General features: G+C 49.1%; 2 protein-coding genes across 4 annotated transcripts in view; one reads left to right on the top strand and one right to left on the bottom strand.

Moving 5' to 3' along the window:
- Pcdh1 (protocadherin 1) overlaps positions 1-14969 on the bottom strand; it is a 23349-nt gene extending 8380 nt beyond the window's left edge. For both annotated transcript variants that reach the window (XM_052155728.1, XM_052155729.1), the window contains exons 1-3: positions 14759-14969; positions 5502-6364; positions 194-2389 (exon numbers count right to left, since the gene is read on the bottom strand). In XM_052155728.1, coding sequence (XP_052011688.1) covers positions 194-2389; positions 5502-6338 — 3033 coding nt within the window. In that variant the 5' untranslated portion in view covers positions 6339-6364; positions 14759-14969. The remainder of the gene's footprint in view (positions 1-193; positions 2390-5501; positions 6365-14758) is intronic.
- A 38530-nt stretch (positions 14970-53499) lies between these two features.
- Positions 53500-67764, top strand: Dele1 (DAP3 binding cell death enhancer 1). Of its 2 annotated transcripts, none has more exons than XM_052155583.1 (13): positions 53500-53646; positions 54337-54451; positions 54535-54652; positions 57071-57218; positions 58164-58322; positions 58571-58659; positions 58761-58857; positions 61674-61816; positions 63122-63280; positions 63364-63456; positions 65075-65234; positions 66211-66423; positions 67017-67764. In XM_052155583.1, the coding sequence occupies exons 1-12, from the start codon at positions 53616-53618 to the stop codon at positions 66420-66422; spliced, it is 1524 nt and encodes a 507-aa protein (XP_052011543.1). In that variant the 5' UTR covers positions 53500-53615; the 3' UTR covers position 66423; positions 67017-67764. The 2 variants fall into 2 exon arrangements, with proteins under 2 accessions (XP_052011543.1, XP_052011542.1); XM_052155582.1 differs by having other exon boundaries at positions 53500-53664.
- Positions 67765-70572: the final 2808 nt, after the last annotated feature.

Here is a 70572-nt window from a genome sequence, read left to right as displayed (position 1 = left end):
TTAGATGAGGCCGCAGTACCCCGAGATCAGTGTTCCCACCTCCCACAGTTAGCTCAGAATGCTCCCACAAGATCTAGTCGATCACGGCAGGCACGACACACCTGCTCTCTCACTCCCACACCTCGGTCCAGATGGCCCCATGGTAGGGGTGGGGTGGGGGCTGGGGCGTGCTAAGCCGAAAGGGCTGGCCTACCTGCTTGCTGGGGTATTTGGGAGGGTTGGTGCGATAGCTGTAGTCGGAGTACTGCTCGGAGCCCGTGGACGTGGTGTCCCCAGTGCCCACAAATGTGTTTGCAGGCGGCAGGTCCTGCACCACCTGGTGCTTCTTGGAGGCCGAGGGTGACTGGGGTTGCAGCTGGATAGAAGGCAGTGGGGAGTTGGAGCGGTAATGGCGGCCCAAGTCGGGGCTGCCTGGTGGGTAGTTGAGGGGTAGGTGGATTCGGGGACTGTCCCCGGGGGCATCGCTCATTAGGTTGAACTTGAGGGACTTCTGCAACCCAGTGTCATCTTCATCCTCCACTGGCTTCACAGGTTTCGGCGACTTGTTTTTCTTCCCCTTGTTCTTGCTTCCCTTAGCAGCTTTGCTGCTGGGCTTGGGGGCGTACAGGTCCTTAGTCTCTTTCTTTCCAGCCTGGTAGCCGCTCTTGGCCTCTCGCTGCCGGCAGTACCGCACGAGCACTGCCAGGGCGATGAGCAAGGCGACGGCCACCACCCCGGCCACAACCCCAAAGAGAATGTTGCCACGCTGCTTGGAACGCTCATATTCCGGATCCCCAGCAATGTCAATATCCAGGGGCGTGTCCAGGCTGTGAACAAGGAGGGTCTCTAGCAACGTGCGGTTGGCTAAGGTCTCATTGACGTAAAGGTGGACCAAGGCTGTGCCGTAGCGAGGGGGTTTGCCGCGGTCGCTGACCTTCACCACGAGGCGGTGTAACCCGTGGTGGCGCCGTTCAATTTCCTTCTCCAGCGTGATGGCGCCCGAGTGTGATCCGATCTGGAAGAGCCCGTAAGGGTTGCCGCCGGCGATGCTATAGGTCAGCTCAGCATTGATGCCAGAGTCAATGTCCTCTGCTGTCACCTGACTGACTGTCTCACCAAGCCGTGTCTGCGGGGTCAGCAGTCGGTGAGATGTGTTGGAGGGGGCGGTGATAAAGGGGGCATTGTCATTCTCATCCAGCACATTGATGGTGACGCCGACGTATGCAGAGCGAGGCGGGACACCACCATCTACGGCCTTCAGCTGGAAGGTGTAGGTACTCTGCTGCTCCCGATCGAAGCTCAAACTGGATAAGATGGTGCCTGTGCCGTTCTGGATAACAAAGTCACCATTGTCCTGCTCTACCGAGAGCTGCACCCGGGCATTCTCCCCCTTGTCTCCGTCAATGACAGTCACCATACCCACTGGACTCAGCGCTGGCATGTTCTCCATCACTGAGAAGTTGTAGCCACTCAGCATGAATTTGGGGTCATTGTCATTACAGTCAAGCACATTGACAAGAACCGTGGCTGTGCCCTGAAGGCTGGGACTGCCCCTGTCAGCCGCAACCACCTTCAGCTCATAGCTGTCTCTCTGTTCCCGATCCAGTGATGTCTTCACCCGGATCTCTCCATTCTCGGGAGAGATAGTGAAGAGCCCTTGGGCCGCTGGCTCAGGTTCCAGAGAGTACACCAGCTCTGCGTTAGAGCCAGAGTCAGCATCACTGGCGGTGACCTCAGCCACCACTTCACCAGGCTTGTTGTTTTCTGGGAAGGCAACTTCAGTGATGCTCTGGGTGAAGACGGGGGCGTTGTCGTTGACGTCTACCACCTGTACCTTGAGGGAATTGGTGCTAGAGAGTGGAGGGTTTCCGGAGTCCACGGCCACGATCTCGATGGTGTAGTCTTTGACTTTCTCATAGTCAAGAGGGGTGGTGGTCTGCAGAAAATACTTTTTCTTGCTGTCGCTGCCTGTCTCGCTGGCCTGGCGCAGCTGGAAGGGCACATCACCTGCGACTACACAGGTGACGGCTGCATTCTCTCCCTCGTCTCGATCAGATACCTGCACCAAAGCCACAGCGGTCTCCTCTGCCACGTCCTCTGATATGTTAGCCATCCCGTCTTGATGAGTCACTAACCCTATGCCTCGGATCTCAATGGTTGGGGCATTGTCGTTCATGTCTTTCACAGTCACAACTACCTGGGCACGGGCACTCTTGGGGTTGGCACCGCGGTCCCTGGCGAGCACTGAGAAGCGCAGAGTGCTTAGATCCTCACGGTCCACGGGACCCTGGACGGTGATAAGTCCAGTGTTTCTGTCTAGCCGCAAAAGGCGCCTGACGACCTCAGGTGCCTGGTGGAAGGTGTAGTCGATCTCCGCATTGGCACCTTGGTCCGAGTCATTAGCTTTCACCTACAGGAAACAGGGACAGGTTAGCAAGCCAAGATGCGAGTGCTGCTAATGTCCTTTCCCACAAGCACATCAATGATGTTAACTTAGCACCCTTTCCAAAAGCGGCACACGGTACAGTCTTTCCCCTAGGCCTGGCACTAGACACCGCTAACCTATTTTCCTAAAGAGCCCAGATGCAGCTTGCAAATCCTTCTTAGTAATGCTGCATCACCAGGACTGGGTAGCATTATATACTCTACTGTTCATTTGAACCAGTCCACCTTAAGCAGAGAGATGAGGAGCTAAAGAGCATTTCAGACAAATGAACCGTCCCTCCCCCAGCCTTCCGAAAGGATGAGAAAGGGTTTGAGCAGTAGATAGTGGGCATGCGTGCACTTATGTGCATACCTTGTGTGCAGGCATGTGACATACATGCACACAAGCAGGTGACTGTAAGCCGTGATTTTATTTGAGTTCGAGAAGGTGTGTTTGTTCACGCGTGCGCGAGTGCATCAGTGGAGACCCCCAGGCCCGGCTAGAGGCCCCAGGTGAGGGGATTTCTATTGAAAGCAGCCAGGTAGAGATACGGGTCAGAAAGAGCCTGGCAGGCCCAACCCAGCCACTGCTGTCAAACTGGGGAAACCTGTTTCTGCAGCTCCGTAACTGTTGTCTGCTGCTGGCAAGGCACCAGTGGAGGAATCTGGCCTGAGCCTGAGGCCAGAAGGGAGGGGTTGGTGCAGGCCACAGAGTCTGCTGGCAGCGGGCTGGGCTTCCAGCACCAAACAATGAACTGCCTGTCCCTTTGCAGTGGGCACACCCTCCCACACCAATGCCGCCCTGCACTGGGATGGAGTCTATACAAACATGGGTGGTAATGGGGCAACAGAAGCCAGGTGGGAATGGCCGTGAGGTACCAATGGCGAGGGCTTGGAAATATTTACAGCCAAACAGAATGTAATGAAGTGTGTGTGTGTGTGTGTGTGTGTGTGTGTGTGTGCGCGCGCGCACGCGCGTCAGAGGGAGAGAGGGTAGGAAGGAGGGGTGGGTATAACTTGACAGAGCCTCTAAGGAGCAAAATGAAAGCCTTGAGTTCAAATCCCAGCTCTACTGCTTTCCAATTAATTATGTGTCTTTGGGCCAGTTATTTAATCTACCCAAGCCTCACTCTACAAATACATAAAATGGGGAAGAAGAGAACTTATTTCATAAGATTGTGACGAAGGTTAAATGGAATGATATAAAGAAATGCCTAATACTGCCTAGATCATGACAACTGGGCTTTAATAATTCCTCTTTCTTTTTGATCTGTCTGTCAATCCTGCATTCATTTACCCAGCCATCTGTTTCTTTCTAAGAAATCCAATTACACAGCGACGAGCCCTACACCTAGAGTCCCACCCCTCAAGCCACTGTTGGACTTCCGTCCTTCTCCTTAGGAAGGGAACTCCATCCATTCCTGTCAAGGCTTTTCCACAGCAGAGACTCCTGGACAAGGACTCCCAGATACCCTGGTGTCCTTTTGAACCTCCCCCCCCAACCCCACCCCAGACAGGGTTTCTCTGTGTAGTCCTGGCTGTCCTGGAACTCACTCTGTAGACCAGGTTGGCCTCAAACTCAGAGGTGCTCCTGCCTCTGCCTCCCACGTGCTGGGATTAAAGGCGTGTGCCACCTCTGACCCTTCACACCTTCGAAGGCAAACCTTTAGCTTTTCCCCCTACCCCACCCCACTGTGTCCATCACCGTGGTGGTGATGGACAGCTCTCCCACGACCGCCCTATCTCTAGACTGGTCACCTCAGTTCTTAGCTATCCCCATCCCCCCTGCTCATCTTTGTTTCTGTCTATGACTCCTAGCTGCCCACTCCTGCCTCGTTCTAACTCTGCCTCTTTCCTGTCCACTCTTCAGTAACGCCAACCTCCAAGGCCTCTGTATTACCGGCATCATCTCACCGAGAGGATGTAGAGACAGACTATAGGACATGAGCTAAGATGGGCTCTGACCTCAGGCAAGATTAGAAATCTTAAGGGCTCAGCTTCCTGTCTATAAAATGGGGATAATGGTTGCATACCTTGTACTACAAGGATTAAATTATATAAAAACATAGTGCGTTCAGAACAGCGCCTGGCCCCTATTATTCACCATTCTGAGTGACTGGCTGTCTTTCTATTCTTTCTCAGCCCCAGTTCTATATTCTCGTCCACCAGCCTCTAGAAAAGATAAAAAACTGCCACCCACTTGCTTTGGCTCCCGGACCCAGAACGAAGGGTCGGTCTCTCAGGTTGGGTAACGGTGTCCAAGCCTGCTGCTGTCTCTTTGGTTTGCTCACTTCATGGACAGAGATCTAGCTTCAGCCCATGGGGAAGGAGAAAGAAGATGGGGCTGGCTGGAGGCCAGGGGCTGAGATGACAGCGGGAGATACACCCACCTGTCTGCAGGGACGCCTCCCTGCTCCCTCCCAGGCCCCAGCCCCAAGCCGCTGCCCGGCCCCTGGGGCAGTTCCCATGAAGAAAGGTACTGGGAACTTTCAAAGAGTTTCCCGTCTTAAACACCACATACCAATGGCACCCCGTGGCTGGGGAAGGAGTCTATGAGATAGATTTATCAAAAGCGAGGAGCCTCCTGGCTGACATAATCTTAGGACTTTGTTGGGCGGGGGCACAAGGAGGTGCCTTCAGCTGGAGCAAAAAATCTCACTGGCTAAAGGGACCTGCCCCTGGATAAGAGGATGGATACTCTTATGCAGGAGAGGATCTACTGCATGAAAGATGAGTTAGTTCCTTTATCCAGTCTGAGCTAAGGGGAGGGCACTCCCTGAACGTGGAGCAATTTCACTTCCCAGAAGTTTCCCTAAGTTGAGACTGACAGGGGAGGCATGAGGCGCTTGAGATGTTCTGTCACTGTCATCTAAGTAGCTTGACAGTGGAAGAAACTACCACATTTTGAGGTGGAGGAGAGAAGCCGGTGAGAAAGTCTGCTTTGGCTGGGGCTAGGGAGAAGGATGTAAGGAGAAGGGCAAGCCCCACAGCATCCTGTTTTGATTATTCCCAACTGAAGGAACCTTCCACCGGCTTTTGGAGGACCCCATCGCTAAACGCGGCTCGCCCTGACAGGTTAGATGGAGTGGGCCTCTCACCTGAATGACCGAGTGGCCGATGGGACTATTCTCAGACAGCTCGGCTTCGTAGGTAGGCCGCTCGAACTTGGGAGCGTTGTCATTTGTATCGAGCACAGTGACACGAAGCAGGGCACTGCTGGCACGTGGAGGATTGCCGCCATCCTGCACCCTGATGGTGAGGTCATAGGAGTCCCAACGTTCACGGTCCAGGTTGCCCATGACAATGAGCTGTGGCTGCTTCTCCTCCTGGTCCTCCGCCACCTGCAGTCCAAATAGCTCTTGGGCCTCAGGCCCGGCCTGCAGCTCGTAGGATGCTACGCCGTTGGGGCCAGCGTCACGGTCTGTGGCCAGTGGGATGGGGAAGAGCGAGCCGATGTTGGTGTTCTCGGGGATGGCGAGGGTGATGACTGGAGAGGCAAAGTTCGGCGTGTTGTCATTGATGTCTTGCACCTCTATCTGGCCCTCCAGCAGCCGGGGACTGCCGTTCTGCACGAGGTCCGTGATTGACACCTCAAACTCCAGGATACAGGGATTCCCGGGGATCTGGTTCTGGCATTCACGGAGCCCCTCTCGGTCGATGGAGGTCTCTGTGGTGAAAATGTCTCCAGTCTTGCCATCCACTCGGAGATAGGGAGCGCCTACCTCTAGTTTATACAGGTGACCCACGTCTGGCAAACCGTAGTCAGCGGCAAGGCTTCCAATGAGGGTGTTGGGCGGCTGCTCCTCCGGCACCTTGTATACTACCTGGGTGGTATGGCTGGCAGAGGGAGCCAACAGGAGCAGCAGTGCCAGCAGTAAGGGGGGCAGCAGCAATCGCTGTCCCCCAAGCCCTGGACTGGGCCTCAGAGGCCCCATCCTGGCAGGCTCCAGAATCAGGAGAACTACAAGAAGACACAAAATAGAGGTCATCAGCTGTGAGGGAGAAACTGAGAACTCCGAAGGCTGCCAGAGCCACCCCCGACTCTCCCTCGCTCACTGATACACCATTCTTCTACGAGGAGTCAATCCTAGCCCAGAACTGTGATTCCAGAGCCCAGAGCCTCACCCACAGTGGGGTGCAGCAGCTGTGTATGATCCAGCTGGAGACGTTGATAAAGCGACAGGCAGGTCTGCCGCGGCTCCTGCCCATGGCACGCCCTTACCCAGCTGACGTTCCCTGGGTACCGCCCCCCACCCGCTTTCAGCTCTAAGCTTTGCACAACGCCTCCTTCTCACCAGCATCGTGCCTTAGTCACCCATGGTAATTACCCTGATACTAAGATAGGGAGCAAAACCAAGTGGAAGGTTAGACCTGGGACATCTCCAGCTGCAGCACTCCGCCCTACATCTATAGTACAAAGCAGCATGCATTCACCCCTCCGACACCCCGGACCCTGACAGTCATTCCCATGTTTCCCACTCATGTTAGCGGAGGGAGAGAATTTCACCTCTCTTTCATGTGTATGAGGTATTATATCCCAAATCCTCTGTTTTTGACAAATAGCGTCCACAATACCCAGTGTTCCCCAGTCCCACAACCAAATGCCAATATCTTGAGAAAATGGCTAGTGGCAGGGCCGGGGAGATGGCTCAGTGGGTGAATGTACCCACTGCCAAGCCTGAAGACCTGTGTTCAGTTCCTAGGACCCACATCGGAAGGAGAGAATTGGCTCTTGTAAATTATCCTCCGATCCCCAAATGTTTTCTGTGACAAGCACTCCACCCCTGAATAAACAAACACAATAAAAAGAATTTTTAAAGAAAATGCTGAAGTTGAATAGGTGTTAGTCCTCCCTGACTTCCCCACAAATATGCCTCAAAACACACACACACACACACACACACACACACACACACACACACGGTTCCCAGTACTCCTTGCTGCCTGCTGCCAATGGGCAGGTGTGTGGAAGGAGTTGAAGTCAAGATTGGGGTTAGGAGTGAGTGACTGACCCTCAAATTGGCATTGGGAGCTGCCCTGGCCTGTCCTTAGCAACAGTGTACCCAGCAGGTCTAACTGGGCCAGAGCTTCGATGACACCATCAGCCCTTCCCTGGTCCACCCCCTCTGCTCTCCAGATGATCATCTGCTTCCTGGTTTATTTTGTTTTTTTCCCCAGTGCTGAGAATTAAGCACGGGGCATTGGACATGCTAGACCAATGGTCTACCACTGAGCCACATTCCCAGACCTTGTCTTTTTTTAGACAAAGTCTCACTAGGTATCCCAGGCTATCCTTGAACTCCTGACTCAGCTTTTAGAACGCTGGGATTACAGTGCTGTCACACCTGGCTTTGTCTCCTGGTTGACAAAGCCTGAAGACATCCTGAACCCTCACATCCCTTCCCCACCTCTCACTAGTCCAGTGCATCTCATACCCTCCTCTCTGCCACCCTCAGAGCCTTCCAGGAAGGGCTGTGCTGTGAACATTCTAGACTACAAGTTGCACTACCATGACCACAATAGCTGCCTCTCATTACCCTGGTCTGAGGCTATCCACCTGTCCATGTTATCAGACCTGTCAGTTCAGTTCCAGTCTTTTCACTCCCCTCCCCAACTCTCAACCCCTCAACCATGGAGAACCCGTCCTCTATTCAAATCCCAAGTCTCTGCCCAGCATTTCTATAGGGAGGAGGAGACCTCACGTTCCAATAGTTTTCCCCATCCCTTTCATTTCTATCCAGACCTGACACTGTTCATGCCCCTCCCACTGCAGACAGGTTCTGCCTCCTCCTGCAAGCCTCCAGTGCCTTCCCAAGCCTCTCCAACCCACAGTGACCTCTCCTCCTCCAACTCATAGCCACTTATTGTCTACACCAATCCTAAGGCAATGAATCACTGGGCTGCCCTGGACACCGCCCGGCCCTGTTTGTTCAGCTATAGGATTGGGCACCTGTTCTTGTGTTCTCTGTCTCCCCAGGAAGAAGACGCCAGACATTCCAAAGGGGCAAGAGTTCACAGTCTCACTCATCCCCTCACTGATCCACTGCCGAAGCTGGGGAAAACTGGCTGTAGGCTAGGTGCTCATTCACACACTCAACAGATGCATGTGAGTTACTTAAAATGTACTAGGCCGTGTCCTGGGCACTGGAGCACAGCACTAAAGGCTGGGCCCATCTGCTGTGACACTGGCTCTAGCCTAGTGACTGCCAGTCTGCAGGGTTACCTCTGTGTACCCATTTGGCATATGTAAGACAGAACCTGGGGTGTGACTTCAGCCCTAACTGGGTGTGTGACTTCAGCTCCAGCTGCCTACTTCCTGGAGCCAACAATTCAAAGCCTCAATTTTTTCATGTGTCAAATGGAGACGATCCCATGTGCTTCCCAGTGGATTTGAGTTCATGTAGGCTAAACGTTTATAACAAATGTAAGCACTCAACAAATGGTCTTTTCTTTCAAAGCACTTAGCACATTTGTAGTTACTGGCCTATTTGGAAAATTGGCTAATGTTTATCTTTGTTAAAGGACTATGAGGAGAGAGCATTTCTTGAGGCAGGGTCTCACACGCTGTAACCCAGGTCATCCTGGAATTCAGGACATGTAGTCTAGGCTGGCCTTAAACTCGAGCCTCTTGAGAGCTGAGATTACAATTATTACCCTCTGATTGTTTACTGTGTCATCTAGCATTGGACCGACACACAGTAGGCCCGAGGTAAACGATTCTTATGCAGTGGGGGTTATTTTAGTTCCCTGGGTTTAGCTCTTGATGGCCTTGGTCACGGCTGACTCACTTGCTGGCTTGCCAATTCCCTAGGAATCTACTGAGATAAAAGGCAAAAATCTCCATTCAGACTCAACTCTGTAGTAGACACTCAGCAAATGTTCACCAAATGGACAGATTCCCTGCACAACTCAAGCACCTCACCTTCTGCAAATACAGACGACCCCCCCCATGAGCCTGTGAGGCCTTCACCAGATAAGTGTACAAACCTCTTCTCCGCCACAGCTCACACTCTTTTAGAAGAGGAGGAATATCCTGATGCTCCAAAATCTATCTCCAGAGGACTGTCCAAAAAGCTACCTCATTTATGCCCCCCACCCCCAGATGAAGAAGAGTTTGTATTCAGAGGTCACATCAGCTTGGAGAACTACACATTATCATTATCAAGCAGGGTTTTTCTAGAAAAATGTTCACAAAATTAGGCGGTATTGGGGGGAGGTGTTTTTTTCGAGACAGGGTTTCTCTGTAGAGCCCTGGCTGTCCTGGAGCTCACTCTGTAGACCAGGCTGGCCTTGAACTCAGAAATCCTCCTGCCTCTGCCTCCCAGAGTGCTGGGATTACAGGCGTGCGCCACCACCGCCCTGCAAATTAGGCAGTAAATTGTAGGGTCTGTGGTCTGACGAAGCCAGGGTGACTTTGATTTGATTTGATTTATGGCTACTTTGATAGCTAAATATTATGTCTCTCACTTGAGGCTCTCTTCCCGTCTTGGAATCACGACCTGAGACACAAAACCCTCAGTCCTCCCAGGCCTACTTCCCTTTAAGACCTTTGCCTCTAGCCAGCTATAGTCCAGAAAGGCTTTTCATTGGGTAAGGCACAATCCAAGGGAGCTCTGGGGATGGGGTCTAAAGAGAGGGTGGCCCAGAATGGGGACAAGCCTCAGGGAGGGTTTAGGTCCTTGAAGTACTTGGAGAGTTCTTCCAAAATAAGGATTATCTGGCCCTACCCTTAGGAATTTTGATTGCAAGGTGGGCTCTGGAGAACCCCCTAGGCAATTGTAATACAAAGGTCTGGGAAAACAACCCTGAGAGACACTAGTTTGCAAAAGAGCTTAAGCCATGCACACTCAATATCATCACACCACAGTCACCACAATCACTGCCACCACCACCCCCCCAACAAATTAAGGCTCTACGAGTGCACTGCTAAACATTTTAGTGAATCCCGTCATTTGAAATTGATATTATTATTATAGCACCCTCCCTAAATCTTTTTTTTTTCTTTCTGTTTTTCAAGACAAGGTTTCTCTGTGTAGCCCTGGCTGTCCTGGAACTCAATCTGCAGACCAGGCTGGCCTTAACTCAGAGATCCATCTGCCTCTGCCTCCTGAGTCTCGGGCTTAAAGGAGTGCCCACCTTGCCCCATCCAAACCCAAAACTGTGTTAAACACCCTAGGTCAAGAACGCTGTGAAAAGGAGGGATCTACGAAAGAGCATCTCTTCCCAGCGTAAAGACTGGATTTGCAAAGACTCCACAGAAGCCCGCAGCTGAAGTACGGCGGTCCCTACATTTATTGCCTCTCAGTCAACCCTGGGTTACCAACCTGTCCTGACCAGGAGGGAACCTAAGCTCCCAGCCATTTGCAGCTGTGGAGTCACGTGGCCTGCCAGGAAGGGCTGGGGGAAGCTGTAAAGAGGCCTTTCCACATCCCTACCCCCAACACTACTGAACTTTGTCCCGGGCGGTTGGTGTGGGGAGTCATTAGTCTCAGGCGGTGGCCTTTGAAGTGATTAGTACCTTATCTGCCTGGGCTGCCTTCCTAGGGAAGGGTTCCTCTCCACCCAGGGACATGGGTGCCCAAGACCCTGACAAGATAGGCCCTAAGTAGAGAAAGGCGTGCTGACCCATCCCCCATCAGGATGGAGGAGCAACAAAACAACCTGAGAGATGTGTGCGTGAGTGAGGGCCAGAAGAACAGGAGTCCTGAAAGGTCGAAGGATACCCCCATCTTATGTCAACATCTGAGACATGTGAGCCGTGAGGACAGGTGAGGGTTCACTTGGAGCCTTCATTTCCACACCACTCTGGGAGCAAGGTTCACTTCTTGCTGCCTGCAGTGAGGTGAGCTCTCACTGTTCAGTGACTAGGTCAGCTCTGAAGCCCCTGACCCCCACACCTGCCCCAGCACCATTACACAACAGTCGCTGGTGCTCCAGGCTCAGAACACCGAAGTACAAAGGGACCATCTGAGAGCGCCTGGGCGGGAGGGGAAGCAGGCAGAGAGGCATGGGGTGGGGCTGCTCGGGGCTTCCCACCGCGAGCAGTACTGTTCCTCTTCCCTGTCTTCCAGAACCTGCTATTAGCCTCTGCAGGCTTCCAGGCACCTGCATTCTTGAACCAGCTTGCTGAGTTCAAACCCTCACCCCGACACTTCCCAGTGGTGTGACCTTATTTCAGTACTATCAAATGGGGGTGGGGGTGAGGGGATCCTGCCCTCTTGGGCAAGCAAGTTAGCTCACTGGATAAAGGGGCTTGTCCCCAAGCCTGATGAATGGTAGTTTATAATTCCTGAGGCCTACAAAGTGGAAGGAGAAAACTGACCCCTGAAAGTCATTTCCTGACCTCCAAATGTATGTGTGCACATAGATAAACTAGATAAATAAAGGTAATACGATAAAAAAAAATTCCGCCTCTTGAAGTTATTTGGGAGAACTAAATGAGATCAGATACACTGCGAGACGGATTAACATTTTCGTCTTCCAACCTTGTGATAGAGCATTTTACCCCACCACCTGGCACATAGTAGGTGTGCTCTGGCTCAATGAATCAATGAACGAATATGCTAGCCTATGAAAGAAAAGATAGTTCGTGTTCTACTACTACACCCACCATAGGCCCTGGGAAACAGTATCTGCTCAATACATTGTTTAACACAATCCATCTCTGCAACACCAACTACCTTTGTTCCTGGCAGGGGCACCTCTCGGCCCACATCAGAACCGGAACCCGGATTCCCTCTAAGCTCCTCCCTGCCCCTGCAGGCCCCATTCCACAGTGTCTCTTGCCCAGCTCTCTGCAGAAGCACCCAGAGCTGCGAGATGCTTGCTCCTTTCTAGCTAGTGCCTTCTAATATGGAACTAGAGATGGGAGGAGGAGACACTAGACGACGCTGCTCCAGAGCCCCGACCCTGTTCCCCCTTACCCTGTTTTTCCGTCCTTTCTGAGGTTTCTTAGATTCTCTCCTTAAACCCATCCTCTGCCCCTAGCCTAGTTATTACAGGTTCCAACACCACCTACTCAAGGACCCCCACCCCTACTCAAGAAAGTAGCTTGTGTGCTCTCACACACTAGACCTCTAAGGCTGCCACAAATACCTTATGGGTTGTACAGGTCCAGGCAGCTCCTGAAGGCTGACCGAGAGCAGGTGCTAGAAGAAGCGCCGCACCTACCAGCTCTAAGTCCAGGGTTTAACCAGCAAGAGCAGCCCTAGTCCTCACCTTCTCGGTGAGTGAGTGCTCCCCGCACACACCCAAGCACGCCCGAGCGCCTCCTCCTAGAGGACGCCTCGTGTGTGCGCGCGTGTGTGTTTGTGTGTAGTGTTGGGGGGGGGGGGGACGACGGCCGCTCCTACGGTTTTGGTCGCCATCCCCGCCCCCACCAGGGTGACGCCTGGAGCCCAAGGTGAGACTAGGTGAGGCGCAGTATAGTTAAGAACTCTCTTAGGCCAGGCGGCCACTGGCGTCCCTCGCCATCAGGACCGCCGCGGGGAATCCCTCCTCTCCCGCATCTCCGGCCTCCGCCTAGGTCTCCCACGAGCCGGCGCCGGCGGGAGCAGCGCAGCGGGCGCCGGGAGGGGGGCAGGGAGGAAGCCGGCGCCGGAATCACAAAGCCGCGAGCCTGGCCGGGCGGGGACATTCTCATAAAACCGATCCTCTCAAGGCGGCAGAAATGGGGTACTTGCCCTGTACTCTGTCCTCGATGGCCTCAGCGTCACTCGTTTTTCCTGCTGAAGCAATAGTTACCCTCACTGTTGGGGAAACTGAGGCTAGAAGCCTCAACTACCAGAGAGTGGCCGGAGGAAGGAATGAGTCCTATTCGCCTACCAGTTTTTCTTCTGCGCATGCTGCGGTCTCCATTCTAGCCCCGGGGCTTTGTCGGCGCACCGGACTGGCCTGCAACTGGGCCCAGGTAGAGGGACACCCAGGTGTGCGGGACCTAGGTGTGCTAGGGACCCAGGTGGCTCGGAGGAAACAGCTAAACGGCCCGAAAAAGGTCTCAACCACCTTCTCTAGTATTGTGCAAAGGGATCTAGGGCCACACATCTCCAGGGTGGCGGCATGGCGCGGCCTGTCAGGTCCAGCTTGTTCCCGGAATACCCAACCGGTCAGGCCTCGGAGTGGAAGTTGGGGGAGGTGTCGCCGAGAAGCCGGTCTGGCCGGCCCGGGGGCTCCTGCGGTGCCGATATTTACAATAACAAAGTCCCGATCGAGGTGACAAGGCTCTGGGTGCTCTCTAGGAGAACCTAGAGGCTTCTCCCGAGGGAATCTGGCCAGGAAGAGTGGAGTGGTGTGTGTGTGTATGTGTGTGTGTGTGTGTGTGTGTGTGTGTGTGCGCGCGCGCGCGCGCGCTGCAGAATGTAATGTGACACTGTTGGTGTAAGGTGTGTGTATGTGTGTGACAACCAGTGTTAAGATGCTTGAAGCAGTGGATTCTGTTTGTGAGGCGCTGCTGTAGGTCCCTCTCTGCTAGGGTGTGTGCCATCAAGGCGGGTTGAGACACTGGGTTGTCTATGTATGGGTGCAGTAGAGAGGGGCAAGCAAGACCTGTGCTGTATACCTATGTCCTGGCCAAGGAGTGGGCAACCATTTATGTTAGGGTGTGTTCCTTCAGCGTAATGTGTAGGGAGCTAGGTTTTGAGCGTTCATCTGGCGAACCGAGGCAGTTATATTAGTAGAGGAAGGCACGAGGTTGTGTTTGTGTGTCTGGCATTGCTCTGTATCACACCCGATTGTGTCGGAGCTATCTATGGCCACGGGTTGTGTGTCCCCGCTATTGATAGTGCAGGCGCCGAAGCAAGATTCTGAGCTGGTGACTGTGCCCCAGTGGGCGCTGGTGTGCGGGAGGTATGTCTGTGCTCACATATGTACGGATGTATGTATGCGTGTATGTGTCTGGGATGTGGCTCTTCCAGGTGTCCGCGACGAGCTGGAAGCGCCTGAGTGAGCTGAGCAAATCGCCCAACAAGTGTGTGTGTCGTGGATAATGTTCCTAGCGTCCCTGGTCCTCCCGCAGCCCCCGGCTGAGCTGTAAGGGCCTTGCGCTTCCCCGAAACCTTCTCCATTCCGCGCGCTCCTGGAGGCTCTCATCCCCGCGGCTAGGAGCGCGCCCGGGTGCGGACGCCGGGGCTGGGGTCCAACCCGGCACCCCCTCCCTCCTCTCCGCTTGCAGCGGACCTTGGAGGCCAGGGAGCCCCAGCCGCAACCCCCCACTCGGTGTCCCAGCGGCCTCCGCCTCAGTCCCGGCACGCTGGGCATCCACCGGCCCCGTTCTCCTCGCTCCACCGAGCTCCCCTCCCTCAGCTCCCGCCGGCCATGGCCGCTCTGAGCCCCCGAGCCGCCGCCGTCAGATCCTTACCCGCCTCGGGGCAGCACCGGTCGCCCGCCCCGCTGTCCGTGAGCCGCCGCCGGCCCCGGCGCGGGCTGCGGCTCTACACGGCTGGGGCTGGCGCTGCGGTTCAGGCTCCGGCTCCGGCTCCGGCTCCGGCTGGCTGTGGGCGCAGCAGCCCGGCGGCTTCGCGTCCTCGCCGCGCTCCCGCTCCGCTAGTGTGTGAGGCGGCAGCGGCGGCGGCGGCGGCGGCGGAGCCAGCAGAGAGCGGAGCGCACAGCCGGCCCGCCCCCTCCCTCCCCCTCCCTCCCGGCCTGCCCGCCCTCCTCCCGCCCCCCCCTTCGGCCGGGAGGTGGAGCCCGGACCGCTCTGGTCCCGCTGGGAGGGGACCCTGACCACCGCGCCCCCAAACCAGCACCCCCTCCTCTTATGCTGCCCCTCCACTTGCCTAAGGCCGACTGCACAGGCTTCCTTTTCGGCTCTTCACCTTACCCTCATCCCACCCAAGTCTCCATCTAGGACCCCTTCGGAATCGCTCTCTCCTGCTTCAAACACCTGTCCCCTACTCTGCCGCCTGGGAAGTCAAGGCACGGGAAGTGTCTCTTCTGGCTCTTTCTTCTGCAGCATCTTCCCAGGGGAGCTGCTCCTCCAGGCCCACCCTTCTCCCAGTCTTTCCCCGGAGTCTGGCTCCGGAGTGGTCCTCCCTTCTCTTTGCGCCCCCGGGGAAGTCCGCCCCTCCCCCTCCGGCCGGAGCTGCAATAGGGGTGAGATTATAAAAGGAACTGTAGGAAGGGTTAGGGCTCTACAGTGTAGGAAGGGTTGGAGCTCTACAGTGAGGACTAGGAAGAAAATCCAGTGCGAGGATGAAATGACGCTCCTGATGTCAGTCTGTTCGAAGGTCCCCTGATCATCTGCCCTCTGGGCGGTGTAGAGCTTATGCCACGCGTTTCAACCAGTGACTTAACACACCTCATAGAGTCAGATGGGTCTCTACTCCGTGAAGCCGCTCAGTGTCACGACTTGTGTCACACGTCCTCACCGTGCCACAAGCTGCCACACACTCGGCGAGTCACACACCGTGTCACACGCAGTGTCTCACACTCCAATACTTGGGCTCCTGCGTTCAGCTCTGGCTCTCTGGCGCCATCTTGAGGTCCTTGAGTAGCGTGGACACTCCCTCTCGCTCAGGTTTTGGTACCCAGGCTGCCAAGTGCCCCAATTCAGTAGGACCTCCTGCCTAGTTCTGCTTTATAAGCCAAGGCTCCATGTTCCAGGTCAGACGAATGAGGAAGCTTATCTGTAGCAAGGCCAGGTGCTGTGTATGGAAGGTGTGAGGACTGTTCTCTAGATTTCTGCCATAACCGCTGGACCCCCACCCCACCCCACCCCCATTTTTGTCTCTCCCTTATTTTCCCATCTCCACCTTTTTTCTGTCTCTGTTTCTTTTTCTGCTTTCCCCTCTTCCTAGCCTCTGGGCCTCTTTATGTGGGACATTCTTCAAGGTAGGGGTGAGATCTGTAACTTGCTAAAGGAACGATGGAGAACTGCCAGAGATCTTCCAGAGCACCGCCACCCCCCACTCATCTTCCTTTCTGATCTGGATCTTCTGCTCACCCTCATCCCCAGGAACCCACCTGGGGTGCTCCACGGGAGATGCAGAAAGGGCCTGTCGTTTTAGTGGCTTCTCTCTGTCTCTTGCAAAGCTCATACTCTCCCCACTATTGAACACCACGACAGCACCAAAAAGCAAATCAGTGGGCCAGAGAGAAGAAATCTTCCACAGAGGAGCTGCCCCAGCCTCCCTGCCCCCAGCATGTGCCTGCTGCCCACTGCAGCAAACCTCCCAGGCTGCTTGCTGGGAGCCATTCAAAGGCTTCTCTGTTCTCCTTTGCTCAGGGCTGAGCAGGACCAGCAGCCGCAGAGCTGGGCAGGAAATGCTAATCTCCCAGATGTTCCCTTCCAGACTCCCTGCTCCACCACCATCAACCCAAAATCCTGCACCAACTGGTTGGAATAGAACTGGGCCAAGGCAGCAATAGTAGGGTATGTTTATTGTTGTTCCCTGCCTCATATCCCTTCCTACTCCGACTGCCAGACTGTCTCTGTGGGGACATGAGTTGGGACAATGTAGTTATGAGAATCGGGGCCTTTTCCCCCCACCCCACCCCCGCCCCAGGAAGGCAGGCAAGAGAGCTGAGACTTCGAGGACGATGGTCAGGGAGTAGAGGAGGTAGCATCTGAAGAAGGAAGCCAGGCTCTTGGCCCTGTACCAAACTGGGAGGAGGACCAGTTGGCAAGTGAAGCATTGGGGGTGGCTCCTCAAAGTGACAGTGACTGAGAGTCCATCTGGGACTGTGTCCAGAGACTGGAGCCTGGGTGATGCTGGGTATGGAAATGGCTGGGATGCTTGCTGGCGTGTGTTTACCTGGGATGGGCTGTAGCTAAGAGGACTGGGGTACAGTAGAACCTAAAACGAATAGAAAAGCTGTTGACTCAGGTTGCTGTGATGCTAGTGTGACTAGGCTGGAGCCAGATGACCCAAGAGACTATTGTGAAATAATGTGTGTGTGTGTGTGTGTGTGTGTGTGTGTGTGTACCATTGGTCTGGAAGCTGAAGGCGTGTGGCTGGTACACTTGAGACTGGCTATATAGCTGAACTGTTCTGTATTAATTTGATGTAGTTAGGGCTGTTGCTGAATCTACTGTGTAGGTCTTAAAGGAGATAAAAAGCTGTTGCTAGGAGTCTGTACCTGAGAAGCAGGCTGTTACCTGGGATGAGAGCAGAGCTACCGTTTGTATATAGGATTGTAGCTCGCATGCTATTGGTCCTGAAGCTATAGCTGTGATGACAGCATATTGTGGATTGGCTATAGCTAAGATGCTATTGCCCGGGATTGTGACTGGGCTGTTCTTGTGTGCAAGGCTTTCACTGGGATGCTGTTACGGCTGCAGCTAAAGCTCCAAAGCTCTGGTGTAGCTAGGACGCCATTTCTTGGTAATATAGCAGGACCACTGATGTGTGGGGGCTGTAGCTGAGACTCCGTTGTCTAGGAGATGAAAAGCTGTTCCCTGAGATGCTGTTCTGGGAGGCAGTATGCTATTGGAGATGGGAGCTGATCTGCTTAGAATGGTCCTCCAGTGGCTATTGCTGGGTCTGTGATGGGCTGGGTGGAGGAGGGCAGGTGAGTCCTGTCTAGAGGTCTGGAAGATGCCAGGACCCTAAGGTCGGGCTGGAGCTGCTGTTCTGGGGAGGCCTCAGCAGCTGCTCTGCTGTGGAGCTCAGAAGGCTGTTTTCATTACTGTTTTAACTCTTTTTTTAACCTTGTTTTTCTCTCGGCTGCACTTTCGCTCACTCATTAATTTTGGTATTTTTCTCACGGTGCCTCAGCCCCTGTCACGGCTGCCATGGCAACAGGAGGCAGTGTGCATAGTGCCAAAATATCTGATCAAAAAATAACCAAAATAAGCAAACACCAGGATGGCTATGCACGGGGCTGCAGCCAAGGAAGAGTTGATGGGTAAGATCCTGGAAACCCTAGGTTCCCAGGGGAGCCCTTCCGCTCCCCTTCTTCTCTAGAGAAGCTTCATGCATCTTTTGATAACCTGGGAGCCTGCTTCCCAACGGATGTTACAACATGTTTTCCTAGGACTCTGAGGTCTTCAGTAGTCCAGGGTCAAGAGACAATTTTTTCATGAGGTTAGAATATGAGGGGAAAGTTCCTCAGAGCTTCTGCCTACCCCTTTCCTTGCCCACTCCTCCTCTTACCCACCCGTCCTCTTACCTACCCCTGCCCTTCACCACCCCTGCCTTTCAACACCCCTCCCCTTCAACACCCCTCCCCTTGATGAGTCTTAGAATTATTCCTCCTCTTCTGCACCTAGTCCCACTTAGCCGTCTCTACTTTCCTTTCCACTTTCACCCTGATGGGATGGACTGAGGAGAGAAAACTGCCCTCCTCCAAACTAGCCGTCCCACCCCCACCAACGCCTCAGTGAGGTGCCTGAGGCAGTTAGGATGCTATAAAAGCACCTGGCTGTCAGTCCGAGGTCTCTAGCATCCCGGGCCTAGGGGAGGCTACTGAGCATTCCAAATATACTCACTCTACTCTTCTTTCCTCTCTCATTTCTTAGTCCCCTGGAGATGTTCCCCCAAATGGGTGTGTTCTAAATGGAAGAGAGCCTCATGCAGGAGAGGAAGGGTCGGAACTCCTGCTATTACCAGCCACCCTTCCTTTATCCCCCACTAATGTTCCCTCTGAGGAAGCTTGTCTAAATGTCTGGAGCACTGGGAATTGGGGGAATAAGAAGGAACCCCTCAATCATTCAGTTACATCTCTGTTCCTGTGCCCCCCACCCCCCACCCCACCCCTGGAGAAAGCCTCACTCCTTAACACATCTGCATCCCCTCTGGGAATGGTTAGAACTTGTCTCCCGGTCTTCACTTTCAATTTCTTTCTCCCCCTCCCTTCAAGAGCAGTGGTGGCCTTGGCCTCCTGGCAGAGCCTTCCTAGCCCGTTTCCATAGAAACCTGGTAGGTTGTGCAGTGCAGGAGTGGGAGGGGAGACAGAAGAAAAGAGGGACCAAGCCTCAAGGGCAGCCCCAGATGAAGGAATGTGGGTACTGAGAGAAGATGAGGTTCTGCTCCATCTAGAAAGGGACCTTGATTTGGAAGAGGAGATAAGAGGGAGAAAATGCCCTGCTGCCTCCTGAGATGCACAGGGACTGTCTTCTGGTACAGAGAAAGGGGGTTCCCCCTTCACTTCTTTAAAATCCTTGTTTACCAGAAACTGCATGATTAAGAATGACTTTCTTCCCAAGACCCACTAGTCTCTAAGACAGGAACCATGGGACACTTTCTCTCCCCCAACAACTCCTCACTCTCCCTAGCCCAGCGACTCCAGAATCAGAGGGCTGGACAGCCCTGGGGGACCCGGTGGCCTCTGCTGACCTCCTGGCGTGCAGCTCTCAAAGGTCCCATTCATGTCTGGGGGCTGAAGGCACCATTGTCCCCTTTCCCCCCACCCCCCGCGGGAGAGGATGTTGTATGAGGACTGAAGGGGTCTCGACTCAGAAGTAAGGAATGCGTCTGGAGAAGTTGCCCGTACCACCACCCCGCCCCCGCGGGGGGCAGGGTAGCTACAGGCTCAAGGTCCCCACCAGATCTTAGTCCGGACCCTTTCGTGACCCCAAGTTGGGTCCCCAGTAGTTCCCAGAAGCCTCCGCGCGTCCCTTGAGGGTGGGAACTACTGCAGTGTCAGAGAAGGGGCGGGAGGAGTCTGGCCCCACCTCTCTCTACTCGGGAAACCAGTGCACAAGTCGGGAGCTGTCCAGCACTTCAGGTTTGAAAGGCTGCTAATTCGCCTAGGTGCCATTAGACAAGGGTGTCCAGAGCCAGCTCAGGGGGTCTTCCTCGCCTAAGCTAAGACCTCAGGCTACATCTCTCCTAGATTGGCTTGGATGCTTTGGGTGTGGGGATCCTTCGGTACTTAGAACTGACTTGGGAAGCAACATATCCCCTACTCCATCTGAGCAGAATTGAAGAATTGTCTTACCAGACTGCTGCCTGAAACCATGTCTCAGATCTGAGCAGGAAAAAAAAGACCTTCGGAGCTCAGGCCTTGCCTCCCCTCCCCCATCTCTCTGTCTGTTCCTGCTTTCCTCCCTCTCTCCTCCATCCCCTCCTCTTTCCATCCCTGCTGGGTTGGGGGCTGCTGAATTATCATTTCTCAGTTCTGCTAATGTGCTCCCCGCTGAGGGGAGGGATCATAATTCTGGGAGATGATTAAGTTTCAAATTGTTTTTCTTTCTGTTGTTGAAGAAGAAGCTTTAATATGGCCCCTCCTCGGTAGGGGAAGGCGCCCCATCTCTTCTCTTAATCTTTTTTTTAGGACCATGACTTTTGAAGTCCCCTCTAGACTTTTGGGTGTTTAAGGTTCTAAGGGAAGCGAGAAGCATAGGCTGACCCTATGACCATATGACTGTATGACTCAAAAGGGTCATACGGTGAGCCGGTAAGAGCTTAGCTGGTCTCTGTCACTTACAGCCCATGTAATTAAGTTACTTAACCTGTCTGAGCCTCAGTTTTTCATCTATTAAATGGGCTCATAGAGTGTTGGTGAAGATTTAAAATGTTCAGTTGAATGTTTAGCTTATGGCAAAACTCCATAAATGTTGATAGTTTACCTCACACCATGTTGCCTGTCCTTGGAGACTTCCCTGGGCTTGTTCTTTGGTTCAGTAAGTTTTTACAAAATGCTTTCTATTTTCCAGACACTATGCAACAGACATGAAGCAATCTATTTGTCCCTTAAATACTCCTTCATTCTCTTCCTACCCTTATTTAGCTTAACCCATGGTGTTCCGACTCCCATTTCGTCCTGTCTACTTCCTGCCATGACGTCATGATTCCCATTCAGTTCTTCCCTCTCTCTTTCTCTTAATGTCACATGGATTCTTTTTTTTTTCTTTTTTCCCCCCTTTTTGGAGACAGGCTTTCTCTGTGTAGCCCTGGATGTCCTAGAACTCACTGTATAGATCAGGCTAGCCTTGAACTTAGAGATTCACATGCCTGCCTGCTGGGTTTACATTCAGCTGTCACCTGCATTCTTAACCTCTAACATGTTTGCTTCTTTTGTCTTCTTTGCCAGTCCTCCCGTCACTGAGGCTATCAAAGTAAAAAGGGGTGGAGGGGGCTGGAGAGATGGCTCAGTGGTTAAGAGCAGTGACTGCTCTTCCAAAGGTCCTGAGTTCAAATCCCAGCAACCACATGGTGGCTCACAACCATGTGTAATGAGATCTGATGCCCTCTCCTGGAGTGTCTGAAGATAGCTACAGTGTACTTAGATATAATAAACCTTTAAAAAGGGGGGATGGAGGGACTAAAAGTTGAATTTTCAAAGGAACAGAGAGAACACCAAGTCATAGTTTGTGTGTATATGTGTGTAAGTCTGTATTGTAATATTTATTCAACAGTGAGGGTATAGTAGACTTCTAGATGTTGAAATTGGAACTGTAAGCTTATTTGTCTGCGTATCTCCTCCTATAGGAGCCGTAAATCTCTGAAATGTATATGTTTCCTTGGCTACCTGCCTATCTTCTCTTTCCCTTCCTCTGTCTTCTAAGAATGTACCGTTCTCATATTAATTACCTTTATTGAGCTATAACTGAGATTAAAATGTTCATATTTAGTTATTTAGGTTTTTTTTCCTAGATAGGATTGCTTTGTCCTGAAACTCCATCTATAGACCAGGCTGGCCTCAGACTCAGAGATCTGACTGCCTTTGCCTACTGAGTGCTAGTATTAAAAGCATGTGCTATGTGGCCAGCTTAAAATTTCTAAAAAATATATTCTGTTCTGTTCTATTCTATTCTATTCTATTCGTTCTCTCTGTCTTTCTTTGTTTCTGTCTGCCTCTCTGTCTCTGTCTTTCTGTCTCTGTCTCTGTGTCTGTCTGTCTCCCCCATCCAGTGTGTGTGTGTGTGTGTGTGTGTGTGTGTGTCTATGCACCACAGTGTGTATATGGAAGTCAGAAGACAACTTGGTGGAATCAGTTCTTTCCTTCCACTGTTTGGTTTCTGAGAATTGAACTCAAATTATCAAATCTGACAGCAGGCGCCCTTTACCCACTGAGCCATTTTGCTGGCCCAAACTGCACGTTAGTCCATATAATTTGAGGAGTTCGGTTATCTTAGTTTCCTCTGACCATGAAAGCTTACACTGCATTAGTAGAAGAAGCTGGTTTATGGGAGCTGTTTTTGGTTTTGTAGGCCACAGTTTGTTTGTGTTAAGGACAGTTTCACTGAGCTACATGGTCAGCCCTCGTAACAATGTACACTTAAATTATTTAAATTTAACTTCTGTTAAACAGGTTTTCCTGTTTCTTTGGGTCTTTATTTCCATATGAAGACTCCTGCATCAGATAAGACTGACACAAATAACTGTACTATGATTTTCTTCTGTCACTCCACCTTTGTTATAGCAATCCAAGCCATAGAGCTAAGCAATGGATTAAAAAAATGTTTCAGTGGTTCTTCTCCAACACTGGATGTTGTTTGTTTTATTTTATTTCCATTTGTCTCATGTTATAACTGTGTGAGGGTTCAGCACAGGAAACAGAAACCAGTCCAGGTATTTTAAACTGGAGGGAGTTCATTTAAGGAACTAATGATTCCAAAATAATCGAAAACACTTGTGGAATGGACTCCCAGAAACTGCACCAGGGGAGCTAGTATGTTTGCCAGGACTGGCAAGGTGAGAAATCAAAAGGCCACGGCAGTGGAACTATTGATTTAAAAAACACTTTGCCGGAAACTTGCTTTCCAGGAATTAGGAAGCAGAGACTCACAAGCTGGAATAGCTCTTACGAGAGAACGCAACATCTCTTGGTTCTACTTATCAGTCAAGAGCCAGGGAGACAGCTCAGTGGGCAACAGCATTCAGATGGCCTGAGTCTGATTTCCAGAACTCACATGATAGAAGGAGAGAACCTGCACGTGTGCCCATACCACACATAACTGACATGTGGTGAAAACAGAAAGCAGAGATAACGGAAAGACTTCTTCTCTCCTCCTACCATCTGATAACTTAAGTGTACCACTGTTAAGGTGCTCAGAGGAAGGAAGACCAGATAGCTAGGCTTTGAATTAGAAAAAAAACAAAAACAAAAACACAGGAGCAGAGTACAGTGGCACAAGTCTGTGATTTCAGTGACTTGAAATACTTAAGCAAGCCGGGTGGTGGTGGCTCAAGCCTGTAATCTCAGCACTCTGGGAGGCAAAGGCAGGCAGATTTCTGAGTTCGAGGCCAGCCTGGTCTACAAAGTGAGTTCCAGGACAGCCAGGGCTATACAGAGAAACCCTGTCTTGAAAAAAACCAAATCCAAAAAAAAAAAAAAAAAAAAAAAGAAGAAGAAGAAAGAAAGAAAGAAAGTAACACTTAAGCAGAAGGACTGTGAGGTCCAGGTTTGCCTGAGTTCAAGGTCAGACCCAAATTTTTATTCTACATTTTAGTAGAAAGAATTCTGGGGTCCTATTTTGGTGTTATAGTTCTTGCTTAAGACACTAGGCTTAATCTCTAGCAGGCATACACACACACACACACACACACACACACACACACACACTCCAGAGAAGGAAGAAGGAGCTAGGCTGTAGAACTTCTGTGACTAAGCAGGTAATGTTAGGATCAGAACAGGTGGTGAGGTGAAAGAAAGTATCTGTCTTGGACCAAGTTTCAGCAGCACAAATCTAGGACTGGTCCCAGTTCTAACTTGGAGCTAAGGAGAGCAGGCTCTGAGAAACCCTGGGAAATTGAAGCAAAAGCCAGTGTACAGGGGAGAGAAAGGAACAGATAAGACTGTGGCCTCAAAGGTATGACCGTCTTGTTCCTCACAAGGAGCTAGCTGTACATAATAGTCCTGGGCCTTAGGCACAGCCCCCAGGGAATAGTGGAAGCGTGTCTTTTACACTGGTGTGGGTCTGTGTGGTTCTCTCAGTCCATCTGCCACCTACATAAATGACCATACTTCTGAGACAAGGCCCAGGATTGCCCAGAGAGGTATAAAGGAAAAAAACCCAAAGTGTTTTCAAAGTCTCATCTTTCAATCAGGAAGGCCAGGAATCTAGGGATATTTTGCTGGAAAACACCATGGGGCAAATGCCTCCCTGCTGTTGGTATCTGGTTCCTTCTGATATAACAGGTGTTTGGGCATCGTCTCAAGTCCAGGAATCAGGAGACAGATGCTTGGGGTTGTAAGGAAGCAAGGGCATCTGCCGATATTCCAAATATGTCATAAGTCTATTAAAGGTCACCGGTATGAGTGTGTCTGTTGAGTGACTATGAAAATGTAAGAAGAGGGGATGGCCTGACTGCCTGGCTCCTGAGGAGCTCAAGGCAGACAGCATATGCTGGGGCTAAAAGCTTGGTCTAACCGGGCGGTGAGGGCACATGCTTTAAGCCCAGCACTCAGAAGGCAGAGGCAGAAGCAGAAGCAGAAGCGTCTATCTCTGAATTCGAGGCCAGCCTAGTTTATAGTGTGAGTTCCAGGACAGCCAGGGTTACACAGAGAAAACCCGTTTCGAAAAACAAAACAAAACAAAACAAAACAAAACAAAACAAAATGCCTGACCTTATAGTTCTGCTCTAATGGCTCTGTCATTTCTTCGTTGTACGGCCTTAGGCCAATTATTTCTTCTCTTGGGTTTATTCTCCCACCTATAAAACTGCCATGCTTGTGTACTTATCTCACAAGGTGGGTAAGAGGATTGACTGGATAATGATATGTGATATCACATAATGATATGTGATAGATACAAAACACTTGGCCAGTCTCTGACATACACTGAACTTTTGATAGTGTCTGCTAGCATTGTTTGCAATGACTAACAAATATCTTTCAAGAACAAATATCTTTCTTATTAGTCACTGGGAAACACCTATAAAAGGACATTCTTTATCTGAGGTTTATTCTGTACTTGCTCAGTCGCTTTCTGGGTAAGTCAGGGTCCAGGCCAGGTGAGGATGCCTCTTGGAGCCTGTTTCCTCTCTCTGAATAGTCATCGTCTTTCATCCCTAGTTCAATCCCCTGTGGTCCCACTGGAATTTTAGCATGTCCTGTGGAGAAAGGCATGGCGACATCCTGGTAGTGAGGAAGTGTGTGTGTGTGTGTGTGTGTGTGTGTGTGTGTGTGTGTGTGTTAGGAAGAGTTGTAAGATCAGCAAGGTTTGGAGTCACCATCTCAGATCTTTCATGTCCCCTCTCTTTCTCTATTTTCATTTTCCCAAATCCTCCAACTTCATCCAGGTTTTTTGAATATCTGTAGCAAGCATTATGCTAGACAGCCCCTAACACATGTGAATAAGAGCTACAGCAAACAAAGCCACACAAGCGTTTATTTAATCACAACTATAATAGCTTCAAACACGGGGATGGTGGGAATATTGAGGGTGGATGGTGGGACAACTTGCCCTCCCTCACCGGTGAGGTACAAGCAGGACCAGACCTGATGAAGAACGACTAAGAATCAGGCAGACAGGGAGAAGGGAGTTCCCTGGGCAGAGGGGAGTTCCTGCCAAAATGTTAGATGATCACTTTATGGTATGTTGCCTTGTCCGGGGTATTTGATTCTCAGCTGGGGACTCCCAAAAGAGTAAATATTTAATGGTGGGATGGGGGAAGGCATGTGACCTGCTGATAGGATCAGGAGACCTTCTTGTTGGATTTCCAGCCAAATCATGTAGTTAGAAGGTCTATGCACGCGCGCGCGCGCGCGTGTGTGTGTGTGTGTGTGTGTGTGTGTGTGTGTGTGTGTGTGTGTGTGTGTGTAAGAGAGCAGAATTGTGGATGTGCCTTTGCGACAGTAAACATCAGTGCAGGTGTGCATAGGTTTATACAGAAGTATAATAGTTAATAATTTTTGGCATCTGGACCAAGCAGCAGAAACATACATTGAAATTCAGGAACATGCCAGCTCCTGAATGGAGAGCAGAGGAGGGAGGCAGCCCCTTCCCCCCAATACAGAAACCCCTAAGGGTCAGGTTCTATGTCCTTGACACTGTATAGTCCAGGTTGACCGCCTCTGCCAACTGCAGGGCACTAACTAGGGTTCTTCTAGACAGGCATCACTGTTGAAGGCGGGGGAGGGAAGAAGGCTTTAACATTCATAAGCTTTTGGAAAATCATTATTTTAAAATGTTTGGCCCTTCTCTGTATTTCCCCCACCCCCACCCCAGGTCTCTAGTGAGTGTGGTTTATTAACACTCTAAATGTACATGTGCACATACATGTGCTGGTGGTATGTGTTTCTGTGTAGAAGAACAGGTGTTTGGGATGACATTGTGAAGAGTGGTAAGAGCCCCCCCATGGACTAGTGGTCAGCACTGGGGTTCCTCTCCTCCTCTGTCCCACCCAGGGGCTCAGTCCTCCCACTCTGCCCATCTCTGATGCTCTGAATAAAGGCTGGAATCATCTGCACCTCAGGCCTGAGTCCCTTTGTATTAGCGACAGACTGAACATGCACTGACCGCAACTAGACAGACAAAAATAATATGCTCACATCCACCTTCATCCCATAAAGCGAATGGAACCTGGGCCCATTGCAGTGAATGAGCTTCAATAATTCATCCCAGCTGCTGATGTGGTATTGACATAAAGCTAATTTAACACTGGAGGAGCCAGGGAAAGTCAGGCGCAATTACGCCTTCACCTGCGGCATGGTCTTTCAGCCAGCTCTGTGCTGTGCCAGAAAGCCAACTCCTGAAATAGGAGACTTGCTGGGGAGGCCACTGGCCCCCTTCGCTCCCTGAATATGGTTCATTTACTGGAGATCTTTTCAGATTTATCTTGCTCACAGTCTGACTGTGCTTGCACGTGCATTCATATGCACATGCAGAGGCTAGAGGTCAACTGTCGATGTCACTGCCCATCTTGGGTGTTTGGAGAGCAGGTCTCTCATTAGCCTGGAGCTTGATGACTAGACTAAATTTTCTGGCCAGTAAACCCCAGGGAAACCTATTGTCTCTGTCTTCCCAGCTCTGGCATTGTAAGTACATATTAGTACATGTAAGTGTAGCGAGCATGCCCGGATCGTTTAATGTACATTTTGGAACTAAATTCAGTTTCCATGCTTGCAAATCAAATGCTTTACTGATGAGTAAGCTCCCGTCTTCCCTTGCTGCTTTGTGAGACAGGTTCTCAGATACCTCATGCATTCTCTATATGCATAAATGCTATGTCTGAATGTGTGTGTGAACATGTATATGAGCACATGTGTGCGCAAGTGCATGTGCACATATATGTAGAGCCCAAAAGTTGATGGCAGGTGCCTTCCTTGACCATTCTCCACTGTATTTGTTAAGGCAGAGTCTCTCACTGAACCCAGAGCTCACCAATTCCACCCAGTTCATCCACCCAGCTTGTCCTGGGAGCCTCTGTCTCCGCCTCCCAAGTGCTGGAATTACAGGCAGACCACCATGCTTGGCCAGACTACACAGGAGCTCTGGGGAACTGAATTCCTGCCTTCATGCTTGCATAGCAAGTACTCTACTCATTGAGCTATCTGTCCAACCTCAGCTTTGAACTTTTGATTCTCCTGCCTCTACCTCCCAGGTGCTGGGATTGCAGGCATGTAACATCACACCTGACATGCTGACAGTATTCTCAAACAGAAACTGACCACCTCTCTCTCTGGATCTGAACTTCTTAATAGTCAAAGGGATGGTTCTTTAAAATCCCTCCCTTCCTTCCTTTTTTTATTTTCTTATTTATTTGTTTGTTGTTTGTTTGTTTGTTTTTGAGACAGGGCTTCTCTGTGCAGCCCAGGCTGTCCTGGAATTCAGTCTGTAGCCCAAGGTGGCCTTGAACTCAGAGATCTGTTTATCTGTTTGCCACTGCCTTTCAAGTGCTGGGACTAAAGGCATGCACCACCATGCCTGGCTTAAATTTTATATATCTATATATCTATATCTATTCTTCTCTCTCTCTCTCTCTCTCTCTCTCTCTCTGTGTGTGTGTGTGTGTGTGTGTGTATGTATCTGTGTGTCTCTGTGTATGTGTGATAATTTGGAGTTCAGCAGACAACAAACAGGAATCAATTCTCTCCTTCCACCTGGGGTCCTGGGGATTAAAGTCACTCAGGTTATCAGACTTGGTGCCTGATACCCACTGAGCCATCTCAAAGATCACAAGACTTGTTTATGTCAGATAGATCAGGGTATTTCCTTGTATCTCTTTCCATGGAATAAAATCTTCTAGCACTTTCTATGGGATTGGACAAATGGACAAGTGAGGCTGCAGACAAAGGGAACTATGACTGACATCCTAGATGATGTCTAAGAGCTCCCCCCCACGAATAAACTGCAGGTGTACTCAGAGGCACAGTACTTCCCTAGAATTCCTAGCATCACACATACATACACACACACACACATACACACACACACACACACACACACACACGCGCGCGGCGCGCGCTAAATAAATAAATAAATAAATGCCACTCATTTGACATCATAGAGATACTGAAATTCTTGTTTTAATTTATCCAAAAAACATGTAAGGGGCCATGGCTGTAGCTCAGTGGTAGAGTGCTTGTCTACCTTGCACAAGGCCCTGAGTTCAGTCCCTAACTGCCCCCCCCAAAAAAAACTCCCCAGAGAACTCAGCATTTATTGTTATCAGGTTCACAGAACAGACTGGATCCTTGCCATCAGAGGGCTGAAAGCTCAGTGGGAAAGGCAGGCATTAAACGTGTAAACACGTGAATGAGTAGATAATTGTAAATTGTTACTGATGCTTTCTGTTTCTCTTTATTTATTCATTCATCCATTCAGCTCTCAAGCCATATGAGAGAAATAATAGCAGTAAGTGACAGTTTGGGTTGACAGTGCCTCTGTGTCCTGAAGGTGATGGCTTCGGAAGGCCAGCGGTAGCGTGTGTATCTAATGCTTTCCTTCTTCCTATAGGCAAGTGAATACACTTTACTGGAGCTGGTGGAAGAAAAGGAATTAGGAGGAGTGTGTGTGTGTGTGTGTGTGTGTATAGTCAGGGAGATCAGTTCAAATTTTGCCTCTGCCATTTTATAACTGGTTTGGTGACCTTGGACAACTTATTTCTGTCAACTCTCAGTTGCCCCATCTGGAAAACAGAAATGATAACATCCCGCACTTTATAGACTTGTTGTGAGAAATTAAGTGAAATAACATTCTAAAGTGCTTACCAATGCTTGGCATATGGTAAGTGTCAATAAATTACCATTATTGCTATTATGATTATCCTCAAGTGTCCTCGGTTCTTTATTACCCCCAGGCTTTGACACAACTTGTTCCATCTGCCTGGATCACACCCTGGTTCCTGGATACATCCATGTTTGTCTTTCAAGTAACACCTGAGACATATTTCTCTGGAAAACCTTTTTCTGGCCTCTGGATCGGTAGCTCTCTGGCACGTGTGAAAAGCGCCATGCTCAGCCCCTTAAAGATGTCAGGGGATGAAGCTTGGGCCACACAAGCTTAACAACCAGAAGTCAGTCCCTGGAAACCAAAGAAACATGGAAAGAAAGAACTGAGGTCACAAAGTTGTCCTCTAACCTGCACAATGAAGCACGCTCTGATCTCCACACACTCACTGTGTCACACGTGTACTGACATAGGCAAACACACTTGGTGGTTTGATGGAGAATGGCCCTCATAGGCTCATATATTTGAATACTTGGTCCTTAGTTGGTGGAACTGTTCGGGGAAGATTGGGAGGTGTGGCTTTGTTGAAGGAGGGGGGTCAGAGCTTGTGGGCTTTGAGATTTCAGGAGCTCGGGGCATTCCCAGCTCTCTCTCTCTCTCTCTCTCTCTCTCTCTCTCTCTCTCTCTCTCTCTCCGTCTTTCTGTCTTTCTGCCTCATAGCTTGTGAATCGAATGTAAACTCTCAGTCACTGCTCCAAGACCATGCCTGGCTACCATGATTCCCACCATGGTTATCACCGAGCCTGACCCTCTGGAACTGGGAGCCCCAGATTAAATGCTCTCTTTTATAAGTTGCCTTGGTTATGGTGTTTTTTCGTGGCAGTAGAAAAGTAACTAACACATACACATGCATACGTACACACACACAAATACTAAATAAAAACAATCAAAGTCACTAGGCACTGTGTGAGACAGAAGATATAGATCATTAGTAGAGTTCTTGCCTAGCATGTGTGAGGTTCCCAGGCTCATCCCACACATGCATGTGTACGAGCATGGATGTGTACTCACGCTCTCTCTCTCTCTACCTGCCTATGTGTACGTGTGCATGTATACTCACATGTGCACGAGCACACACTCATGTGATAACACAGCAGCTGCTCAGACTTGGTAGAGTATCATGATCAGATGACAACATTTGGAGACATGCAAGCAGACTGAGACCCATCCAGAGGCTTTCCTTACTATCTACAACTTCCTTGTAAGTCTAACATTGTCCCAAAATAAAAAGGGCTATTTTAAAATGAGGACTCTGTGCCAAACCACAGTGACATGTCATTGCAGAGTATCAAAATGAAAACGGAAGGAAGGAGAGAAGGGGGAAAAATCAGTCTCAGAAAATAAGAAGTATCAGTGGGTATGGGAAGAAATAGGGAACTGCATGCATGGTTGTCGGGAAGGTTAAGAAGTTTCTATGAAAACATAGTATGTTAGTCCCTCAAAACATAGGGTTTGCCAAGTTGGCTCAGCTGATAAAGGTACCTGGGGAATTGGAATTTGATCCCTGGGACTGTTCTAAAGGTGAAAAGAGAAAACCAACTCCACAGAACTGTCCTCTGACCTTCACACAAACTTATGGCTTCTTTGGAAAGCCAGTTAGTTAAGCCAAAGAGTGTTTCACTGACGCAGACACAGGTGAAAGGATGATTTGCTAAAGCAAGCATGTGAAGGGATGCGTGATGAAGGATTCTTCTCTAACAACACGCATGTATTGGTTGGCCTTACAACGCGTAGCTGAGCCCATAGAGAGAAACACACCATAAACCTTCTGGTGGTGTTCTGGTGGCCTCTTGCTGCTTCCTTGGACTCGAATTGGCAGAGTGATGTCAGCTGATACAGACTCACACAGAGGTTTGCTAAGACAGACTCACAGGCAAGACCCATGGATTACATGTGATGTGTGGAGGGAGAATAAATAGGACTCAAGGGACAGTGAGAGGCAGGCTTGCAGAGCCAGCTTTGCAATGCTTCTCGGTCTCCCGTCTTTGCTCACTGTCACTTTGTTGTGAGAGCCACAGCAAAGAACTTCTCCTGGTGTCCGGGCTGGTCCTAATCGCTCCTGCTGACTTGGCTGAGGCCTGGCTGTTTCTGCTAGGTCATGTCACTGCCGCTGATTCGTGTTTGCTATTCCAACACTACTGAACTGGACTGCCGGTGTATTCGTGAAGCATTCGAGAAGATTGACTTGCTGCTGCAGACCTGTGAACTAAACGGCTGATTTCCTGACAATGCAGATTGGATTTGCTCCAAAGAACAATTTCTAAACAGGTCCACTTCCCCTGTAGCCTTTCTTTTCTACTACCTCTGGTGGGTGTTGGGCTAGAAGGGAGGTTAAAGCATTTAAGAAGTTATTAAGGTTGAGAAAAATTTAAACAAACACACTGTGGTGTATATATACGATCATGTGACACACACATATATATAATAAGTAAATACTCTTTTTAAAATTAAAACAGTCAACTTCAAGTTGTGTGTTTTTACCCATAACTTGTGTGTTTATTTTTTCAGTCATTTCTGGGTTCTATCTTCAGATCTTTCGATTCAGTGCAGAAATGAAAAAATTGATTCCAAAATCCAAGTGGAATTGCAGGGGCTCTGGAAAGCCAAAACAATTTTGAAAAAGAAAAAACTTGGAGGACTTCTGCTTCCTGAATTCAAAGCTACAGTTACCAAAATAGTCTGACACTGTATTAAGGATAAATATATCTATCAAGATACCAGCATTGAAACTTGCCTTTTGGCTCATGCCTTTAGTCCCAGCACTGGAGAGACAGAGACAGTCAGAGCTCTGTGAGTTTGAGGCCAACCCAGTCTTCATAGCAAGTTTAAAAGCAACAACAAAAATCCAAAGGATAATAGAATTATGAGATTAAGCACTCAGGGAAAACCTCATACAACTGTGGTCAACAGATTTTTAGCAAAAATACCAAGATGACACTTTTTATGGATACACACACACACACAAGTTGGAAGTTGGACCTAATAGCAAAGTCATAATCTTAGCAATTTAGAAGCTGAAGTTGAAAGGTCTCAGTTTAAGTCTAGCCTAGGTTATAGACCAAGACCTTATTTCAAAACAAATAATAAATACATAAAAACAATCCCAGATGCCGGGCGGTGGTGGCTCATACCTGTAATCCCGGCACTCTAGGAGGCAGAGGCAGGCAGATCTCTGAGTTCGAGGCCAGCCTGGTCTACAGAGTGAGTTCCAGGACAGCCAGGGATACACAGAGAACCCCTGTCTCAAAAAAAAAAACAAAAAACCAAATCCAAAAACAACAACAACAACAACAACAACAAAAAAAAAACAAAAAACAAAAAAACAAAAAGAAAGAAAGAAAGAAAATCCCAGAAATTTTTGCTCCTGTTATGATGGTTAATTTTGATTATCAATTTGATTGAAAGTAGGGTCCCCTAAGAACTAAGAGACATACTTCTGGTTGTGAGTGAGAGTGTTTGCAGAGAGGCTTAGTGGAAAGGAAAGCCCCACCCAGGACGTGGGCAACGCCATCCTACAGGCTCGAGTCCCAGGCTGAATGAAAGGAGAGGGGATGGATGAGCAGCATTTGTAACTACAGGCCACATGTGACCCGCCACCTCAGAGTCCTGCTCCAGTGCCCTGCGTGCCCAGATGAGCCCCTCCTTAAGGAGCTGTTCTCAGGTTCTTTGCCACACCATCGTCTTAGGAAGTAACTAATGAACACCCTCTAACATTATGTATAAAACTGTACTCACCAAAAAGCTTCCTAGTAACTGCACACACATGGAGAGGGTGTTGATGGTATCCTTACCCACATGCCTGACCTATCTCTCTCTTCCACACAGATGCTTATATGGATCCTTTAAAATATTGCCATAAAGAGGTAAACATTACACGTCCATATGATAGTCCTGGTCAAACACTTGGTTTCTACCAGAGCCCAAGAATAAACTTGGGTGCAGGATTCTTCGAGTATGAACACATTTGTGTAAGAAGGCATATCGGCAATGAGTAGAGAGTAGGAGAGAGGGAGAGGGAAAGAGAGAGATAATCAGTATCTTCCTATCAGGGATTCTCAGATGGTTCCTATTTGCAATGCACACTTGGAGCATTGTTGAATTGGTGGGTGTCTTCGTCAATGTTTCTATTGCTACAACAAAACACCATGACCAAAAAGCAAGTTGGGAAGAAAAGGATTTACTCAGCTTTCACTTCCACACTGCTGTTTATTCCCAAAGAAAGTCAGGACAGGAACTCACAAAGGGCAGGAACCTAAAGGCAGGAGCTGATGCAGAAGCCATGGAGGGATGTTGCTTACTGGTTTGCTCCCCATGCCTTGCTCAACCTTCTTTCTTATAGAACCCAGGATCACCAGCCTGGGGATGGTACCACCCACAAAGGGCTGAGCCTTCCCACATCAATCACTAATCATGAAAATGCCTTATAGCTGGCTCTATGGAGGCATTTTATCAATAGGCTCCTTCCTCTCTAATGACCCTGCTTTGTGTCAAGTTGACATAAACCAGCAAGTGCAGTAGGTCATAAGACCAAGCACAAAAGCCGCTTGTATTACACCTACATCAGCTTCAAAACCTCTTCTTGCTTGGTGCCTGTGTTAGTGACCTATTGCTGTGGGACAGGTTGACACAAACAAAATGGTGACAACAAACCAAACCAACAACTTTAACTTGCTATGAATCTAAATTTAAGAGCAAGAGCCGGGCAGTGGTGGTGCATGCCTGTAATCCCAGCACTTGGGAGGCAGAGGCAGGCGGATTTCTGAGTTCGAGGCCAGCCTGATCTACAGAGTGAGTTCCAGGACAGCCAGGGCTACACAGAGAAACCCTGTCTTGAAAAAAAAAAAAAAAGAGCAAGAACTACAGGCTGGAGAGGTGGCTCAGCTGTTAAGAGCACCAACTGATCTTCCAGAGGTCCTGAGTTCCCAGCAACCACATGGTGGCTCACAGCCATCTGTAATGGGATCCGATGCCTTCTTCTGGTGTGTCTGAAGACACCAACACTGTACTCACATACATAAAATAAATCTTAAAAAAAAAAAAGAGCAAGAACTATAAAGCCTCTTTAACTAAAACATGAGGATAAAACCTTCATGACTTTGAGTTTAATAATGGTCTTCTTTCCTTCCTTCCTTTCCTTTGAAAAAGATTTTCTTCAACCCAGGTTAGCCTCCCATCTCCCATGTTCACATGCACATGCGTGCCTAACTGCCAATGGTCTCTTAAAATGATGTCAAACTCCAAGCAGTGAAATGGCTCAGATGGTACAGTGCTCTGTGGAGTCTGACGAGCTGAATTAGATCTCCATGACCTGCGTGATGGAAGAAGAGAACCAACTACCACAGGCTGTCCTCTGAGCTCCCCATTTAAGCGGTAGCATATGCGTGCCCCTCAAATGCTCAATCTAATTAAAAAAAATCGCTACCGTCAACAAGCTGGGAGTGGCAGTGTATACTTGTGATCTCAATGACTGGGATGCTAAGGCAGGAAGATTCTGAGCTCAAGGTTAGCTCAGGCTTGTAGTGAAACTATATATGTATATGTATGTGTATGTGCATGTGCATGTGCATATGCATATGTATATGATGTGTGTATACATATATATACACACATACACACATACATATACATACATATATATATATGCACATACATAAATAACACAGGAAAAAATATACTCCACATCAAAATTCAAAACTTTTGTTTAAATAAACACCATCAAAAAAGTATAAAAATACTTTTTACTCTAACTGCAAATAATATATTATCCAATAAACTTCTAGTATTCAGAATATATTAAGAATCATTCCTCTGGGCAGTGATGGCACATGCCTTTAATTCCAGCACTTGGGAAGCAGAGGCAGGCAGATTTTTAAGTTCGCGGCCAGCCTGGTCTACAGAGTGAGTTCCAGGACAGCCAGGGCTACACAGAGAAAAAAAAAAATCATTCCAATTCAACAATACAAATCATTTCTTATTTTTTAAAGATTTATTTGGGGCTGGAGAGATGGCTCAGGGGTTAAGAGCACTGACTGCTCTTCCAGAGGTCCTGAGTTCAATTCCCAGCAACCACATGGTGTCTCACAACCATCTGTAACAAAATCTGATGTGTCTTCTAGTGTGTCTGAGGACAACTACAGTACATTAAACAAATTAATCTATTTGTTTGTATCTCATTTCTTAAAGTGAGTAAAGGATTTGACATCTGAGTTACTGCTGTGAAGAGACACCATAACCAAGGCAACTTATAAAAGGAAGCATTTGACTGGGGACTTGCTTACAGCTTTGGATGATTCCACCATGATCAAGGCAGGGAACATAAGAGCAGGCAGGCAAGCACGGCGCTGGAGCAGTAGCCGAGACCTCACATGTTTTCCACACTCAAGACTTCAAAGACCACTTCTTCTTCTTTTTTTTTTTTTTTTTTTTTTGAGACAGGGTTTCTCTGTGTAGCCCTGGCTGTCCTGGAACTCACTCTGTAGACCAGGCTGGCCTCGAACTCAGAAATCCGCCTGCCTCTGCCTCCCAGAGTGCTGGGATTACAGGCATGCGCCACCACAGCCCGGCCAAAGCCCACTTCTAATGCTGCCTAAACAGTCCACTAACTTTGAACCAGACATTCAAATATATGAACCCATGGGGACCATTCTTATTCAAAGCAGTACAGTATCTCCCCAAAGAAGACATATAAACAGCCAATGGGTGCATAAAAAGAAGCCCATCATCACTGGTCATTACTGAGATGTCGGTCAAAGACACGAGATGCTGCCTCATGTCTATGATGAGAACAGGGTTGGCAAGAATGTGTACATGGTGGTTATTTGTACGTTCCTATGGAAACCAAAGTGGAACTTCCTCTGTGGTTTGGTGGGTCTTCAAAAAGTTGATATAGAGCTGTACACTTGTAATCCTGACTGTTGGGAAGTGGGGTCAGAAGGACAGGAGTTCAAAAGGTCAGCCTGTGTTACAGGAGACCCCCATCTACAAACAAGCAAAAAGTCCCAATAGTTAAATTACATCACTGGAGGTGCACCCAAGAGAATTGAAAACATCTAATCAAACAATTTGTGTTATAAAAGTTATCTGCAAATCATCTGTCCAATGAGACTCATATGTAAGAATGCTTAGAACAGTGATGTGTTCACAGTAGCCAAACAATGGGACCCACCCAAAAGCCTAGAATAAAAGGCTAAAATAACTCAATGATCAAAAGAAACAAAATATTGGCTAACTGTGCAAACATGCCTTAAAAACATACAGAGTGAAGAAACCCAGGCACAAAGGTCACACACTGTTGCATGAAATGTCCAGGATCTGAAAATCTATAGAAAGAGACAACAGGTTACCTACTGGCTGCCCAGGGAGAGAACCAGAGTGCCCGTCTCTTGGGGTGGAACATCTTTGATGGCTGGTGAAAGTGTTTTAGAACTAGACAGAGGTGTGATTGCATACCACTGGAAAAACACTAAAGGGGGTTGAAGTGTGCACACTGATTTTTTTTCCTTAGCCACATTCTATCTATTTTTGAAAAGCAGATTACTTAGGTTCTGCTTTCGGTTTTATTTTTATTTTAGCCATTAATATTGTGTGCAAGAGAGGGCAGGCTCCTGTGTGCCACAGAACTGTGGACGGATGTCTGCCTTCCTCCCTAGGTTCCGGGGTCCACTTCAGATTGCCAGCCTTGTTCAGGAAGCACTCTCACCTGCTCAGCCATCTCTCTGGTTTTGCTCTAGTTCCAGAGATACCTATTTTCTCTTGATACACGTGACATGAGGCCCAGGATCTGAATTTTTTGACCAGGAGCTCAAACACTTTTGATAGTTGGTCTGTGAAGAAGCATCATTAGGCGACATTAAGCATCCCATATCTGCTGGGCACAAGGGCATCCACTGTGACCCCACCATTCAGAAGGAAGGACCGGAAGACTGAGCCTAGTCTTGGCTATATAACAAATCCTTGTCACAAGCAAACAAACCAATAATCTACGTCCAGTTAATACATATTTGCACTTCTCTTTTGTTAACATGAGTCAGAAATTTCCCCTTTCCTGGGTAGCAAGCTAGTTTTATGTTGGCTTGACAGAGACTAACGTCATGGAACCAGAGAACCTCAAATGAGAAAATGCCCTCCTCAGATGAGCATGTGAGCAAGCCTGTGGAGAGTATTCTTGTTGTTGTTTTGTTTTGGTTTGTTTTGTTTTGTTTTCGAGACAGGGTTTCTCTGTGTAGCCCTGGCTGCCCTGGAACTCACTTTGTAAACCAGGCTGGCCTCAAACTCAGAAATCTGCCTGCCTCTGCCTCCCAAGTGCTGGGATTACAGGCATGCGCCACCACCGCCCTTAATACTAATTAAATATTCTTAATTAGTGAAGGAGGTAGGAGGCCCTGCCCATGGAAGGAAGTGCCATCCCCGGCCCGTGGTCTGAATAGTATAAGACAGCAGGCTGAAGCCAGACATAGTAGCACATGCCTTTAATCCCACCATTTTGGAAGCAGAGGAAGGCAGTCTCAATGAGTTTGAGGTCAGTCTTATCTACATAGTGAGTTCCAGGACAGCTTGAGCTACATAGTAAGTGCCTGTTTCGAAAAACAAAACAGAATAAAACAAAAACAAAAAAACTAAAAAAGAACCCTAAACAAAACAAAACAAAACTAAAAATGAAAGCAGGCTGAGCACGCCATTAGGAGCAAGCAACACTCCTCCATGGCCTCTGCGTCAACTCCTGTCTGAATTCCTGCCTTCTGTTCTTGTCCTGACTTCTCTGGATGATGGCCTATAAGATGTAAGATGAAATAAACCCTTTCCTTTCCAAGCTGCTTTTGCTCGTGGTGTTTTATCACCATGTTTTATTACAGCAACAGAAACCTTTACTAAAACTCGTCCCTAAACTGTAAACTTCATGAAGATATTATTTATGCCTTTCTTGCTTATCATAATAACCCTAGTATCTACAGTCTCTACAAGGAAGACACCTGGATATTATATGGGGTCAGTAGGCACAGGGTGAAATATAAGGTATCCAACAGAGAAGACTGCTCATTCATGGGTTTAAACAAATAGAAAGTCACTAGCCGGTGACTGTAACAGGTGTTTGGGATCCCAGTGAGATCCAAGCCTTTCTCAGGGTGAGCTTTTAAGTACACACACACACACACACACACACACACTAGACATACACATATTCTGGGGTGACATACTTTAGTTAGCAAGAATAGTTAGCCAGAAAAAGAACGACAGAAGCCAAAAAGGTAGGTTTGGAGACATTTAGAGACTTTCCCAGAACTCTGGACTTTGATGGATTAGGCCTTTGTTTTCATTGTGCAGGTGGTACTGTCTATTTATGGCCTTAAAGTACTTCCACCATGGCGTTGGTTGTGATAAGTCTCGGGGCCCGCTGCAGAATGACTGAACTAAGTGAACAAGAATGAATCAGAGTAAAGCAGAATTAATCCTAAATGGTCACGAGCCCAGGCATCCACAGTGCTGCTGTAGGGTGAAGCTTCCATCTTGTCTCCGGTACTTTCACTCACCAGGGTGTGTCCACATACAGTGTGGGAACGGGTGGTGCTGTAGTTCCATTGTTGCTCTCAAAAGTCAATTTGAAATTTATGATCGTAGGGCGCTTAAGTGGAAGAAGGTCTTCAGGAAATGATCAAGCCATGAGAGCTCTGGCGGTGAGTTTATCCCTTTCCCTCCTTTTGGTCCTGTTTTTCTGTCTGTTTTGTGTGCTTACCATACCCTTATGCCATGTAATTGTGCGTCAGGAAGGCCCTGGTCAGATGTGGGTTTGATCTTGAATTCTCTAGCCTCCAATACCAAGAGCAGAACACACTTCTGTTATCTGTGGTCCACTCTGTGACATTGTGTTATAACAATACAAAGCAGACAGGGATGCTTAGGAAAAAGAGCCTTTCCCAGTACCTCACACTAGGCTCTATCTGGGGAGGCCTATCCTAGAGCTTACGGCAAGCCTTGAGCTTATGTACAGAGCAGTCTTGGCTCTGAGACACCCACCCCCAAAATAAAAGGCTTCCATCCAGAGGTGCACAGTTCTGCCGGCATCTCCTGGCTAGAGGACTCTGGCGAGACTTTCCTGGCCTCGCTGGCTGATTCCAGTGCGTTTTGGCAGGTGAGCATTCTTACTCTTGGCCATTTCCACAGTATCTTTATAGCAAAGTCAGCAGAATGGCTTCCTTCACCATCAATGAGCTGGGCATGGGCCAACGGACTGTCGCCTGGGCTAGCTTCTGAAGTCAAATTCATGCTGCAGAAAGCACGATACAGCTAAGTGGGTTCAGATGAACATCTGGGGTCTACTGGAACCTCAGACTTGGTCCCCTCCTTTGAGGGAAACAGAACTTTCTCCTTTCTGATCTTATCCTTCTCATCTAGATCCTCTGGAGTCAACCAATTTTCCTGCTCCTTCCTTCCGTGTCGTCTCTGGGTGCAGGGGAGTTCTGAGTAATGTTTTCCAACTCTGCACTGAATTGTAGCTGTCCATTTCTCTAAATCAGTAAATACCTCCATATATACACACCCCCATATATACATGAACACAAAAATAGGCAGCTAATGCTTCAAAGGACCTTTGTCTAATCTTTGTCAGTGACTAATTGCGTGGCTTTAAATCATTCCCTCAACATGAAAAGTCACGTCCATAGAGGGCCTACTACACGCCAAGAAGAGTTGGTTAGAGCTTACACTGCATTTTCTCCCTCAGTAAACATACACCTTACCAGGTAAGTTATGTCTAAACAACTTTATTGTGAAGTATAACAAATCCAGAAGGTGCCTAATATGAGCAGCTATCCCCCCCCCATCTTACCCTGTGGTTATCTATTACACAAGTCTGTTATGGTCAGTGTGTGTGTGTGTGTGTGTGTGTGATATCAAACCAGGGTCCTACTCATGCTTGGTAAGCACTCTACCATGGAGCTATAGATCCAGTGTCCCTTGTTTTGCTATTTTTGGATTTGTATGTGATGCAAGGACAAATTATAGATTGGATGAGTAGGCTTTCGTTTCCCAATGAAGTCGTGTTTTCAGCCTAGGTAGCTTTGGGGCAAAGTGAAAAGGAATGCTCTCTTATATAATCGAATTTTTGCGCTGTACCCCTCTCGAGAGCCCACGTCCTATGTAAGCTGTAAGTACATACCACAGTACTGTGTGGTTTACCATTCAAAGGGGCTCCAGAAACAGTATGCGAGCATAAAGATTATGGATGTGTGCAAAGACTCCAAGACGAGCCTAGAATCAAATCATTTTCAGCTATCCAGCTGCATGTGCCTGGCCAGAAGAGGTTCTCCCAGAACACGTAGAGAAGATCGGGCTGGGTGAGGTATGCATAGGAAGGAATGCTGGCCCCAGAGGAGGGTGCTATACTCTAGTGCAACACTTCAAGTGATCTCAGGTATTGTAGAGTGCTGTCTTCCAGGCCATGACACAGCTCTTGTCCAAGTGTACTCTCAGCAGCTATGAGAACATGAGGGTTACACTAGATTGGTCCTATTAGCATCAATAACAGAGGGAGGAGGGCTTCACAAGGCTCTGTCCTTCCCCAAGGATAATAAATACAACAGACTGGTTTCTGGGACAGAGAGAGTTTTCTTTAAGAGTGTAGCTGCTTATAAGTTGATAGCATTTCTATAGATAAACCATCACTTGTGATCCCAACTAATCTCATTGGTTCGTTAGACTTGGCTAAAATTGTTTCTTCAGTCTATGGTTTATTTCCTATCTAGGATGAATAGACATTTGTTCATTCTTCTCAGAAAAAAAGCTACACAACATAGGAAACTCCATTCTGCTTAGGACTGACCTTAATAGCTACAGATCAGGACAGTGATAGACCTTAGAGGTGTGTTCCATGGGAGCTGTGATTCTCAATATTCAGATACTCCTATCCCATGTTCTGCGGGGCTCTTTGAGGGGTGGGTAAGACAAGGTTACAACCATGTAGCCTTGGCTGTCCTGTAACTCTCTGTGTAGACCAGACTGGTTTCAAACTCAGAGATCTGCCTGCCTCTGCCTCTTAAGTGCTGGGGCTAAAGGCACGGGACACTATACCTGGCTTTATAAGGTTCTTGATGTCTTAAAGTATCTTCCAATAGAATAGGCACCTATTCAGGTAAAGTGCCCCTGCCTGTCAGGAAGGCCAGCATGGATGGACGAGGTAAGGAACCCAACAGGATGGCGTCTCCATTTCTCCCAAGTTTGAGCCTATTTTCCAAATTCAATGGATACTGCTCTCAGTCATCCACCATTTTGAACCACTAGCTCCTAGTCTTTTCTTATGTCTCATGGGGGAAGGCGGTGTGTGTGTGTGTGTGTTTCTGATCTTTGCCAGGTGAAGAGTTTAATGTGGACTCCTGGCAGAGAAGCTGGATGGGCACCTGGCTGGTAGAGATGTGGGTTTGGATGGGGGTGAGCTGAACAATGACCTAATTTGTTTCTGCATCTGTTTCCTTTTCTGTAAAACATACTGACATTGAGAAGGATGTAGTAATCATTCCTATCTTATATGTAGGAAACCCAAAGCTCTAAAAAGTTAATTTGTTCAAGAATTCCCTCTGGAGAGTCATCTAGATTCAGTCTGACTCCAGAGTTGGAGTTTGTAATTACTGATGGATCACTATTGGGGTGGAAGGATACTTACCGGTTGGATGGGGAGATGCACAGTCATATTAATATAGATGTCTACTATTAGACGTTTCCTACTACCCAAGGGGTCAGAAGGAAAGTGTACTTTAGTACGAAAGGGACTGTATGAAATGCTTGGGGGTGAGCAGGAAGCGTGATGAACAGTCAACCAGTCTGCCCCTCTCTTCTGCCCTTCCTCACTCACTCTACCTCTGCCTCTCGAAGGCTCGGAAGAGACAGAATCGCCACATTAGCGCAGGCCTGCAGCGCCAGCCCCTCCTCGAGGATGCCCAGCACCCACTCTGCAGGACGCCACCGCATCTCCCTGCCCCCAACAGCCAAGGCTTGCAAGAGGGAGGAGGGCTGCAGTGGTTGCCACGGTTTATGCTTCTCCAGAGCTTCGAAGCAAGATTTCCCCAAAAAGCAATATTAAATAAATAAAAGGAAATTCAGCAGATGGGAACATGAATCAATGAAAACTCCCATATGAGTGCGAAGATTTATGTCAAAAAAACAAAACATCAACATCTGGGAGCTGCCGCGTCTCTTCTTGGTTTTTGGTTTGGAATGGATTCTTGGTGTCGCTTTCCCCCTCTTTCTGGCTGTGAGAGAAGGCAGGGGGGGGGGGGAAAGAAGAAAAAAAAGGGAATGTAAGCCATTTTTAAATAGTCGTTTTAAATCAGAAACGAAAGCCTGCTTTCCCCCCTCAAGGCCGGAGGGGACGTGATGCAGGCGGCGGAGCTGTGGGAGCCTGGAACGGAGAGCCCCCTGCCGGACGCCGCGAGGCGCCCCTGCCACCGGACCCGGACAGCTTGCGGCTGCAGCCAGCACAGCTGCCGCGACCGCACGCGTGCACACACACACTAGCGCCCTCCGCACTGCGGTCGCACCCCACGTGGGTGGAATCCCAGGCCAGCGATTCTGAGACAGCTTCTCCTAGGCGGTCAACCCCCCACCGGGAAGCTCAACCCTGACCTGCAGGAGCCGGGGTTGCCAAGGAGTAGCCTGCGGTCGAGATGGACGCCCGCTTGCTTTTAGCTCTTTGGCTGGACCACACAGGGATTTGTAGGGAAGGTGCTGGGTCCTGATGTCAGGATTCAAATCTTAGCCACTACAGCACGCAGATCGCCTTTGAGTCGATTTACCTTCCTGAGGCAGCTTGGGACTAAGAGTACCGGGTTCCTAGAGGATTGTGGGTGGTAAATGACAAAAGCACACAAGGCGCTTAGCACAGGGTACATATACACAAAATTGAATAAATGTGAGCTATTATCCTAGGACAGAGGCTCACGTCTCTCACTGAGGCTCTGCAGGATTCGTTCTCCCGGCTCTGCAGCCTTGTAGAAAGAAGCTTTCACACGCCCTGTCACTAGGCTCCAATTGCAGGAACCTAGTCTTTTAACCAACAGCCCTGCTCCCTTCTGCCCGAGGCTTTCTGTGGAGGTCTTTCATCTTCTGCTTCCACATAGCCAACCCTTCACATCATCCAGGAGACTCTGGGCTTCCTCCCTCCCAAAACGTGCTTTCTCTGTTGGAGCCTGGGCCTCTCCTTCCCTGCAAGGTTCCTGGGTGAAATCTATCCTTAGATTGGCTATATGCTTAATGTCCATCAATCTGACAGCTTGCGCCAGAAGGGCCGTAGTATAATCTACTGTGGTCCTCATTTTCTTGGCCCCCAGGCCAAGCCAGGGGCAGTAGCTTCTTCAAGTACAGTAAATGACCAGAGTGGAAGGTGGGAGCCACTAAAGCCAGATGAAAATTTGAGAACAACTCCCTCCCCTGACTCCTCCATCACCGCCACCCCTCCTACTCCCTGTCCACTTGTCTCTTCTTGAGACAGAGTCTCACTATGTAAACCAGGTTGGCCTTGAGCTTAAAGAGATCTGCCTGCCTCTGCCTCCAAAGTGCTGAGATCAAAGGCCCGTACCACCACACCTGGCTTTTTCTTCTTTTGTTTTATGTATACAAATACTCTGCCTACAAGTATGTGCACCCCTGGTGCCCATGCTGGACAGAAGAGTGTCAGATACCCTGGAGTTATGAATCACTTCGTGGGAGCCTGGAGTCAAACAAATCTAGGTCCTCTGCAAAAGCAGCCAATGCTCTTCACCGCTGAGCCTTTCCCCAGCCCCTGCACCCTGGGTCTTCTATACTGTCTCACCAATTCCCTCCAACAGTAAATTCATATTTTGATTATCAAATATGAATGTCAGGCCCTGTGCTGAGCACCAAGAACACAGACTTTGACTTAGTGGACCCCAGGCCAAAGGTGGAAATGGACATCAGAACAGAGGGCAACTGGGGAGTGTGGGGGGGCAACGGACAGCAGAGGGGGGTGGGAGTGTCCCTGGCTCCAAGAGGTAGAGGTGAACCAAGCTGGATGTTTTCTCTGCATCATCATAGCAAAACTCAGGGCCAGTATAAAGGGCTATCATTATCCCCGCTGCATAGATGAAACATAAAAAAGTTAGGTCGCCCAGGGCCACAGAGACAGTATTGGCAGCAGGGGGGCTGAAATGGGCGTGTTCTGACTCAGAGCCAGAGCTGTGAACTACTTAGCCAGGCTGCCAGGGAGCAAACAGCTGGGAGGCTGCTCTCCCCGCCCCACCCCCACCTCCGCGCTGGTGAGAGTGGGAGGTGCAGTTCCAGCTGCAGGAGTGCCACCACCCAGGAGCAGATAGGGAGGGAGAGCCAGGCTGTCGGACCCGAGGCAGCCGAACACCCTGCTCCACACATAGAGCCTAATGAGAAATGCTCGAGAGGGCGCAGAGGGGACGCGCAGGAAGGAGTTCAGCAGACTCAGGAGCACCTCTGGTTTCTGGCTGCCAGCACTTGAGGAAGGCGTCCGTTTGAGCCTGGCACAATGCCATGCGTGCGTGAGGATCTCACCTCTCTCACCTCCTGCAAGCGCTGCAGATCTTGCTACTTCTCTTTATCACCCCCCCCGACGTCTTTAAAGGCTGGATTCCCATGCTCTCTGCTGCTCTTCAATGGCAGCCGCACCCAGATCCTCAGAGTCAGTAGCTAGCACAGGCTTTGGGAGCTGGGAGGGCAATCCTGCCTCAGGCTCTTCTGAGCTGAGGCCTGGCTGAAGTCAGATAGGGCTTTCTTCAAGGAGCTGCTGAGACCACCTGTCTTATTCAAGTTTCCCTATTCCCCAGAAACCTGCATCCTGTCTAACATCTGAAATGCCTTTTTTATTATTATTATTACATTTGTTGAGTGTGTGTGCATCCATGTGTGTGCCGTAACACATGCATCCGGGTCAGAGGACAGCCTGCAGGAGTGTCTTCTCCACCACATGGGTCTCCATATAGAACTCTGGTTATCAGGTTCGGTGGCTAGCGCTTCTATCTGCTGAGCCATCTCTTCAGCCTTTCTCTTTCTTACTTAAAATAAATGTTTTTTTTTAGATTGATTTAATTTTATGTATGAGTTATTTTGCCCCTATGCACCAGTGTCTTTTTAAAAGATTTATTTATTTAGTGTACATTTATATTTGTTTTATGTATATGAGTACGCTGTTTCCATGCACACCAAAAGAGGGCATCGGATCCTATTACAGATGGTTGTGAGCCACCGTGCAGCTGCTGGGGATTGAACCTGGGTCCTCTGCAGGAACAAAGAGTCCTCTTAATTGCTGAGCCTTCTCTCTAGCAGAACAGCTGTGACCTCAGATGTAAAGCATCTCAGGGGAAGTGGCACAAGAAACACGTTCAAGTGCTTGGATGCAAGAGGGTGAGGGTGATTTTTGCAGGAGCTGGTGATCAGCTGAGTGTGGGAGTGTCTGGCACCTTTGGGTGTCTGCACAGATCACAAGGAATCCTCAAGGCAGACTGGGGAGGGGCTCCCTTGATCTGTTGAATCCTGAACCCACATTTCTGGTCTTTCTTGGGTCCAACTCTACCCTGCTCTTAGGATTCATTAATACCCCCACCCTACCCCTGAGCTACTGATGCGGTTTTACAGATGCTAACTTTAGTGAGTCCCCAGGATTGAGAATGACAGTGCAAACTAACACGGGAGGAAGAGAAAGGTGCTGAGTCAACCCAGAGTTCAAGGTGCTGCCCTCCGGGATCACTTGAAGAAATGTAGACAGAAATAAGGGAGTGGGGCGGAAGGTCTTCAGAGGTAAGACTGAAGGAGTAATAGATCCAACTCAGTCAAATACTCCAGGTCCCTAGTGGCTGAAAAGGCGGGCTCTGGTGACCCCAGTGTCCGGGGCAGTAGAAATACAGAGATGGACAGGGTGATGAGGTTGAGTGTTCAGGTTCAGACAGAAACAAGAGGCAGCATTCAGGTTGAGAGATTTGGCAGTAGAGACCAAGAAACAGATTGGTAATTGAAGAAGCAGAAGGATCAATTAAAAGTCTTGGCCAAGATACGGAAGGCCTGTGTGTATTTCATAGGCGGAAAGCAGATACGTAGTGAAGAAATGCATGCTTTCATATGAGGGTCAGGATAATTATAGTGACAAAGTTGTAGAAGAGACAGGAAAGGAAGGAGACTGAGAACAGTTTGTCTTAGAACAAAAAAGCTCAAACTTCCCAAACTGAGCCTGGGTTCTTGACATTTCTACTAAGTCACAACCCTGCCCTATATTTATTTGTATGGTATGTGACTAAGTCCAAGTATGTCACAGTAGCTCTCAAGTTCCCTCTACCCCCACCCCACCCCCCATCATCATCGTCATCAGCTGGAGTACCACTCACCATGTTTCCTTGCGAGATGGTTACTGTCTTTATTTATTAGTATCCCATGATACAAATAAGAGAAGTGAAGGGAAAGATAAGAATTAACCTAGCAAGATAACCAGGTGGTCAGTGGGAGCACTGCTGGATAGCACGCAACCACTGCTCTTGTGCACAACTTCCTGACTCTTCAAAGAGTTGAAAATGGCCGCCACCAGGGAGCCGGACGGACGGGAGGGCAGAGAGCATGAAGCAGAGGCCTGCCGCTTTTTGATATAACCCTTCAGTACTATTTGACTTTTTTACTAGAGCAGAAAGTCTTTTAACGACCTTCCTTGCCCTCTTCCACATTACCTTTTCAGTGGTAATGAGAAGATAATTTCAATTTCATCTGTCTTTTTATCTGAGGTCAGTGGCATGCTCCCTGCTCCCTGCCCGCAGGTCCTTCCTCAGCATGCTTCTCACCCACACATAAACTGTCTGGCCACCTGACCAACCATGTCCAGATTCCTACCAGACAGCAGGTTTCCTGAAAAATGTTCTTTTATAATGAAACAAAACAAAGTATTTGTAGGAAGGAGTTTGCATTAAAAAAGTAACATCCTGAGAGTAAAAAGCAAGAAGAATTGATATCAATGTTGAGGTAATGACTTAGCCTTCAGTGACAAACATGAGATTGCTGGCTGAGAAGGGACAGAGTGATAAGACTTGCTCTCTTTCCTGGATCCAATCTATCCCTCTGTATCACACAGACAGACAGATAGCAGACAGACAGGCGCGCGCACACACACACACTCCCTAGTCTTTATCTTTTCGTTTTTGAGATGGGGTCTCATGCATCCTAGGCTGACCTCTAATTTGTTCTGTATCTGAGGCTGATCTTGCCTTTCTGATCGTCTGACTCCGCTTCCCTAATGCTGGGATTGCAGGCTTATGCCACCATGCCTTGTTTATGGAATACTCGAGCACAAGTCTTCATGCGTTCTAGGCCAACTCTTCCAAATGAGCTACAGTCCCTAGCCTCAGCTCCAACTCCAGCCCCCTCATTCAGCTTTGAAAGAAGTCAAGCCATGGGGACTAGAGACATGGTTTAGGAGGTTAAAAGTTGCCGTGTGAGCATGAGGACCTGAGTTCAAAACTCCAGCACCCATGTAAAAAGCCGTGCATGGTTGAGCGGTAGTGGCATATGCCTTTAGTCCCAGCACTCTTGGGAAGCAGAGGCAGGCAGATCTAAGCTCGAGGGCAGCCTGGTCTATAGACTGGTCAGCAAAAGCTGCACAAAGAAACCCCATCCTGAAACACCAGCAGCAGCAAACAGCTGTGCATGGCTATGTATACATGTAACAATTCCATGTGGGACTGGAGGCAGACAAGCAGGCCCTAGGAGCCTGCCAGCCAGAGAGCCTACCCAAAGGGAAGCTTCCAGTTTAGTAAAAGACCCTGTCTTAAAGGAATTACGGTAGAGTGATGACGGAAGGCAATGCCCTTCTGTGCCCTCTGACATGCATACACACAGAAAGTAGAGGAAAAAGAGAAGAAAATGCGAAGAGAAGGAAGGACGGAGGAAGAGGAGGAGCTGTTGGCACTGTCATCCTATATGGGGCTCCTGCACTGCCTCTGCTGTAAAATCTGCTGGTCTCCAAAGGACAGTTTCCCGCATTCATGGCCTGGTGTCCACCCTTCTATGCCCATTTGGGGCTGGCCCTCTAACTCACTTTACCCAACAGAGTGCGGAAGGGCAGCAGTGCAGTTCCAGGCCTAGTTTTTGAGACACCCGGCAGTTTTACTTGCGTACTCTGAGCCAGGGTGTAAGAAGTTTGGCTGCCCGGATGGAGAGGCCGTGTGGAGTCAAGAGGCCCCGAGACCACGTGAGAAGATGACCAGCCAGGCTGGAGCCCCAGAGGTCCTCATGCGACTCTGGCTCCAGATGCCATCTGACCACAGCCTCATAAGAGAGTCCAAGTGAGACCAGCAGTATCACCCAGCCGAGCCCCAGCAATTCTCAGAACTAGAGGAAAATAATGACTGTTTTAAGCCATAAAAATCTGGAGTATTTGTTGTGCTGCAATAAATAACTAAAACGCCATTCTGTATTTTAATTGCCTGTTGGCTTTGTTTGCACTACTACGCTGTTTCCTCAGTGAGGGCAGGGGCCATATCCTTCTGTCTTTATAAATTATCTTTATCCTTGAGAATTTCATGCATATATACAATGCAGTATGATCATGTGTACTCGTACACACTGCCTTCTTCCCTCTCCAACTCCCCCTGTGTCTTCCCAGCACATCTCCTTTTCGATTTCAAGTCTTCTTTTTCCTTTGATAGCCCACAGTTAAATTAGCACTGCCCATATGTGCACGGATGTGGGCTGTCCCCTGCAGCAGGCATGGGACAGTCCACAGGTGACCACAACCTCAAAAAGAACATTTCCCGCCGGGCAGTGGTGGCGCACACCTGCAATCCCATCACTCTGGGAGGCAGAGGCAGGTGGATTTCTGAGTTCGAGACCAGCCTGGTCTACAGAGTGAGTTCCAGAACAGCCAGGGCTACACAAAGAAACCCTGTCTCGAAAAAAAACCAAATGCAAAAATAAAATAAAATAAAGAACATTTCCCCCCTCCCAGCAGATGTTAGCTGCCAATAGTTCCTCAAATAAGAGGCAGGGCCTGGAGAGCGCCTCTCTCAACTCTCGTAGAATTTCAGCTTGTTCTTGTGCAGGTAACCACAGCTGTTCAGTTCATGGATGTGACAGCCATGTCGTGTCCTGAAGACAGCATTTCACAGCACCCCTCCTATTCTTTCTTCCTCCTTTCCTGACACCTTGCTGAAGCTTTAGGGGTTGGAAGGCGATCGTTAGGCCAAGCACTCAGCCGTCTCTCACTGGGACAGCTGTGTATCTCCTCATAGCCTGCCGCCCACTGTACAGACAAGCTGCTCTGGTCTACTTTGCTGTTGAGACTGGGTCTCCTAGGCCACCTAGAACTCACCGTGTAGACTAGGGTGCCCTCAAACTCACGACAATCCTCCTGCCTCAGCCTCCCAACTGCTGGGTTACAGGCCTGTGCCACCACAGCGGGCCACATGCATTTTTTTTTTAAGTTGTCAAAAAACATCCTGGATATTCTGTACCACTGAATAAACTCTGATAAACTTGATTAGTACAAATTAAAAATGTCTACAAAAAATAAAGGCGACAACAAATGTCTACAATACTCCCTGTTGCGGGAACAGAATGGCTTGTATACACATTACTAGAAGTGATTTACTTGGTACCTAGACAATAGGTTCTTAATGACAACAGCTGGTCTTTGTAGAGGGACTGAATCAACTTGACTGTGTGCCATAATCCAAAAACAGAGTGTGAGGACAGCAGAAGAAAGTAGCTGATGGCTTCGGGCAAAAGTCGGAGTGGCTCCAACAGTGTTACTGTGAGCTGCACCGAACAAGCAAATGGACATGAATATTCCTGCGACCGCTACACAACTGGATTCTGGGGAGAAAATGTTCCTTCCCCCTGGAGCATGGGAAACCCACCAGTAACCACACCCTCAAAAATACAACAATTTCCCCTCTCCCAGCAGATGTCAGCTGCCAACAGTTCCTCAAATAAGGGCTGGGTCCGGAGAGCGCCTCTCTCAGCTGTGTCGGGATTTCAGCTGGCTTGCTCTTGTGCAGGTAACCACAGCTGCTCAGTTCATGGATGTGACGTCCATGTTGTGTCCTGCAGCCATGTCATGTCCTGAAGCTTTCTAGACAGTGTCTAACTAACTATCTGTCTGGCCTTGAACTCTTGATCTACCTGCTTCAGTTGATCAAGAGGTAGGATGACCAGTGTGTGCCACCACCCCTGGACATGACGCCATTTTGTAAATGGGGGCAGATTCATTATTCTCCCTTTCAGAGCCCTTCAACTAAGTTCACACAGGCTGGAACCTAAATGAAAGGATGTAGAATGAACACGTTTTTACTCAAATCAGTAATTCCACAATGGGGGTCTGGTTGTTCTGGCTGTGTGTGGTTAAGAGATGCTGTGTAAACATTTTGTGGGCTGCCAGTGTGGGTTAAGTCCCGTGTGGGACATAAAATGGGAAGATGCCACCCCTGCCCTGAGGGAAAGAACTGGGGAGACTACACTTACCAAGATGAGATAATTAAATAACAGGACAACATATAATTACTGCTAAACTGTGTAGTAAAAATTAACGGCTACAGGGATTGGGAAAAGGCAGAGAAGTGAGACTCCAGCAGTTAGGGAGTCTTCATCGCAGACCTGAGATCTGGCTGAGCCTCGCGGAAGGAAGCCAACCAGAGACAGGCTGCGAGGAAGAAGAACACACAAGTCCCGGGAGAACAGTGCCAAGCCAGCACACTTGTGGGTTTATTTCAGGCAGCACATGGACGATGAAAGGTGTCCCAATTCCCCAAGTAAGAACATTTCTGAACAGTTCCCCACAGTCATCTTCCTGGACTTTCATTAGATTTCCTCTGCTTGCAATGCCCTTCCCCCTTCTCCCGATAAACTTACTTGTGTTGTGTTTAAAGGCCCAGCTCAAATGCAAACCAGAGTCCAAACCCTTCCACAATACATTCTCCCCTCCCCCAGCACTCATGCTTCTACTAAAATACTATTTATAGTTCCCTGCCCACCCCCTCCACTACTATAATTAATACTCATTTATATTTCTTGGGCACTTTCTATGTTCCAGGACCTATGCAGACATTTATGTTGTTTTGACTCTCGCAGCTGCATAAGGTATTGTTTATCCCTACTTTTCAGATAGCAGGCTTAGTGTGCTTAAGAACCCCTCGACAATAACAAAGCTAGGGAATCAGAGCTGGCATTTGTGGGACCAGTGCTCATTTGCTTTTCGTCAGAGCTAGAGATCGCCCTTGGCCCTGTGAAAAACTATCCAGGCCTCTGACACTGAGCTATAACTTCAGCCCTACACCACTGTTCTCTCTTTTTGAGACAGGATCTCACTATAAAGTTCAGAATTGCCTGGACTCATGCCTTGAATCTGAGATCCTCCTAGCTCAGCCTCCCCACTCCTGGAACTAAAAACCTGTGTCAGATTCAATTCTTTTTTTTTTTTTTTTCTTTCTTTCTTGAGACAGGATCTCATGTAGCCCAGGCTGACCTAGAACTATATAGCTGAGGACAACCTTCAACTAATGATCCTCCTGCCTCCACGTCTAAAGCCTTCTGTCAACACACCCTACTTCAGTCTACTCTTAATGTACCGGAGCCGTGTATTTTCAGAGACCACAAATGCTCTTTATCAATCTGTCTTCTCCTGGCCTAGAATGGCAACTGACATAAGGCTTGAGAGTGTTTCACCGATAAACACAACTTTCACACCACATGCCTGGGTCTCAGACTAGGTACACCCAGTACTCCTTTACCCCAGACACTTTCCACCCATGTAAAAGTCACATACTCCGGGGGGAAGGAGAGAGGAAGTCTGAACACCTTACTTTTTTTTTTTCAGGACTCCACAGTGCTGAAAGTGGGACTGGGCTGGGTGGTGGTGGTGCACAGCTGTAATCCTGGCACTCTGGGAGGCAGAGGCAGGCAGATTTCTGAGTTTGAGGCCAGCCTGGTCTACAGAGTGAGTTCCAGGGCAGCCAGAGCTATACAGAGAAACCCTGTCTTGAAAAAAAACCAAAAATCCCAAAAATCAGAGAGTGGGACCGGGTTACAAAAACTACCATTGGCTGAAACTGAACTCGAAGCTCAGACTGACCAGGGCCTGTGAATCCTTAGGTATTTTGAAAGGAACAGCCACTCGAAGGCCTCAGTCTGTGGGAACAGAACAAGGGGTCAAGATTACTCCAGCAGACCCTGTCAGAGGCTCAGGCAACAGCAGCAGAATGTCTGCAGTAAGGGCCAGGGAAATAGCGCTACACAGGCAAAAATCACCTGCTACACTGTTACCTTCATCGGCTTCAGTTCTCCTAATTTTTTAGGGACTTTGATTCAGGCCAAACCAGAATTCCCAGTTTAGAGGATTAAAAATAATTTCAGGACTAGCTACTGTGAAGAAGAGCTGGAGGATTTATTGAAACTAAGTTAACATAGGCATACCCAGGTGTAGGAGCACAGAAAGACAAATGCAATACATACCGACGTGTAAATACGGACTCCTCCTCGAGAGCTGCCCTATTAGCCAGATACCTCTTTGGTGGTTAAGTTACATCGCAAAAGGTGGCTAAGAACCACTCTCCACTTTTCTTTGTTAAGTGAACTTATAGGGTGGTTCGTAGGATGGAATTACAATGTGATAAAGTGAAACCAGACGCCACTAGGGGATGAGTGCATGCCCTTCACCCTTAAACGGGTTTCTGGTGAGATTCCTAATGAATCAACAGTTTATGGCTGCGAAGTGGGGAAGAAGGCCTTAAACAACTGATAACTGCAATGAATTCTTGCCCAGAAGATGGCGAAGACTTCCTCTGCCTACAGCCTAAATATAAAGAGACAAAACCGGCCAGAGCTAGAACCTGGGGGCAAAAGTTGCTCCGGGTACTGCGGTCCACCAATCAGCCACCATTCGGAGCCGCACACCCTCGCGGCTCTGGCAATGGCGACAGAGGACGACACCTTGACCCTGGCCCTGGCCCAGCTTCAAGTCCTTGTAGCTCTCACCTCGCCAGTGCCAAGCCCGCCCCCTCCGCCACTTCCTTCCTAGAGCGTCATCCTTCCGGCAGGGCTCCTTGCTGATTGGCTGGTTGGGGCCGCTGGGGACTGCGCAGCGGCCACTCTGGTCCCTGTCCTGTCCTTCGGGCCTCGATCCCTCGGCTGCAAGCTTTATGGTGCTGGCCACGATATGTGGCGCCTGACAGGGATCCTGGGGCGAGGTAGGGGCCGTCTGCAAGGCAAGTTCCAGCAGGCGATGGACTCGTGACTGCAGTGCGCAGCGATCCGCGGGAAGACCGCCATAGCGGCAGTGGGAGGGATTAGATCTGGGGAGGGGCGGGACATAGGGAGCAAGGCTCCATTCAGGCGTCCGGAGCCGTTGGAATTTGAAACGAGGTAGGACAAAGTGGGAGGAAGGTGGAGCTTAGATCCAAAGGAGATGGGTGGAGCTCTAAAGGGGAGGAGTCAGTGAAAGAAAGCCAATGGAAAGAGGAGGAATTTAGAGACGTGCTTAGTAGAGTGGGACTGTGTGTGTGTTTCTAGAACAGAAGTAACTACTCGCATCAGAGCTCCAGGAGAAAATTTTCAAAATAAACATGCTACATCCTTAAGGGTCTTGCTTTATTGATTCTGGGGTGGTGTTACCCTGGGATACCCATTAACACTAAAGATTTCGTCTGTTCCCTTGTTTAAGAACTACTTCAAGGGCTAGAGAGGCAGACACAGTGGTAGAGGACTTGTATAGAATGCTGAAAGTCTTGGGTTCCATCTGCAGCAAATAACTGCACAGACAATGTCAGTGATTCCAGGGCTCTCAGGATAAGGCTTCCTCAAAGACTGGAGAGAAGACTGTGAATGCCCTCTTTCCTTCAATCCCTCCCTGATGGTGTGACTGTCCCTTGTCCCCACAGCTCTTCCCCGGCTGCTGGGACCTAGCTTCCGAGGGGTAACACCCAAGCCCACCAGTTCAGATGGGCCTCAGACAACCTCCACTCCCCTGCCGCTCCCTAGGCTCAGCTTTGACAGGTAAGAAACACGACATTCAGTCTTATGTGGCCTCCTGTTCCCAACGTGTACAGAACTTACAAGTCTCTAATTGCACCATCTAGACCAGGCTCCCATGGTACAAAGAGGAACAGGGACCCAAAGTGCTGTGGCTGGAAAGATGCTTTCCACTGGATGTCTGCTCATGTCTCCCCAAACACTCTGCGGGACGCCATCTCATGGGTAAGCTTTCCCTGGTTCTGTCCTGTGAATCAGCTCGCATGGGAGAGCATCCTAGGCTAGAAGCAAAGCTAAGATTGTATTTACATGGTGACGCCTGTGACGCCGAGCATGTTTGTGGCAACACTGCCCTTCCTCCGGTCTCTGCCCCCGTTTGGCAGACATTTACGTAACACTTCTGAGTAGAGAACAAGAAAAATATAATTCTTACCTTCATGGAGGTTAGCACAAATGATAATAAATATCTGATAGCATGGCTTACCAACATGAGCTGTTATGCACACATTATCTTTTTTTTTAAAAGATGTATTTACTTATAATATGTAAATACACTGTAGCGATCTTCAGACAACAGAAGAGAGCGTCAGATCTCTTTACAGATGGTTGTGAGCCACCATGCGGTTGCTGGGATTTGAACTCATGATCTTCAGAAGAGCAGTCTGTGCTCTTACCTGCTGAGCCATCTCTCCTGCCCCACACACTATCTTTTTTAATACGTATACAAATCTTGCTAGGAGATTTAACCTTCATTCCATACACAAGGACCCTCAGGCTTTGGAATGTTAGTAACATATCTGAGGTCACATGGCTTTCAAGTGGTAGAACCAGATTTTACCAGCCTGACATTCAAGCCGTACCATGTGGTCGCCTCTGCGAGTATATCTTGTAGAAAGACCTAATTCAGAGTCTAATGCATAATAGCTGCTCGATAAATATTTGTTGAATTTGACCTTTAAGGTCGGGGATGTATCACAAACATTAAGTCTCATGGTGAACAGTAGTAGTGAATGGCTGTAATCCCAGCCCTCAGGAGACAGAAACAGATGGATCTCTGAGTTTGAAGCCAGCCTGGTCTACAGAGGAGGTGCCAGGACAGCCAAGATTATACAGAGAACCCTTGTTTCAAAAAACAAAAGGAGAAAACAAACCTTAGGTCTCATAGGGCGGTCTCCTGACCCCACAGGCAGTGTCCCATGTAGAGATTCTAGCTGTAAAGTATTCTGAATGAATTGGGTACACATACCACGCTCAGGTCTTCTGCATCCCAACCTGGTACTTGATGCTGTGTATTTTGGGCAAATGACTTGACCACTCTGAGCCTTACCTTTTTTTCTTTTTTTTTAAACTGCTATTTGGCCGGGCAGTGGTGGCGCACGCCTTTAATCCCAGCACTTGGGAGGCAGAGGCAGGTGGATCTCTGAGTTCGAGGCCAGCCTGGTCTACAGAGTGAGTTCCAGGAGAGGCAGGGCTATACAGAGAAACCCTGTCTTGAAAAAACCAAATCCAAAAAAACCCTGCTATTTGGTGTCATCATCAGAGGTGAGCATGGTGTATCTCTGTGATACAGACATGGCTATCAGGGCTTCTGTTGACTAAAGGCAGAGTGTACCGCAGAGAAGACAGTATTTTTCCATTCTGTCAAGGATCTGAACCCCAGGTCAGTACCATACTGATTCCATTAGGGAACTAGGCCTGTGGTAGCCTACCATCCAGCTCTCTCAGTTCTGTCACCACTACCCACGTGGAAGGGCCTGCGCACAGACTGTCTCCAGCACCATGCATACGTCACCTTATCTTCCTAAGGATGATGCCTTGTGTTTCTTCCTTCTGGCTGCAGCTCATCAGCCTCCTGGGAACGCTTTACATAACTCTTCTCAGGCTCTGTGTAGCCCTCTGGTTTATTTTCTTCTAGGTGTTTAGCATAATTGCTAGGTTATTGTATTTGTTCCTCTGTGCCTTTGGGTTTTGTCTTTCTCAACAAAAGATACAAATGACATACACTGTGTGTCATATTTTGTCTTTTTTTTTTCTTTTTCCGGAGCTGAGGACAAACCCAAGGCCCTGTGCTTGCTAGGCAGGCGCTCTACCACTGAGCTAAATCTCCAACCCCAACAGCTTCGGTCTTATTTGCTATGGTGCATAGTTCCTGTAGCAACGAAGAAGTGTTGGGGTGTCTCTAGCATAGCATAGGAAGGTCAGGTGAGCAAGCGGCCCTTGGGAACTCGCACATGTGTGCTCTTGTGGCTTGCTTGGGTGCTCTGACTTGTCCCTGGATTTTAGGCTAAGCTCCAGCTTAGGACAGCATCGCTGTGCCTGCCTAGACCCTTTTGTTCTGTCGCTTGCTGACACATGCATTCAGCATGCATTTCTTTTAGGCACCTACTTTCGCTTAACACTTCCCTGGGCTCCAGGGATACCGGAATGCACATGGTCCGTGGGCCCTGCCTCTGTCTTGCTTACAGACTGAACAGGAGTGACAGACCCTAAGTGAATAATTGAGAAGGATTGTAGAACACAAAAGGCAAGGCTCAAGTGCTGTGAAAGTACATGGTGGCGCTGCCCCTGTTAGTCAGGAAAGGCTACCAGGCAGATGATAAATGGCCTGGGGGGCATGTTCCTGACGGACTGCTTTCTTTCCAGGGTACCCTGGCTGTGCTGGCTTTGCACCTGGCGAGGCAGATCCACTTCCACGTCCCTCTGGTAGCAGGACCTCAGCCAGCTGAACGCTGCTCCTGGCACGGTCCCCTGTACCGCTTCCTCTCCTCTTCCTGGTGGCACCCGCACTCCTGTGAGTTCTTGGTCCTTAAGGTGCAACTAGGGCAGGCTGGGAGTTTTCTCTGGGTCAGGAAGTATCTCTGGTTACACCTCAGGAAGAAGGCCATCAGCAGCTCCTTGCATTTCCTATCCAAAGTCAGGAAGAGGAGTGGGGAAGTGCTATCCACACTGGGTGTGGGCCATGCGGCCTCTAAGTGTTCCTCGCTGTCCTTCTGTCACCTTCCAGAGAGGAAGCCCTAAGGCCTAGGCTGCTTTAGACCCTGGGTGTGGCTTCCTGCCCAATCCTCATCTAGTTAGGTTCAATCCTAAGGTCAGGTTACTCTTCTAACTGCATCTACTGAGTATATATTTTGGGTTGTGTTCAGAAAACCTATAGCTTCATGATTGAGGCTCTGGAATCGGATTGTAAGAGTTCAAATCCCACAACTACTGTTTACTCACTATTCTTGTGTCCCTGAAGAAATCAGTTTTAATTCCCCTATACCTCAGTTTCTTTAAAATGGTTTCTTTAAAACAGTTCTATAAAACGGAATAATAATAAGTGCTACTGTAGGGATTTTTTTGACAAGACCAAATGAGTATACTATGTGTCAAGGACTTAGCACTGTGCCTAGCATATAGTATACACTCGGTTACTGTTGATTAGAATACAAGTTCTTATCCTGTGTGGCAGACTGTCAGCGTTAGCATTAAGTAGAGAGTTGGATGCTAGGTTATAATAGAGGATGAGGTAGGTGCTCCCTGCCACTGCGAGAATTCAGATGATTTATGCCAACATAAATACAGGTCCCTGTAGAGGAAGGCCAGCCAAAGTGGAGAAGGACGAGAGGGAGGGAAGTGTCTTAGGAGTTTCACAATTCTTCTGGCCTCCCAGATCTCAGAGGGACTGACTGGAAAGCGCCCCTGTTCCCCCAGAACTGATCCCTTTCTCACGTGACCTCTTGCTGACTCTCTCCAGCGCTTCGGAGGCATGTTCTTCCCAGGCCTGACTGCCCAGCTCCCAGGAACGTGGGCCTCAGGGAACCAAGGCTGGGCCAGGAGGAACCTTCAGCTAGGTCCCAGTGCCTTCCTCCAGAGAGTTCCCTGAGCCCTGGCCTTCTGAATCTACCTGAAGAAGGTACAACCTTACCTGATATCTACAGGGTGGGGAGGGGCTGGTAGATGGACCAAACACCCACAGAAGCCTGAGGGGGTGGCAGGTGGACCTTGGTTGCTCTTTATGCCCAGGTTGTCATTCCTTTGAGTCCTCTTGCTTTCTGGGGTGACTGAGGGTTACTGGATATAGACAGGACAGACTGGGAGAGAGAAGGGAGATGTCACACCCTTCTCTCTCTGACCACCTGGCTGTTGGCCTTTCCCTTGCAGAGCCCAGTGACTTTGGCTTCCTGAATGCTAGCAGGGACTTCACGTCCCGGACTAAGGCAGCTGAGGCCCGGCCCCCTGGAGGAAAAAATGTATGGTCCAGGTTTGGTACCCTGGATGCCCACCCCACGCTTGGGGCAGGTAGAGATCCAAGTGAACCATACCTTGATGTTGCTTTCTCTTTCTTCTCCAGGAACAAGACAAGGCCAAGGCTCTTCCTCTGGAGGAGGCCATGACTTCCATCCAGCAACTCTTTCAGCTCAGTGTTGCCATCGCTTTCAACTTCCTGGGTACCTGGTTCCCTGCCCCAAGGCAGCGGGATGAGGATGGGAGAGGGCGGGTGGGTGGGACACAGTCAGATTGGAGAGGGGTTTCAGCGGGAGCTTTATCTTCTCTTGGGTAGGTAGACCAGAGGTGACATGATGGTTCAGTGGGGTCATCCTTGCTCATAAAGGTTCAGCCAATCTAAAACTAGCTCTCGTCTTGAGTTCCGTCTTAGTCACTCTAGCATCTGCCCTCCTTAGACATGGCAGCTGGGAGGGAGGACACAGTAGGCCAGAGGACACTCCTTTCCTTTAAGGACATGACCTTGAAGTTGTCCTTTATGAAGGTGTGTAAGCCACCAGGTAGACTTAGAGGCCATCTGTTACAGAGGAGGCGGAGAAATGTCTTCAGTCAGATGGCCATGTGATTTCCTTGAAAATTCTGTCCTGTGTAGGCAGTAGAAAATAATTTTAGAGGACACCCAGCACTCTCTGCCATGCTTAGAAAAGAGCAGGCTCCTGCAGTTTGCGGCAGGCCCCAAGTGCATCATGGGAACAGCGAACCCTTATTAAATCTAGGAGCTCCACATGACTCAGCAATTTGTCCTGGTTCTGTGGTAACTTGGTTCTTGCCTCTAGCCATCTGAGGTAAAGCCCTGAAGTCCCAGCAGCGCCTGATAGGGTCTAGCAGTGGCGTAGGGGAGAGGCTGGACTCACTTAGAGGATATTTACTGTATGTACACCATTTGCTAGAGATATGTCCTAGAGCTATGGTGATTCTTTACTTTCATGGTGTTTACATGTGAATGGAAGGATAATAGATAGTAAACTGGACAGGTATAGTGGTGGACAACCTCAGTCCCAACACACTGAAGGCAGAGACAAGCAGAGCTTTTGAGTTTGAGGCTAGCCTGATCTATATAGTATGTTCCGGGACAGACAGGGCTACATAGTGAGGCCCTGGGTCAAAAAAGAAAGCCGATAATCTGGCAAATAAAAAGAATTTCAGATGATAAATGTTTTGAAGAAATTGAACAAGGGGATGTTTTAGTAACTTGGGCAAGGAACGACTTTTCATGTAGAAATATGCCGGAAGGGAGATGCCTGAGCTTAAACCCAGCTGACAAAGGCAAGCTACTTTTGTTCCCATCTGGAGAAAGCTTTCCAGCAGAGGGGAGTGCTAGAGCAAAGGCCCTGAAGCAGCCTTGAGTTTTACTTGTTAAGGGGTAAAGGAGAGGTGAGTGCGGCCGGACCAGGAAGGATAGACGGGTGACGCAGAGAGTGGAGCAGGAGCCAGATCACGGAAGGTTCTCTGAGCCCAGGCAGAGAGTAGGGATTGCAAGTGAGACCTGAAGCCACCGGAGCATGAAGAAGGATGGTCATGTGACCTGTGTGGCTGTTTACAGAGCGGCATGGATTGACTGCAGCCAGAAGGGAAATTGGGAGACCAGGCAGGAAGACATGCTGAGAACTAAGCAGATGTGATGAGGGCTTAGCCACGGCTAGAGGAAGCAGAGACCAGAGGGGTGGAGGGATCCAGGTTCCTGGTGACTGGTGGCTTCTTCTGCCCCGCCCCTCGTGTCTCCTTCCCAAGGACGGGGAATCTGAACTCTGGACAGGGGAGTGACTGTAACTCTGCTTGCAGAAGGAATGCGGCTTTTTGTGATTTGGAGGCGCAGGCTCCTCTCAGAACCCTTGTGCCCGCTCCCCCATTCATTTATTCATTTATTCAGCAAGTGCTGAGCCCTGTGGCAGAGCACAAAGGCAGCACAAGCTATAATCATATTTTGCATTTATGTAGAATTTTCATCCCATGCGAAATTACTTCTCCGGTCTTGTTCTGCCTGCCTTGGAGGATTTTACAGTATAACTGAGGAGACAGGGCTCATTCTTTTGTAACAGCTGTGTCCGTAGACAAAGGTTTGGTATATTAGGAAAGTGCTAAAAAGAGTTTAAACCCCGAGTGTGGTCTGAAGGTTCTAGAACAGAAACGATGGGAGGGCTGGCATCTGACGTAGAACACAGGGTCTCAGGCAGGGTCAGCTTGAGCAAAGGTGAAATCTGACAGAGTCGAGTCCTGGCTTTTCCTTAACGCCTGGGCAAAGCAAAGGCTTTGGGGTTTGCTTGTCAGTCAGGTGCTAGGCCACCCTCTGCTAAGGCTCCTTGTTACCCCATAAGACTAGCTGAGCAGGTTCCTGTGTGCCGTGGAAACCCTCTCTGGCTAACAGAAGCTCAAGAATCTCTGGGATCTCTTGACAGGAGTTAGGGATGCTCCTGTGACTCAGGGGCCAGCACTGATAGTATTTCAAGGTCACTGCTGTCAGAATTACTTACGTGTTGGTTCTTTCCTTTCTGTGAGAATCTTGTCACCCCAATTAAAGATTCACACCGCTGACAAAGTCTCATGGGTGGGGAAGGCATATATTGATGGATAGCCCAGGGGAGGGAGAGGGGTTGTTCCCAAAAAGCAACCAGAACTATTGACCAGAGAAGCAAGCAGAGCCACCAATCTCTGGCACTAAGTCCCTCACCAGTACCCCCCAGTGAGCCGACTGGAAAAGTAAATGTTGCACACTTGAAAAGAGGGATTCTGAGTGGTGGTGCACACCTTTAATCCCAGCACTTGGGAGGCAGAGGCAGGCGGATTTCTGAGTTCAAGGCCAGCCTGGTCTACAGAGTGAGTTCCATGACAGCCAGGACTACACAGAGAAATCCTGTCTCAAAAAACAAAAAACAAAAAAGAAAAGAGGGATTCTGGGAGGAGATGAACAGCCGAGAGGGTGTGGTTGAGGGTAGAGAAGGTCTCGGTGGGAACTGGGTTTGTTCCTCGTGGTTTCCTACAGGGACAGAGAGCATAAAGGCAGGGGACTACACAGCAGCCTTCTCCTACTTCCAGAAAGCCGCAGAGCGTGGCTACAGCAAAGCACAGTACAACGTGGGCTTATGTCTGGAGCATGGCAGAGGCACCCCCAGGGACCTCAGCAAGGTACCGCTTCATCCCCAGACCCAGTGAGCTCAGAAAATGAGCAGTAGGCAGAAGGGATTCGTAGTTTCGCTTCTCTCCCTGGCTCTGTTGGAGCCCAGCTGTGATTCCAAAGTAAGATAGTCCTAACTTACAGAAACGTACTCAGAACTCGGGGGGCACAGACATTTTGCCTTTCTTTGCAACTGTATTCCCAGAGCCTAGATCTGTGCCCTGATTAAAAATTAAATACATTTTAAGATAGAAAGAGAGGGATGCAGGGGTATGTAAAATATTCTGTTGAGCTGTATGTGAAAGGAAGGGGGAAAATTAGCTCAATGTTCTTGTGTGTCTGCAGGACCATAGTGATGATATATCTAAATAGGCAGGCCAAGACATTTAAAGTGTGCTGTTACGTCTCCTCTGTTGGAGTGTATACTCATACATAAACATACAAGGACTGCAGAGATGGCTCAGCGGTTAAGCCAACTAGCTGCTCTTTCAGAAGACCCGGGTTCAATTCCCAGCACACTCATGGTGGCTCACAACTATCTGCAACACTGATTTCAGGAGATCTGAGGTCCGCTTTGGCCTCCACAGGCATTGTGCAAACATGGTGCACACACATACATGTGGGCAGAACACCCATGCACACAAAATAAAAACAATAATAAATATACATATGCAATGTATATAGACATATACTCAATCATACTTGTGTCATTTTACACATAGTGTGCAATGTGTATAACTTATCCATGGGGAAAAAACTTGGAAGCCTATACACTAATTTTTTTTTTCAAGACAGGGTTTCTCTGTGTAGTCCTGGCTGTCCTGGAACTCACTCTGTAGACCAGGCTGGCCTTGAACTCAGAAATGTGCCTACCTCTGCCTCCCAAGTGCTGGTTCACTAAAATTTTAATAAAGAATATCTTAATTGACCATGGTAACACATACCTATAATTCCATCACTCTGGAGGCTGAGGCAGGAGGATTTCCACACATTTGAGGCCAATCTGGGCTCTACAGATAGTAACAGACCTGTTGATCTCTATATCTATAACAGAACTCTATATCAATACCACCCCCCCACACACACACACACACAAAAAGACAACAGATCAGAAACACCAGCAAAAAGGCCTAATGCTCTTTAGGAGGCAGGATATGCTGGGGTTTTACTTTTGTCTTTCAGGTTTCCGTTTTTAAGTTTTGACTTACCAGCACTTACCTGACTAATACATAATGATCATGTATTTGAATGATTTTTAAAATTTCAAAGAAAGAGGCAAGTTACCTGTAATCTGGCTTTCTCTCCTGTTGCCCCAGGCTATCCTCTTTTACCATCTAGCTGCCGTCCAGGGCCACAGCCTGGCTCAGTACCGCTATGCCAGGTGCCTGTTGCAAAGTTCAGGCTCTCTGTCAGACCCTGAGCGAGAGAGGGCCGTCTCTCTGCTGAAGCAGGCTGCAGACTCTGGCCTGACAGACGTGAGTGCCCCTGGTGGGATCTATCTAAGTGAGGTGCCAGAGCCTGACCATGACCAAGATGCCTTGTCCTTCCTCCCCAACAGGCCCAAGCCTTCCTTGGGGTGCTTTTTACCAAGGAGCCACACCTGGATGAACAGAGAGCGGTAAAATACCTCTGGCTGGCAGCCGGCAATGGGGTACGTATGAGGGCTCTGGTCCATACATGTTGGGGTTCAAGTCTGCTAAGAAAAGGATTTGGAAACTGGTTCTGAACTCTGAGGTTGTGATATGTTTTCTAGGAGCCTTTAGGTGGATTCAATAGTCCTATCAATAATGCTGATCAATAATGCTGTGGCTTCCACTGCTCCACTGTGTGACCTTGGATAGGGCCACTGGGGTGCTGAGGTTAGAGGTGGGGAGGCTGTTCTCATTTGGAGTGTGGCACAGCAGGGCTCCTCTCTACCAGCCGCGGGCCTGTTGCTACACGCACCACACGACCGGCCATCTGCCGGGCCTGTTACTACACACGCACCACACGACCCGTCATCCATCGCTTCTTGGTTTAAACTTGCTTCATCGCCTTTAAAACAAGTATACAGCCGGGCAGTGGTGGCGCATGCCTGTAATCCCAGCACTCTGGGAGGCAGAGGAAGGTAGATTTCTGAGTTTGAGGCCAGCCTGCAGGACAGCCAGGGCTACACAGAGAAACTCTATGTCGAAAAAAACAAATACAAAAAAAACAAACAAACAAACAAAAAAAAAAAAAAACAAAAAACAAAACCCAAGCCTACAGTGCCCACCCAACTGTCTGCTGTCTGCTACTCCACAGGGCTGGTGGGAGGGTCAGACCAAGGTGACAGGTATGAGAGTTGCCTGGAGGCTGTGCCCATGACTAGCCATCGTGGTGGGGAAGTCTGAGACAAATGGAAAGAGAGCTACCTAGTTGTCTGACCTGGGTGTCGGTATTCAAGTGGCATTACCCAGTTTGTTCCATGGGGCTTTGGTTCCATTCGATGTTGATGAAGAATGTGTGTGTGTGGGGGGGGGGGGGGACTGATGTAATCACTGGGAAACGACAAGGTGATCTGTGGTTGGTTGGCTTCCTCCAGTGTACTGGATCAGTATGTCTGTTCACTGGTACCTACAAGGGTCAGGAGTGGTGGACTGCAGCAGGCAGCGTGCAGTGTCATTTCCCCGCACAGGGCACTGCAGCTTCTCTTTGTTAACTATGGTAAGGGGAGAGCTCAGTGTGGTGCGGAGCCAGAGGGGAAGCTGCTGCTGCTGGCACTGACCTAAGCGTTGTTCATGCAGTGACAACCTAAGCAGGCAGTGCTCCTGTTACCTGGTTCCATAGGTGAGGAAACTTAGGCACCTAGGTTGGAAGCCCAGAAGGCTAGCCAGGCTCCTAATGCCTACTTGTTCTGTCTTAAAGAAGAAGAGTGAGGAGAGAGAGCCAGAGCCACAGGCCAGGGGCAAAGCCTCTGACAAAGGCATGCTTGTGTTGTGGTTTCTGTTTTGCAGTCCCCTCAGGCTAAGTCAGGGAGTCAGAAAGGCTTTGGGACACCTCCCTGCAGGCTGGCCTGCTGGTCACTGTCCTTCCATCTAGGGCTGAACCCTTCGGCAGTCGTTTTCATCCAGTCCCTACAGGAGCCTTCACGCTGACCCCTTAGGCAGGCACTGGGCCTCTAGCATTTCATGGTCAAGGAGCTTGGAATGCGGCAGGCTGCATGGATGAAGGCCCAGCATGCCTGCCTGACTCCACCTCACTCCTGGCTGAGCCATCCACGTCTTCCGTTTGTCTGTCTTCTCCTTTAGGACTCTCAGAGCAGATTCCACTTGGGAATCTGCTATGAGAAGGGCCTTGGTGTGCAGAGGAACGTGGGAGAGGCTGTGAAGTGCTACCAGCGGTCAGCAGCTATGGGCAATGAGCCCGCCCGGGAGAGGCTTCGGACCCTCTTTAATATGGAAGCAGCAGGTAATGCAAGCCAAGGCCTGGCTCCTTCCGAGCTTAGTGTGCTGGGACAAAAGAGGGCGGTAGCCCCAGGTCTCCTTGTCAGTCCTGGCCCGAGCAGTAGTTAGAAGGCCAGCTTTCAGAGTGAAGTAAACGAGTGTTTTCACCTCTGCTGACTCTGAACTAGAACTCCAGGCCTTTGAGCCTTAGTTTTTTTCTCTAACAATCAGAGGAACAGTAGACGTGAACTCCTTAGCTTGTAAGCACGAAATTTCAAGGGCAATAAAGGGCTTAGCACACCAGTCATGGTGGTGCATGCCAGGAGCCACATTAGGGATGCTGAGGCATATGTTCCCAGTCAGCTTGGGTACCAGCAAGAGACTGCCTTAGGAAAAAACATCATAGCAGTAAGTGTTCAGTAAACCAGTAAACGATGTTGCGGTCATGACCATTAGGAGAGCCGGTGTCTTGAGACTGGCTGAGTTACCTCTCTAGGGCAGTGAAAGTCCAGCTCACTCCTGAGGTACTGGGGCTGGGCTCCATTAGAAATCCCAGGGAAGGGGGGCTGGAGAGATGGCTCGGAGGTTAAGAGCATTCATTGTCTGCTCTTCCAGAGATCCTGAGTTCAATTCCCAGCAACTACAAGGTGGCTTGTAACCTTCTATAATGTGCTCTGGTGCCCTCTTCTGGCCTGCAGGCATACATGCAGGCAGAACGCTGTATACACAATAAATAAATAAATCTTTAAAAACAAAGAAAAAAAATTCCAGGGGAGCCAGGTCCTTTAAGAAGACCCTGCTCTACAGGCAAGGTGGGTTACACCTTTAATCCCAATACTAGAGGCAGAGTCAGGCACATCTCTAAGTTTGAGGCCAGTATAGTCTACATAGAGACCCGACTGCAATCAAACAGACAGACAAAGCCCCCTCCACCCCCACCTTCCACCCTGATCTGAGGATTGGCGATTGAGCGTTGCTGTCACCTCTTTTTGTTGCCTCAGGGCCCAGCCACCTGACCATGACAGGACTGAAGTCTTTCTCCAGCCCCTCCCTCTATAGCCTGAACACCCTGTTGGCTGGTGCCTCAGGCCTCCCTCATGCCTCAAGCACCGGGAACCTCTGCAGAAGTGGCCATCTTGGAGCCAGCCATGGAGCCCCCAGCAGGGCTATACCATCCTTGGAAAGGAGTCTCGTAAGACTGGGTTTTGGCTAAGGTGAGATTAAATGCAGCCCTGGCTGTCTGTGCCTGGGGGGCTAGGAAGAGGGTGATTGGAGGATGGCAGGCAGAGACTGGCTGTTAGTATGGCCTTGGGTAGCATTTCCGGTTGGTGCTCAGGTGCCCTCCTATTTCAAGTACATGGCTAATCGATGTCTTTGGCTTTTTTTCCCACTTGAGCCTTGGGCCCAAGGCTCCATCCATGTAAGCCAAAAAATTCATTCAGTGACCCCAGGACCCCCAGTTTGTCACCTTCACCTTTGTTTTTGAGCAAATAGCTAACCTCTGTTCTTGTGCCTCCGTTTCCTCACCTTAGACCATACCATAGTTGGCCAACCACCCTGGGTGTGTGCATGCCCCTGACAGTTTGCATGATGGCATGTAATCAGAGGCTTAGCTTTAGTGACATGTTTTATACATAATGGCAGCAGCATGGAGATGTTTCCATGAGCGGCTGAAGCTTGGGAAATCCCGGTAGTGCCCGTCTTCTCGCCTGGTTCGTCCCCAGTGGGCTCGTGGTCGTTTTCATCTTTGATGTGGGAGAGAGAGGTTGTCTGAATGCTTGCGTGTGTCTGCTTGGCTTTTTTTCAGACCTCCCCTTTAAGGATGGAGCCTGAGAGTTCTCAGAGATATCACAATTTGAGTTCCAAAGAAGAGGCCAGTTAGCTACTTACCTTCCCAGAAACCATCAGCTCCTCTCCAGCACCATAAAGAAGAGGACCCAGGCTCTGGCTGTGCCACCTGGAAGCAGTGACTGGATTTCTACCATTGTTTTCTCAGTTGTAGACTGAGGACTCCTGCCTTAAAGGATTGAGGCGCAGCCATTTCAACTGCAGAAAGAACCTTATTCCTTGCTTAGGTTTCTGAAGACAGACTGGTGCCCACAGTTCCATGGCCTTAAGAATCACCAGGCTTCTGGGCGTGGTAGCGTACACCCGATTCCAGCACTCGGGAGGCAGAGAGGCAGGCAGATATCTATGAGTTTGAGGCCAGCCTGGTCTACAAAGTGAGTTCCAGGACAGCTAAAGCTGTTACACAGAGAAACCCTGTCTCAAATCCCCACCACCACCACCACAAAAAATAAAAAAAGACAAGGAGGAAGAGTCGGAGTCACCAGGTCAAGAGACTCAAAGCTGATGTTGTGACTCCAGCCCAGACTTCTGGTCTACCAGTTCCCACTGCAATGTTATTTGAAAACATTATCATCACCCTGCAGATCAGTGGAGATTAGGCACCTGGAGTCTTGAAGCCAGAGAGTGGAGTCCATGAGTCCTTTTTTGGGAAAGGTCAGGTAGGGATATACGAGTGTTTAATAAAACAGATGGTGGATTATCTCTCAGTCTTGCCCTTGAGTGTGTTGGAGAGAGCCAAGGAAATGGGCAGGGGGAAGCTGGGCTGAGGCTCCGTCCTCCTCTCTAAACTCTCCATTAACCAATTTAAAGGGTCTTAAAAGCTCTCCAAGAGAGAGACTTAGACAAAAATGACTTCAGAGTCAACACTAATGATTCCAATTACTGAATTTGTGAATAACTGTTCCCCGGCTTCTGGAAATTAGCCCAAGTTCAGTAGCAGAAATGTGGTTGTGGGTAGTGGGTGGGGGGAACTGAGGACCAGCAAGCACCACCCCTGCCTCTCCCAGCAGCTGTTTCCTTGCCTGGACAGCATGGTCAGTTCAAAGATGGCTTTAGGAGGAAAAGCATTTTCTTCTGCTGCCTACCCCTCCCTCTCCCAACTTCTGCGGCGGTCTTAACTACAGTGTTCCAGCACTTTCTTTCCCCCACAGCCCCAATGCCTCCCCTGCTCCCTGCTTCCTTCTCAGAGTTGCTGTGCACACCGTCCTCACCCCCACTGGACACCTTACATGCTACCTTCTTCAGACCACACTCCTCAGACATGGGCCTGGTCATGTCCCAACACTCAGAGCAGCATGCCATGCAAGGTGACGGCTCCGTGTCCAGAGTCTGAAGCCCTGCAGTACACTAACCTCCATGGCAAGAATAAGTAATAAAGAGAAAGGTTTTTGTGGTCAGCTGAGTTTGGGAAGCATTGCCCTAGACGCCCTCTTTTTATAGACTCACAGTAGTCTATCAACTTAGGCAGTTCCAAGAAGCCCTGAATTAAGATGAAGGTTCTCCGTTGAGGCAGCAGAGCCTTCCTGGGTGCCCTGAGAAGTGTCAACACCAGCATTCCCAGGAGTCTCACTAAGACAAATGAGGTCATTTGGGTCCCCTGGGCCCCGCTTGCTTCCCCAACTGTGCACGTCAGACAGTGGATCCAGGTATCCTGCGGTGATGGTGCAACAAGACTCTCCCTCTCCCGAAACCCCTGCTGGACTAAATACAGGTTGGAGGGGTAGCCGGGTTGGGGTGGGGTAGTACTAACCTCTCCAGCCTCAAAAAAAAAAGAGCCTCTGCCTGGGGAGAGGGCATGGTAGAAGTCATAAGAGATGTTATGGGACAGAAACCCACGGGGCATAGCCCCAGGGGACAGGCTTCATGGACAGACCTAAAACTGCTGCACTTCCGCCATTGAAATTCTATTACTGACTCATCAGTGCCCTGAGAGAAAATTGTGAGAGGATGACAGGGAGGTGACCCTACCACAGGGCTGGCAGCTTGACTTGGGTGCTGGGGCATGCAAGGTTTAAGGCCTAACAGTGGAACCAGCCGTGGGATCTCTGAGCAAAGCTGTCCTGATGCTCTCTCTGTCCAGGAAGCCATGATGCTGTGGGGGGGAACACGACCATCCGGATCATTAGGCCATCATTGCTCATATAGTGCAGAGCACTTAGTAGGTGCTCAGTAAATGTTTAGTCAGCAAATGGTGATGTTATGCACCCCATATACTCTGTGCCCAGCAACCCACACATAGTAGGTGCTCTAAATAATTGTTTTGTGGATGGATGGGTGGTTCTGCCTTTCTCCTCTATGCCCTTCTCTCTATGATTAGAAATTCCCAAGAAATACAAAATATAGCCAAGTATAGTGACTTTATGTCTATAATCTTAGCACACAAGAGGCTGAGGCAGGAGGATTACCTTGAGTTCAAGGTCTACAATGAGAAAGTCTGACTCAAACAGGTTGATTGAGTGATGTTTATACGTGCCCTCATAGTATACAGCATTCTTAGGAGGAGCCAGAAAAAATGCTGACCTACTTGGCAGGTAAATATGGTGTGCCGGGTTGATCCTGTGCTGCCTCCCTCCTCCCCCGTCCTGTCTTTTTTGGGAATTTGGTTCCCTCCAGAGTCCCAAGGGTAGCACTGCCATCTCATTCTTGTTCCAGCCGGAGGAGAGGTAGGGTCAGTGAGCTGCCAAGCTAAAGTTGGGTGACAGACGGGAAGTCTGCCTGTCAATTTGAACTGCCCCCAGGCTGAGTGAACACCACATCGCACTCTCGGTGCTGGAGAACGGCTGACTATTGATTAAAAAAAAAATGTCCCTCTGTGCTTTCCAAATTAAGACGACATTTAACTGAGTGCTTGCTGGCTCGCCTGCTCTGTCTGTCTCCCAGAAGACAGAGCCCATCTTGGTGGAAACTTGTTTTAAGAATGTCCAAAGCCTCAGCTTTGACATCTTGGCTGATGTCAAGAAATTTCTGTAACCTTCCTGTTCAGCACACCCAGTTCTGTCACCATCTGTACCGCCTCACCCGGAGCCTCTCACGGGGGAAAGTGCTGGTGTCAGCGTGCTGGGAAGGGATGCATACTGCAGAGTGCCGCACCAGCCCTCACCTCACACCCCTGCTCTGACAAAACAGCCTTGTCCAGGAGTTCTCTGGGTTCTGCAGGGAAGGCTGAGGGCGGACTCGGAGGATGCAGTGGTCCTTAATCTTAGAGAAGTCGGAGTCCATGTTGGAAACCTGATGACAGTGCTATGCACTATTCCAGCCTAAAGGGAGCCGCATCCCATCCTGGCTCGGCGTGCAGTTAGGATGTAACCCAAACATCCTCAGTTAAGAGCCTGTGATGGAAGCCAGGAAGCTCCCACATCCGAAAACACCGCTCAGGATGCTGAAGGACACTTGCCAAGTTTTCAAGTCTATGGCTATTCCGTCAAGTTCCAAGTTAGCCTAGGTTACACCCACCCATCCCCACCCTGCTAAAAATAATAAAAATTAAAATGCTAAGTGGCCAGACATGTTAGGAC

This window comes from Apodemus sylvaticus, chromosome 13 (genome assembly GCF_947179515.1).
Source record: "Apodemus sylvaticus chromosome 13, mApoSyl1.1, whole genome shotgun sequence".
NCBI lineage: Eukaryota > Metazoa > Chordata > Mammalia > Rodentia > Muridae > Apodemus > Apodemus sylvaticus.
This window is presented reverse-complemented; position numbering and strand designations above follow the sequence as displayed.

What these genes read in the sequence shown, in the direction of transcription:
- Dele1 (XM_052155582.1), top strand. Translation starts at nt 53,616, where the DNA reads ATGTGGCGCCTGACAGGGATCCTGGGGCGAGGTAGGGGCCGTCTGCAA. An exon ending in AGGTAGGGGCCGTCTGCAAG is followed by an intron (nt 53,665 to 54,336) that starts GCAAGTTCCAGC and finishes TTGTCCCCACAG; the next exon opens with CTCTTCCCCGGCTGCTGGGA. An exon ending in GGCTGGCAGCCGGCAATGGG is followed by an intron (nt 63,457 to 65,074) that starts GTACGTATGAGG and finishes CTTCTCCTTTAG; the next exon opens with GACTCTCAGAGCAGATTCCA.